Source organism: Vanellus vanellus, assembly GCF_965231255.1.
Source record: "Vanellus vanellus genome assembly, chromosome: 3".
Classification (NCBI taxonomy): Eukaryota; Metazoa; Chordata; class Aves; order Charadriiformes; family Charadriidae; genus Vanellus; species Vanellus vanellus.
In genome coordinates this window covers 77,711,657-77,783,745 of record NC_138907.1, presented here as the reverse complement: position 1 = coordinate 77,783,745, position 72,089 = coordinate 77,711,657, and the positions used below count along the sequence as shown (strand labels likewise).

At 41.8% G+C, this 72,089-nt stretch overlaps 1 protein-coding gene across 1 annotated transcript; it reads right to left on the bottom strand.

Annotated features, from left to right (window-relative positions):
• Positions 1-24,186: 24,186 nt before the first annotated feature.
• Positions 24,187-55,921, bottom strand: WASF1 (WASP family member 1). The gene is made up of 8 exons (XM_082481129.1): positions 55,765-55,921; positions 45,006-45,140; positions 32,701-32,854; positions 31,887-32,004; positions 30,896-31,068; positions 28,636-28,815; positions 26,625-27,262; positions 24,187-24,980 (listed from the first exon to the last, which is right to left on the bottom strand). Exons 1-8 carry the CDS (start codon positions 55,895-55,897, stop codon positions 24,823-24,825), a joined length of 1,689 nt encoding a protein of 562 aa, XP_082337255.1. The 5' UTR covers positions 55,898-55,921; the 3' UTR covers positions 24,187-24,822.
• Between the last annotated feature and the right edge of the window lie 16,168 nt (positions 55,922-72,089).

Here is a 72,089-nt window from a genome sequence, read left to right as displayed (position 1 = left end):
CTGCACAGCCTTGTGGAAGAATAAAGCATAGTCAAGATCCACCTTCCACCCCGCTTTTGAGCCCAAGTAAGCTTCTAGCTGCCAGCCCAGACTTGGTAATCACCTACAAGACAACGTGCCTCTTCTATCCCCTGCTGCCCCTGTGCCCCTGACACGAGGTGCGGGGGCAGAGCATCCTTGCACCATCCCTCACACCTTCTCCATGCAAGTAGAGGGCTTCCCAGCAGCTCTCCCCATGGCATGAGTTTCCTCTCCACCCAGGCAGGACCCGAGCCGGGGCTGGGCACCGCACAGGCCATCAACCCCTGCACCTGAGCCCAGCCAGCCTTGGTCAGTCCACGCTCCTTGCTGTTCTCCTTAAAGAACAGACATTTTCCTTTGTTTTCAGACAAAGGAGCCTGTGCTTCTGTCATGCTTATTTGGGTCAAGGGCAAGAACATGAAGCATCCAATCATGGTACATCAAATGCATGAAAAAGAGCAAACCCATTAAAATAAAGAAACAACAATTATAATGTCCCAATAGCACGCAAACCAAGAGGTGTCCTCAACTCCTTTGCTATGTCCTAGTCACATTTGCTGATTTGTCCTTGTCTTTCCATGTGCTTTATGTCACCCACACTGATGGACCGCTGCGCTACTGTATTACCTGACGTGAGCGCTAGTTCGTGCCTCCACGTCTCCAGAAAGCTGTGCCTTGTTATGGGTCTTTTGGTTACTGGAGCATCTCCTGAAGGTGCTGTTTTCTGCAGCAGTGTGAGATGAGGCAAGCTTGCTCTCAAACTGACTCTCAGCTGGGTACGGCGTCAGAACCTGGCTGATGAGGAAAATACCTGGAAAAATACCTGCCAACATTTGACTGCGCTTTGGGTTCCCAGTTTTTACCCATTGCTGGTGCTCACGGGCATTACAGGAGGTGTTGAGCAGAAACAGCAAACCTGAATAACTGTTAAGGGAACTTTTTTCTGAGTCGAGCTGTATCTTTCTACACGTGTATTTCTTTATAACTATGTGAATAGGAGTTACAGTTCTGTAATCAAGAAAAAGAAGCAATACTCCATGAGTTGAGCATCTGATTCTATCTACCTCTCCAGCTTTTCTCAGAAAGAAAAAAGGATTCCTCATTTTCCCTTGGTTGGCATGTAAAATCTGTACGATGGCAGATTTTTAAAGATATGTCAGCACTTAAAAGTGAGAATTAGATGATTAGGATCACAATTAGGAAAAGGATTTAAGCACCTGTCTTCCTATAGGGGAACCCCTCAGCAATGTTGCTTACTGACTGGACCTACAAGTACCAAATCAATCGGCTGCTTTACATTTTTATCCTCCGCCTCCTTATAGCCGGGCAGCAGCCCACGCACAGGGTGCTTTGCTTTTTTCACAGCCCGAGCAGCCTGGAAGCTGCTTGTACCCCTAAACTCAGAAGGGATTCAGGAGCTCTGTGTCCCTACAACTGTGTTTCCCGTGAAGCTCCGTTTGGTAGTAAAGCACGGGAACACCATGTGAGATAAGAACAATCCAAGTTTTTTGCCTCTGCACTGGCCAACGTTTCCACGGACTTAAATTCCCTGCAGCAGAGGAAGGGGCTGATCCCAGGATATTGGCCGAAAGGGTTTTTTAATGCAATGGAGGTTTATCAGCACTGTGGGAAACACTTGTTTCTCTAGCACAGGGTGTTTTGGTTCAACCGTGAGGGGACGACAAGGGTGGGCTGGCTGCAAATTGGCTCTGGGGGAAGGAAAGAAATTCTGAGCTGGGGGAGTATTTTCATGCTTTTTTCCTACTACTCACTGTCTAGTTCCTGGCTGGTTTAAAACAAAGTTGTTTTCCCTAGGAAGGTGTTTCTCCAAGTGGCCTCCTAGTTGTGCGGTTGCTTCAGTTTGTAGCTTAATTGAAAGAATGAGATCTTTCAGGGTAGGTTTGGAAAAAGGTTTTAAAAATTAGCTTGAACCTTGTGTCTTTTTTGAGATAAGGCTTATTTTGCATGGATCAGTACTTGTTTTCTCACTGACAGGATGATGGCATAAAGATTAATAATTACATTTAAAACCAAAGCAGAAGGAGAAGCTCTGGAAACATTCTCCAAGATGTAGATTGTTTGAATAAAGGTTCAGTCTCCTATAAAATATAATTAGACCTAGGACACATTTGGAATGATCGAAGTTTTTTAATCATCACTTTCAGCGACACATTATCCTTTGCATCACGATGAGATAATGTGATTGTATACGCAACCACATTGTATCTCTGGGCAGATATAATTTGTCACTTCTAGTTGTCGCTGCTTTTTATAGAAAGACATGCATCTAGGTAATACTAAGGTGTTGTCAAAAGAAGTTTCTTCTGTCAGAAATTAGATGTCTCATTAAATACAGGGACCTTGCTCCTTCCAATATCAGTTTCTGACTTTGGATACTGCTCAAATTTTTCTTAATCAGTAGGAAGTTAGCTTTTCCTAAAGCATTTATGATTTTTTCAAACAGTTGGTGTATCCTGTTTCATATGTAGTTGTGCAGTGGCAAATAAGAAAAATGGGAGACAAATAAGTTAAAAAGGCTCCACCTTTCTGTACACTTCCTGTTCTATAAACGGCTCAAAGAAAACAATAAAGTTGATTGAATTACACTGTCAAAAATAAACACATCAGAAAGTCTTTTGCAGGGAGGGTTTGGGGATGAAGTGTGACCTGTGCGCTAAGCCTAAACCCAAGACTCTGAGCAGCTCCTCAACTTGATGGCTGAAGATGGAGTCCCTTGTCCCGGGGATCTGGGCTGCGCCGTGGCACTCAAAGATAGTCATGGGGGAGACAGGGATTTGCAGAGCAATCCGTTGTACGAGGCCTCGCTCATAACGCTGGAATAGTGAGCCCTAAGTAATCAGATACTGCCTATTTGTGAATGGGAACAGCTAATTGTGTTTTTTTCATTTGCAATGAAATTGGAGATATTAGCATACTTTACTTTGTTATAGTTGCTGTGCTGTCAGACAGCATCAATTCCATGGGAGGCGCATTTAGGGGAAATAAAGACTCTGTGAAGCACCGCAACTCTCCCATTCCTATTTAGGTACATAAGCTGGTGCGAGCTCGTCTGCTGAAACCCGCCACTGCTTTAGGAGCACGTGGTACTTATTGTGCCAACCAGAACATCTCTGTTTTTCTTCTTTCATAAGATATTTGTAGAAGTTAGAGAAGGCTCTGACTCTGCCTTTATCATCGTTAAAACTAGGACCTCTTGCCTGACCATAGGATGGTCAGATCTATAAGAGCTTCCCAATTATACTCTTCCATCCAGACATGCGTGGTCTGAAATGGGCACTTGTTACTTTATCCGAGCAGGCAGAAACATGCTGAATCTGATACTTGGCTTGGTGATGTCAATCCAGCTTCTCTATCACCCAGGCATCAGGACTAGTTTTCCGTCCAACCAGTTGCTTATCCCATTTGCCTGCCAAGCTATGTGGCTGTGTTTCCACCTCTCCAGCGATTCCCTGGTGCCTCAGCCAGTGCTGAACGGGGCACGAGCCCCTCAGCACCCCCTCCCCATTTTATCCCTGCCAGAAGCTGAGGAGTGTGTTGGGGCTGTGGGTGCTTCTCATGAGTACAGCATACCACCGGACAGATCAAGACACAGAGAGTGTCTTATCCCACTCTGTGGAGCATCCCTACATACTAAGAGGTGAGAGCTGGATACCTGCACGAAAGCCTGTGCTTTGTTATCCCCCTCTTCTGTGAGGCAGAAAATGACGACACGAGAAAATGAGGTAGCAGTGAAACTTGCTTAGGAGCTGCCAAAGAACATCAGAAAAGTCATTTTGCTCCTGGAACAAGGTGTCTGCATAGAAAACACAGATAGGATGCATGTCCGTTCTTCCCACTTTGGGAACATCCATATGCATCTGTTGTTCCTATTTCTCTCACTTCTCGCCCTGATGTCCCCATTTGCCTCCATTTCTGCCCCAGACGTTGCTTTTCCTTCTCTTTTCCCTGAAGGCACTGTGAAATATCGTGTTTCCTGAGCTTGGCATGAACTGCCTTTCCTCAGACGCATCTCCATTTTCCTCTCCTTTCAGTTGGCTGAGGGCAGCTGTGGCAGCCAGCTCTGCCGCAAGCCCCTCCGTGGCTCCTGCGGGGAGGTTTGTCACACTTGGGTCATGCGAATCCCCGGTCTGGGGCAGGTGGTGGTGGTGTGCTGCTCGGGGACCTCCCTCCCCACGGCGGCAGCGGAGCAGGCAGGGGCAGACAGCGGGGGCGGAGGGCAGATCACTCTGTCTTGCTGCCTCTCAGAGAGGCTCCAATTGTGGTCTGTAATTCACTACCTTTCTTAATCAGAAACTGAGACCGAGAAATCTACATTTATGTCCTTCAATGTATCACCCGCAGGCAATAAAAATATCTTTTAAACAACCTAAGTCAGCTTTTACATCCTTTTGCCTTCCCTCCATTCCCAAATGCCTTAATATGACGTTATACAACTTTGTCTGTCCCGGTATCACCTCTCTTTGCTTCCACATACAAGAGAAGTTGCTGTTCCTGCTTCTTAAGATTACTCTCAGGTGACCTCCCTTTAAAATTTATAACCCTATATAAATCCATAGCAACAATTTCTCGGCTGTTCCAGCACTTTGGGCTATCGATCGGCTGCGATGTGCCTTGCTGTGCTGTGGTTAACTGGGTCCGTCCCCCCAGTTCACCCCAAGCAAAGGTGAGAGAAGAACTATTGCTCAGCGTGGTTTCCATCAAGCTGCCTTTCTCGAGTGCTACTTGCATACTTCATCCGTCACGTAGATGTTGACCGTCTGTCTGCAAGCTCCATTATGCCATGAGCCGATAGTGGTTGTTTCTAACTTTTGAAAATGTTCCTTTGTAGAGAGATACAGTGGAAACCTTTGTGTTTTACATTACTCTTCTTCTGGTTTTAATTGTTAAGGTCTGCAGATAAAGTACTTGGAGCTGATGTAGGCAGCGTGACCAGTGGATGTGCAGAGCCTGAGACCTTCTTATTGCTTGTTTGTGTCTCTTCTCCCATTGTTGAGTTGATTTTGTTTCTTTTTCATTGTACAAATATGACAGCTGCTTTATGCAAATGTTCTTCATATACTACAGTGGAGGAAGAAAACCTGACACAAACCCTAATTCTTCTGTGCAACCTCTCAAGAGCGCTGAGAGCAAGTGAGGGAGAACAACTCGATTTCGGTGAAATTTCTCTGTAAAACCCCCCATGAGAGCAATCACTGGGGGTGTGCTGCCAGAGCAGGAGGATGTACTGAGTCATGTTTCACAGGTGTCTGTCTTGGCCAGAGTGTGAGTCAATTATTTCATAAATGACTTGGGTGGTGGAGCAGGGAGAACACTTACTCCGTGTGCAGCTGTCAGGCAGCTGGGAGGGGCTGCAGTCACCTTGGAGGACCAACTCCGTGTTCAACATGATCTTAGCAAGTCTGAAAGAGAGCCTGAAGAAAAAAAAAAAAAAAAAAGAGATAGTCTATTAGGGGCAAGCACAGCAGCTCAGCAGGAAAATCAATGGTGGAAATCCAGGATGGGGAGCAACCAGCCACATAGCAAACCTGTGGAGGAATATCATGAGCTGAGCTTGGTCGACAGCATCACCTCACTGTTTGTGAAGGCTCAGGGGAGCTCCTCCAGTATGTGAAAGCTGCTGTAAAAGTGGAAGGAAATCATGTGCGTCCCACATCCATGGTTTGTAGAACAATGAATAATGGTCTTAAATTACATCAAGGAAGAGTCAGGCTTGGTCCCAGAAAATTATCCATTGCCAGAAATAAAGGAGCACTGGAACAGCCAAATGTAGGGAGGTTGAGGGCGCTTCCATCATGGGAAACCTCTCACAGCAAGTCACAAACATCCATCAGGACCAACATAGGGAGAATGAGTCTGTCTCCAGACAGAGTGACAGGTTGAATAAACTCATGTGCTATTTTCCAGTGCCATTTTTCTATGTCACTGTTATAGTTACATATACTTTAATTAGCCATTTGGAAATACTTAAGTAGCAGGTACTCAGATACTACAGATGCTACAGTTTACCCTCTGTAGGCCAGACTTTGTGATTATTTTGTTCTGTATTGTGGGCCTCCCAGGGCCAGCGATTCTCCTCCCAATTCATGCAATGCCTAGACACCAGAACAGAGCCTGTATGAGCAGAATTGTTTATGAATAAATATGGCAGGTTTTTCCCCCAAATATTTCCTGCAAAGTGTCAGCATCTTCTTAATCAACCATTGAACTCTGAGTCTGCATGTGTGTATATATACACATATTTTTAAATCAAGTTTTGCGTGGAAGCCCATTACTAAGAGGGGAGCGCTACAAATCATCCCTCATGGTAGGAGGTGCTTTGGTACATTTTCTATAACGATTACACCTAGCTGACCTCCAAGTTGTTATAGAGAAACAGCTGAAGTCAGCTGAGGTCAGCTCTGCCTGCAGGTACAAGATAAAGCACTCTTTTTCTTTGAGACGCTGTGCAAAAAGATTACGGACTAAACCATCTTTCCTCTTTAGCTAAAGCTGGGTTGGGAAACTGGTGACAAACAAATAACAGTCTAGGAAAATGTCCCAAATAAAGTGATTTCCATGGAGATGTTCTTTATTCCAGGTTATCTACAACTGATAGGAGGGAAGGGTTATTGAATCACTGCGACCTCCTAATACCAGACTGCCAGACACTGTCCACCACTGCTGATCTGAGCCCTTCCCATTGATACGGTGTGAGTGATGGCAGAATGAAGGACCTTCAGTGAGCAGGGGCTGGTGCTACCAAAAATAGCAGAGGGTGGAAGAAAATCTCCTCGAGATGCTAAGGTCTGTTGTACGTGCTTTGTAGCAACTGGCATAGCACTATAGGGACCACAAATTAAATCATAATGATGTGGATGAACAAATGGGGTCAAATTCTAGCCCGTGTCATTAGGACACAGCCATTCATTTTAATTAACGGTAATTGTAATGTAATAGTGTCTGACAGCAGAATTAAGGTAGGTGTGCACATGCATACGTGCACAAGTCAGTGTCTGCAGCCTCAGAGGACAGACCTCATGGCTTTGACAGAAAGGTCAGGGTAGGAGGGATCTTAAGGGATCACCTCGTTCTCCTTCTGCTCAGGCCATTCAGGGAATCTATGGAAACCCGCAGAGAATAACGCCATCCCTCTGCCAAACGTTGGCCAAACTTTGCTATGAGAAAACCAGACTAAAGCAAAGGATCTTGGTGAAGGTTGATCCCCAGAATTGCCAAACAACTCAGCCAACTTCTGTAGCTGGTAAATACAAAGCAAATAAGGGAATCAATATGTAATAACGTAGCAGATAACAAGCTGATGAGTGAGAAGCTGCGTGTGTTCATACGGGACAGATCACATCAGACAAAATCAATAGCTGTCTTTGTCAAAGCTATAGGCTTGGTGACGACAGTAGACACTAATCTAAATTATAGTAACTTTTGACAAAGAACCTTGTAGAAAACCTAAGGGATGCAATCTGTTCAGATGCTCATGCTGCTGAGTTTGAATTAGTCAAACTTTGTTAGTTAAAAAAAAGGCAATAATTCAGTTTTCTGAACCCTCTGAGGGATGCTGACCGGATGCATTTTGAGTAAGGACCAGGGGCCCACGCTGTCCAACACCCACAGAGCTGTGCAGTGCTCTGATCCTCCCCCTCAGAAACCCTACTCATTCACTATGTTAAGTAGTTGTTGAGTGAAAGCCTATATACGGCTTTAGAAGTTCTGTGTTGCAAAGCTGTCACTTGGGTACACCTTTCCAAAGACGTGTGAGCCCCAGGACCATCCCATGGATGCACTGGGCAAAGAGATGCAGGAACTGAATGAGGGAAGAAGAGGCAGAAGGCTCCTTGGGCAGTGGAAATGTTGTGAAGGGGGTGACGGAGACACTTGTTTCTGGAGCAGGCAGGGAAGTGTGAGGCAGCAAGTGCCTGCTCAGAGGTTGCGGTTACCCAAAAAGGACCTTTCTGCTGTGGGTGCAGCTGCATACAAGATTCACAATGCTGGGTTTGCTGCAGGACTGCAAATGTTGCGTCCTCAACAAAGAGTACGTTGGCCAAGTCCCTCAGACATGGTCCTGCTCCACGGCCAGGGTTTGGGTTCAGGTCATGGTCTAGGTCTTGTTGGTCTTTCATTTTTGGCAGCACACATCCGTAATGCACTCTCTCTGCACTGTATCTCCACCACAAATACCCAGTGCTACTGGTAACCAACTTTAAAATGGTCATAGCAAAGCATGTAGCAGTCACATGTGATCAACTGCCAAATAAAATATGTTACGTTTGTTGATATTTTCCCAGAGCATTTACTTTTCTGTGAACATCAGTTTAATAAAGACGTTTAGCACAACCACGTGACTGCAAGAGTTGATATTGTTGTGATGCCTTTGCCTTGAAGAGAGGGAGAGGGGAGATTCTTACAGCATTTTCTTTCCACACTATGTTCATGTTAAAAAATTATGTGACACAGGAATATGCGCAGTTATCAACGATGGTAGAAGCCTAATCTGCAGACAACTAGCCAAAAGAAAACTAGTAATTTAGCCAACATAATCGGCCTGATTTATTGCAGCCCATAGAAGGAAAATCTGCACTTAAACAAGCTGCCAAAATCACAGGCACTGATACCTCAATATCCGGTTGCTGATAAAGGTGAGGCCGCCACTGTTTGTGTGCAAACGTTTACGAGCGAGGGATCAGTTATTTGATTTAAAGGGACTCGGGGGGCTGTTTGCCTCACCAGCCATGCGTACTTCTGAGTGGGTTGGCCTCGCGGCTGAGGCCACGCTGCCGAAGCCACGCTGCCTCACGCCGCAGCTCAGCCCTGCTGCCGCTTGCCCGTGTTCACCGAAAGGGGCAGGACAGGCACAAATCAGGAGTAACACCACCCCATGCACACGCAGGCGGCCTTGTGGGACAACGGGCTCCGAATTTATACACGCTCACTGGTTTCTTTCTATGAAATATCGTTTCACAGTATCACAGTATGCTAGAGATTGGAAGGGACCTCAAAAGATCATCTAGTCCAATCCCCCTGTCGGAGCAGGAACACCTAGATGAGGTTGCACAGGAAGGCGTCCAGGCAAGTTTTGAATGTCTCCAGAGAAGGAGACTCCACAACCTCCCTGGGCAGCCTGTTCCAGTGCTCTGTCACCCTCACTGAGAAGAAGTTTCTTCTCAAATTTAAGTGGAACCTCTTGTGTTCCAGCTTGAATCCATTACCCCTTGTCCTATTGCAACCCCTGTTGCTACTGAGAAGAGCCTGGCTCCATCCTCATGACATTCCCCCTTTATATATTTATAAACGCTAATAAGATCACCCCTCAGTCTCCTCTTCTCCAAACTAAAGAGACCCAGCTCCCTCAGTCTTTCCTCATAAGGGAGATGCTCCACTCCCTTAATCATCTTAGTTGCCCTACACTGGACTCTCTCCAGCAGCTCTCTGTCCTTCTTGAACTGAGGGGCCCAGAACTGGACACAATATTCCAGATGCGGTCTCACCAGGGCAGAGTAGAGGGAAAGGAGGACCTCTCTCGATCTACTAACCACCCCCCCAGGATGCCATTGGCCTTCTTGGCCACAAGGGCACAGTGCTGGCTCATGGTCATCGTTTGCTGTGGGGACTGAGGCAAAAGAAGGGTTAAGTGTGGCAGAACTAATAGGGAGGAATAAGCAGCTGCAGCACTGTTCTGGCAGAGGATGAAGTTGTGTGAAGCTACTCCCTAGATAAGGAGGTGCTGCTCACAGGGAAGAGAGATTCCCTTCTCGGTGGGAATGAGATCTTTTAGAGTACCTGATGGTGTAAACAAGTAAAGCAGAAAATGACTGGCCTTGGTATAAAAGTATATAAAGAGCACGCTTGCTTAATAAAGCTGATTTCGATCCTGCATATCGGAGTCCGTGCCTTTTCAATTGCCACACTTTGCCCAACTCTGCGTGGAGAAGAGCCTCTGTGACCAGCAGCTTCACCTCAATGGAGGTCAGGGCTTGTCCTCAGTCTGAGATGTAGACAGGTCTCAGTGACATCCATGCCGTTCCCCTTCTCCTTCCCAGGGGTGGAAAGAGCCACCCTGTGCTGATTGTTCCTCCCCAGCTCTGGGCACGAGTTAGGAGATGGGTACAGCAGCAGTGAGGAAAAGCCCGGGGGTTTCTTGTGCTTGCCTAGAGGACACTCATTGTTTTAACCCGAGGATGCTCTCAGGAAATGCCCCTGTGGCAGCCCACCTATCCTTAAAGACCTGATTAAAAAGATAGGTTTTATTGCAATGTCTCATGCTTACAGATGAAAACAATATTCAAAAATTTATTAGCAGACTTCAGCTTTTCTTCAGTACCTCAAATGTTTTTAGCTAAACTGTGCTTTCCTGCTTTCCAGCATTTTCACAGAACAATGGAAGCCATTTCCCAGGCTGCTCCTCTGAAAGTTCTGGGAGATGCCATCAGTCAGGTTGTCACATCATCAGCTCCTTTATTTATGTGCTGAAACCAGGACCCAGGAGCTCAGCTTTGGCCAACTCCAGGCAGGACTATTTTTTTTACATGGCTGTGTTGTGCCTAATGCAGCTGGGGCTGGGATCCAGTTTCCCCTCCCTCTACAAACCCTTACATGACGGCAATGATTCAGCACACCATAAAACAACTCATTTGTTGATGGGAGGGTGTAAGTGTGCGCAGTACATGTACACTATACGTAATACCCGGTACCTAGTAAAGATGTTCACTGGGAGGTGAGCTCTGACAGCCACCAGCCACCCTGGGGAGAGGGCTGGGTCTGCCCTGGGGCACTGGTCCACCCCAGGAGGCTGTCCTGGCGGGCTTGATGTGGGATCGCTCGTGCTGCCTGACCTGACAAACTGCCAGCAGCAAACTGCCACAGTGGGTGAGACGGTTGAGCCCAGCGCTGGTGCCCACAAGAGCTGGCAATGGTGGGGGGAGAGCTCCCCAGAGCCCCCCAGCTCAGCCACCTGCCTTCTCTGGGTGGGCTCGCTCACCCCTGTCCCCTGAGGAGATGCCAGGGCATGGGGGCACCGCACCAAGTGCCTGCTTTAGTTTCTTGGTGCGTACGGAGACTGAAAGCCATGGGCAGTCCCTGCCAGCTCTTATCTCCAGTAAGCACAAGAGGGTATGAGCCACTCTGATGTCTTTGTGCAAATGAAGACGCCGATGTTAAAGCCTCTATCACTGGGACCACAGCGTTTCAGTGCAGTGGCCGTGGCCTGTGGTAGTGGCATCGGTGGTGCGACCCCGGACGGCACTCAAGGGTCATGCTGGGTGGGGAAAGCACAGGGAAACTCTTTGGGAAAAAATCAACTTTTCGCAGTGCTGGGGACCAGTACTGCCATGGAGCGCCTGAGAGATGGAAGGGTTCACCTTATCTTGGCGTTGCCTAACTCTTGTAGTAACATTGACATAGACTAGGAAAATGAAATGTAAAATGTAATTGAAACAGCCCAGGAAACCTGCTGCTGCTCAAGTCCTCTGTACTGCCTCAATCCTACTTAATGATTTACCTAATATTCAAATAGAGAAATAATAACTAGACATGATTTATCTACACTTCAATTAAGGAACTAACCACCAGCCAATGTAGCATTGTTGATAAGCAGGCTATTCCTGTCAAGAGAGTGAGGAACTGTAGGCTCGGTCGGAAAACCGAGAAAACCACTTGGAACTGCCAACGTCAAAGGAGAAGTAGGTAAAGGGTAATTCTGGCAGGGGGAGATCATGACCACTGACTCGTTGACCACCTGCCCAAATGATACCACTTACTCAAAAGAGAACAATGGAATAAGAAGACAGAGTCTGTGCACTAATTTACATGGGAAGCGAAGAAATCTTGACCAATCATTAGAGCCAATAATAATGAATATGTATTAATTGTTTGAATATGTAATAATCAATGTATAAAAGGGGAGATGTTTGGAACTAAGGTGTGCTCTTGTTTGGGGATGAGCACCCCATTTCTGCACATTAATGGAATAAACTTGGAAATACCTCTGCTCTGTGTGTTATTGGCTTGCACACCAGGTAAAGAATTCAGATTTGGGACAACAGTCAGTGTCATTGCAGCCAACGCATGTGGGGTTCAAATGAGGGACACCACCAAGCCTGTGCGGACGCTGGTGTTAGAGCACTTGTCCCATCGAGGTATTTGGTCCCCACATCAGGGAGATGTTTAGCCATGCTGGTGTCTTGCATGGGGTCACCAGGGGCTAACACCCAGGTTTCTGGGCTTGGGGCTTCAAGCAAGAGGAGCAGCCCTGGATGCTTTTGCTTGAGGGTGAATCCACCCGGAGATGTATAGAGCAGTGCCCTCTGCCAGAGTTGTGCCAGGGAGGCTGTTTGGGGAGCCTGATTGCCAGCCGGGCCTGTGCCACCAGCCCGCTGCTAAAAATAACACTGCAAAAGTAATCAGAAAAAGGGAAGGGAGTATAGATGCTTCCCCTCGGCCCCTTCTCCCAGGTGAGCCCTGGAGAGAGGGTTGGGTTTGGAAGGATGTCATTGTTCTGGGAGGAGCGCAGAGGCAGAGGCCACCCCAGCAACAGGGTCCCAGCACCCCACAAACATGTCCCTGCAGCAGCAGGTCCCACAGAGTCTTCCCCACAAGCAGAGGCCGTGCTCGGGATGGGCAAGTAAAGCCCCGCACGGCAACGCCGCGACATAATGAATTCACAAGCACCTGACGGGCAATTATGTTACTTGCCAGGTGTAAGCAAAACTTCATGAAACGAAACCTCGTCTGTAGGTATTTATAAAAGATGACACCGACCTATTAGGATTTAAACCTTCCTTAATACCCCTGCGTTTCCTTATCTGGGCTGCGAAGACCACAGCTTTCCGGTAGGCGAGAGCCTCGGCAGAAGCACCATTTCGGTGCAGAGGAATAGCTGCGTGTGAGCGGTGCCCTTAGGGAACAACTCGCTCATCCTACAGAACATGATTTTTGCCGTTTCTGACCAGCCTAGCTTATTTAGTGATGAGTGATTCTGCAGATTGCCAGTGCCTTTTCCTGTGCTGCTGCTCTGCTGGAACCGGCATCCCTCCGACCAGTTTACGACCAGTTTGCGTCACAGTGTGGCCTCTGGCTCTGCTGCTCCTCTGCATTTAAATGCTTGCACTGTCCCACCTGCCTTCCTATACCTGAATCTTAAAGGTTAATGGTGATGGGCCATGTCTACAAAAAGGTCCCCAGTGGCAGTTTTTCAGAAGGACCATTAGAAATGTCCCAAGAGATTCTTGAAAAAAGAGATGATTTTTTTTTCTATTTTTTGGTGTTGCTTGAGGAGAGTATCTTCAGGTGGTACCCGCCAAAGCTCGACTTCGGCTGTGGGTGAGCAGCACGGCTGCTTGTGCCCCTTCCCATGGCAGAGCTGGGTGTTTTTCCACTCAGGAGCTTTCTGCAAACAAGGGGGAATATTCTTAAACTACCTGTGCCCCACTTGCAGAAATGGCACAGGCATTTCCAAATGACCTCTCAGGCTCCAAAGCACCATGACTCCTTTCGGAAAAGAAATCTCGGGTTATCCAAAGTCATCTGGGTGGGTTTTTTCAAAGCGCTCTCAGGGTCCCTTGGGTCTGAACCGATGTGTGGTCAGCAGGAGGCTGAAGCTGGCACACCGAGGGCGAGGATATGCTTTGGGGTTCAGGAGCATTTTCTGCAGCTGATAAGACACGAGGGATGATTGATTAAATGCCCCAGAGCAGCAATAACTCTGCACCAGGGAGGAGCAGACAGGCATCGCTCCTGCACCAGACTGCTGCCTCCTGTACAGGAAAGGAGAGGGATTTCTCATTCACTTTTGGGGGCTCTCACAGGACTCCTGCAAGGCTCGTCCCCCCCATTCCTGGGCAAGCAGGAGGCTGGGGTGAGCCCCACCACAGCCCAACGCCTGGGACATCCAACCTCCATCCCCTCAAGCAGGTGAGGGCCCTGGTGCCACAGCGAGCATCCCACGGGTGACAGACGCACCCTTGGGAGCCCCTCTCCTTCCATGCCCACTCTCGCTCGGGACTGGGGTGACCAGCACAGCTCGGGTGAGACCCTGGCATGCTGCTTTGGCTGCTGCAGGCAGGTTGCTGCCTTTTTGCTACTTGCTACATCTTTTAACTCCTTCCAGTGTCTTAAAAAAAAAAAAAAAAAGGCAAAGAAAAGAAGGGGAGAGCTAAAAATAGGAATAAGTGGTAAATGGAAAACATGAGATGCCAAACGTGAGCCTTGAAAACAAAAGTAATAACAATTGCTTCTTTCCTCTTGAAAAGAGCACTTCAGCTGCCTGGGAGGCGGCTGTGCCCGGCCTGTCTCTGTCCCTGTCCCCGCCGGGGACCGGGCTCCGCACGGCGGGGAGATGCTGCCACCTCCTGATGCGCCGCTCCAGCGCGGAGGCGGCTGCATCCTGGCAAGAATTTGGGGGGGGAGAGGGGGAGGCCTGAGGCTTTGGGGTTTGTTCGGGGCATGTGAAACACCATCACCCAGACGGTTTTTCAGCACGGGTGAAGTGGTTTGTGGTTAGCCCCGGGGGCAGCCAGCTTAGTGACAAAGCAGAACCGCGCATGCCGTCTCCGGGCACCATCGGCACAGAAACTATACGTAAGCTGCGTTCTGCTAATTTGCGGTGGTGGATCAAATGCTGTCTGATGGTGGGGGTGAGTGAAACAAGTGGGGAATACAGGGAAGAAGCAGCCTTTCCATAGCAAACAGCCAAAGGGAAAGTAGCTCTCTTTTAATTGTATTTATTTATTTATGATTAGGTTTTAAGTGTTATTCTCACACTGAAGGAATGCAGAGAAAAAAAGGTGGTAAAGGTAAGGATGAATAGCTCTTACTGGTCAGCACAAAGTGGCTTATATCATTCTTCTAAAGGCTTACAACCTGCAAAGGGAGGAGAAAAAGTTCAGAAATTCAAAGGGTGGCCATCCCGCACAGGTAGAAAAAAGTCTGCTGGTGGGGCCGCCTGGACACTTTCAGCTCTGCCTGTGCAAAACAGAAAGGCTAAAACATAGAGTCATAGAGTCATAGAACAGTTTAGGTTGGAAGGGACCTTAAGGATCATCAAGTTCCAACCCCCTGCCATGGGCAGGGATACCTCCCACTAGACCAGGTTGCTCAAAGCCCCGTCCAGCCTGGCCTTGAACGCCTCCAGGGATGGGGCCTCAACAACCTCTCTGGGCAACCTGTTCCAGTGACTCACCACCCTCAAAGTAAAAAAATTTCTTCCTAATGTCTAATCTAAATCTTCCCTCTTCCAGGTTGAAGCCATTCCCCCTCGTCCTATCCCTACATGCCCTAGTAAAAAGTCCTTCCCCAGCTCTCCTGTAAGGCCCCCTTTAGGTACTGGAAGGCCGCAATAAGATCTCCCCGGAGCCTTCTCTTCTCCAGGCTGAACAGCCCCAACTCTCTCAACCTCTCCTCATAGGAGAGATGCTCCAGCCCTCGGATCATCCTTGTGGCTCTCCTCTGGACACGCTCCAGCAGGTCCATGTCCTTCTTATGTTGGGGGCCCCAGAGCTGGGTGCAGTACTCCAGGTGGAGTCTCACCAGAGCAGAGGGGCAGAATCACCTCCTTTGACCTGCTGGCCACACTTCTGATGCAGCCCAGGATGCAGTTGGCTTTCTGGGCTGCAGTTGCACACTGCTGGCTCATATTGAGCTTCTCATCAATCAGCACCCCCAGGTCCTTCTCCTCAAGGCTGCTCTCAGTCCATTCTCTGCCCAGCCTGTATTTGTCCCCATTGACATTATGGCAGGAATGGCAACCACTTCTGAAGAAGCTGTCCCACGAATGGGGCTGCTCATTGCAGCGAGTGGGGTGCAGAATCAGGGCATTTCATCTGCTGGGGCACCCGGGAACAGCTGAGGATCTGATTTTGCATCCGGAAGGGGGATCTCTACTAGCAAGGGCAATAACGTGGTCTGAAGGAACAGCATCGCCCCATGGTCAGGCTGGGGTGACCATCATGGCTGGTACTGACCAAGGGGACGGGGTGATTTTCTGGAGGCTCCCACTGGGGTGCTGGTTGTGCCAACCCTCCATCCCAGAGCCTGGATCCAGCCCTGTGCCGTACCACGATGGTGACAGTGCTCACATGGGCTGCAAGTGATGCTCAGGACCATCCTTGATGGATTTGGTGGATGCTGCTCCCAGCTGGTTCCTCTGTGTTGCCTTCCCTGGGGCGTGCAGGCAGGCAGGGCTGGCGCAGAGGTGCTGCTATCGTTGGTGCTGCTAATTACAGTGTTTTCCCCCTCTCTCCCTTTCATCTATTAGATAAGGCACTCGCAGCTGGAAGATCCCAACTGGCGCAGGTGGGAGCGGCTGCAGACAAGCGCAGCGAGCCCTGCGGAGCACCCAGCCGCTGGCCCCGCTTCTGAGCCTGCAATATTTTTGGATGCGAACCCCGGTGACCCGCTTTTCACTTAAGAGGGTGTAGATACGTATATTTAGAATCAAGGCAGCGAGCAGTGAGCACGCTGCCCAGGCGCAAGGGGGATGGCCGCAGTCCCCAGCCGGGCCGGGGGGGCAGCGGGAGGGAGCGCGGCTGCGCTCCCCGTCTCCCCCTTCCAGAGAGAGCGGAGGGGCTGCGGTTTCGCTCCAGCAATGCTAAGAATAATACGTATGATCAAAAGGTCCCTTTCATCTCTGGGGATTGTGAGCCTGCTGAAGGTTTGCTGGAGGAAATAAGAGGAGAAGAGCTGTTTCGGAAAGGCTCGAGTGGCTGAGAAACGGCGGCAATGTGCCGCTCTATTTTTGGATAGCTTGCTGTCAAAGGCAGCCTGTAGTTTGCTAACCAGCTTCTCATGTTTTAAAGCATGGCGCTAGCTAAAACTGAAGGTTTGTGATGGCCTTTTTGTTGTGCTTAATTGGAAGAAGTGTTTTCAGAGGTATTTTGAGCACAAATGAATCGATACGTCCACTTACCTCCGTCTGACAAACAGGGATGAAAGCAGAAAAGGGACTGACTTGGGGGGGCTGTGAGCTGGAGGAGTAAGAAGCCACCTTCACATGCCCCCACTTGTGCCCACGGCTGGTTTATTGGGACCGGCCCCCGCTATGACCCCAGTAAAAGCAGCCGCAAGCACAAGGTGAGGGCTGCAGTGACGGGGGTGTGAGCTGGGTACTGAAGAGCAGCCCAGAAACGGCAGCAGGCGGCCACAGAGGCAAGCGTGGCTCGCTGCCGGCTCCTTCCCGCTGCCGTCCCGCTTTGTGTAGAGCTCTCCCTCCTTTCGTGCAATCAACAAATTAGGTTCTGTAATTTACCTTACAAACACGATACTCATACACTCACTCCCCCTCTCCCCCTGCCCCCTTCTTTTTTACAGGTTTAGCAAGCAAACAGTGGGAGACCAAAGAATTAAAGCCATAAAGTAATCTGCATATAATCAGTAATTACCATGAATCAAACCCTCCTTCAGTTCAGCTGGTTATTATTTCCCGGATAATGTAATTCTCTGCACTGACAAAACTAGGAAATGCTCATTTTCACCAGAACGGCAAATAATTTCCTGCTGTGAATGTAATACTGTATCAAGCAGTTTAGTGACCACATAAATCCAGCTAATGAAATTTGCGTAGAGTATAAGGGACTTAAAATTGGGGGAAAAAATGCAAAAGTAATTGCTCCCATGTGTGTTGGGAGGCTGTTTTGCCAGCAGACTTCTAATAAACACCTCCTTACAGGTGTCACTGACCGTGCCAACGCTGGGAGTTGATGTGGATGACGGCGGGGCGCTCCAGCGGGACTTTTGCTTAGCCTGAACGTGGGGTGATGACCACATGCAGCTGCAGCCACATGAGCCCCTTCTGCTTGCCCCCGTGGGACCTGCCCAGGCCTCGTGGCAGAGGGCACTGGGGCCCCTGCTGGGGCAGGGCTTCAGCCCCAGTGCTCCCAAAAACGACTCCTGGTCACAGGGAGCATGAAGTCAGCCTTGCCGTGGGTGTGGGAGCTGCGCTGGCTGTACCCCAAGCTTGCAGGCTCCTCCAGAGACCCTCACACCCCCGTACTTTGCAAGCTGCAGAGATGTGGCAAGTCAATGGAAGGTTTCAAAAACCAAAGAGGCATCCAAGCCTGGCCTGAAAATCCCTGGGATTTAGGGGGGTAAATTTTCCATGTGACCTTAGAGATCTCCATCAGAGACATCTACAGTGACCTGCGGGAGCTGCCTGGGCAGTCCAGGTACATCTGGTTTCTCCTGGAGCTGAGCTCTCCCTGCAGGGGGGACGAGGGCTGAGTTCTGCTTTCTACCTCTGATTCATCCGAAGGTGAATCATCGGCACTGAAATTCCTCCCAGCAGGCGCTGCGGCGCAGCAGCCCTGCAGAGGACAAAGTATATGGAAGCAAAGGAGTTATCCTCATGTTTTCTTCTAATTAATCACCGCTGAATTACTGCCAGAAATGCCGCTGGCCAGCAAACGATGCAGGCAACACCTGTCCCATTTGAGAGCATCACTAACATCTTCATGCTTTTAAAACCCAGAAGACACATCCCCCCGCCCCGGGGCGCAGTGAGGGAGGGCAGCCCCCAGACCGGGCTGCTTGGGGGACCCCCTGCATCCCTTCACAGGGCCGTGTTGGCCGCGTGTCCTGCTGGAAATGCTTACAAACTGGTTTTTGGCTTCACCAAAACACGGCTGGGAAAATTCAGCCTGCACTGTTTGCTTGGCATGAAGGGGCAGTGCGAATGCCCCACCGGCATGACAACAGCCGGGCTGCGTGCTGCTTTCTCATCAGGTGAGACTGGGGCACTTTGCTGGGGTTGTTTCTGGCTAGTAGTGAAGCGCAAAATCAAGCTGTGATAATACGACACTGAGCGTGGGTGTTTGCTCTACGGGAGTGATTGGGGAGGCCCCAAGGAGTCCTGTTCTTAGATTTTAAAGTTGTGGTGATGAAAATGCCTCGCAGAGGAGCAGAAGTGGCTAAAACTTGCACTGAAGAGAGGTAATTTTTGAAGCCGTTCTTGGAGTGATACTGCCATGAACCTGCGTTAAAATGTCACAGGTTTTGCAATAACAAACGCTCTGTCAATAAAGGCATTCAAATGGGTGGGGATGGAAAATGGAAACAACTTGTCTGTAGGCGGCCCTCAGCTATCCTGTGTCTGAAGGTGAAGCTACTGAACCGTCAGAGAAAGAAACATGAGGGGAATATTCAGCCCTGTTTGGCAAGGTATCACTTGATACCTGCTCCCATCTGTACTCAGATGTTTCCAACTGCCGAAAGGAATGTGGTTGGAGCAACTGAAGGCCAACCGTATCCTGGGCTGCATCAGAAGTGTGGCCAGCAGGTCAAAGGAGGTGATTCTGCCCCTCTACTCCACTCTCGTGAGACCCCACCTGGAGTACTGCATCCAGCTCTGGAGTCCCCAACATAAGAAGGACATGGACTTGCTGGAGCATGTCCAGAGGAGAGCCACGAGGATGATCTGAGGGCTAGAGCATCTCTCCTATGAGGAGAAGCTAAAAGAGTTGAGGCTGTTCAGCCTGGAGAAGAGAAGGCTCCGGAGAGATCTTATTGTGGCCTTCCAGTACCTAAAGGGGGCCTACAGGAGAGCTGGGGAAGGACTTTTTACTAGGGCATGTAGGGATAGGACGAGGGGGAATGGTTTTAAACTGGAAGAGGGCAGGTTTAGATTAAACATTAGGAATAAATTTTTTACTTTGAGGGTTGTAAGGCACTGAAACAGGTTGCCCAGAGAGGTTGTTGAGGCCCCATCCCTGGAGGTGTTCAAGGCCAGGCTGGACGTGGCCTTGGGCAACCTGGTCTAGTGGGAGGTGTCCCTGCCCATGGCAGGGGGGTTGAAACTTGATGATCTTTAAGGTCCTTTCCAACTCTAAACCATTCTACGATTCTGTGATTCTAACTGCCTAGAGCTTGAGAATATTCTAAAAATAAGAATTTTGAAGAAATAGGATGGATGCAATTTTCTTTGGAGGCTGTTGCTGATGCTGCTGGCAGGGGCTGTTGGCGGTCGGGGAACGCAAGCGATGACTAAGGTGGCAGAACCCATTCCGCAGGCAAAGGGGTTAGCCGGGGGGAGGGAACATATTTGCTTGCAGCATGGCCAGGACTGAAGAAAAAGCACAAGCTGCATAGTATGGGCTTTGTCACTCCAATGGGAATGGGATGGGGCGTGCAGCTCCAGCCTCGCAGGGCCTGTATCCCAATGCCCATTTCCTGGGGCTTGTCTATGTGTCCTCTTCTAGGTGCAGCTGGGATGGGGATGGGGATGGGACCCCCAACTGCTCCTCCACGGCTGCCTGGTGGTGTGCTGCCAGACCTGCATTGAGCCCTCAGAGCTGACAGCCAAGTCGCTCATGGGAATGCTCCCTGGATGTGTGCTGTCAAAAAGCAGGTTCCTGAGTTGCCAGGAATCTGCTTTTTAAGCAATTAAATCTACCCCAGCTCATTATGATCAGGTTGGATCAGGCGAGGGAGCTCTGTCCCAGGCAGATCAAAGGACAGATGGGGGCACTAATGTCTCCCAAGGGCTGGTGGATGTACTCAAGAAGCAGTTTGGGAATCAGGAAGGTCTGTCCCAGCTGCAGCCACAAAGGGTGTGTGAAAAGTCTCCCACGGGAGATTCTCCCTGAGAATCGTTCAAGTGGGAAAAGCAGTCAGGAGTGGAAAGGAGAGGGAAAAGGCAGCTGAGTGGCCCTAGAAAAGGAGACAGTTCTTGCTGCCCCAGCCTCTGGTTGTGAGTCCTCTCTTGGTGGTTAATGTTGCCACCTGCAAAAGGGAAGGAGAGAGACTAAAACTCTTCCTAGGCTGTAGCTGAGGATACAGAGCAGACACTTGATGGAGCTCGAGTCGAATTTCTGACAGCTCTTTCGCTGATGCAGACCTCGGCTGCAGAGGCTGTGGCAAGGCTTTGCCTCCTCGTCTCCTCTTGGAACCACTCTAGTTTGTACAAACGCCGCGTTTTGAGGCTCTGACTGCTGACATAATCCTACGCTGCCATGGGTACCCTGCTTCAAGCTAGCAACTTTGCAGAGGGCCGTATCTGCTGGATTGCCTGCCAGGCAGGGCTTTCTGCACCATGCTCCAGAGCTGGTGGTGACCCTCCACTCCCTGGGGTGATCCATGGGCTGGGGAGAGCGAGATGTGGCAGCCCAAGGCAGAGCCCGTGTTTTTGTCTGCATCCTCGTTGCAGTCCGAGGGCTCACAGTCATCAGGGAAAGCAAGCGGGGATGCGCTTCAGGGGCGGCAGCTGCATCCAAGCCGAGATGGTCCCAGCATCGTGGAGAATGCCCGTTGCAACGAAACTGGGGCCATCAGTACCTGTTTGCATGGTTGGGTCCCACGGCACCTTTTGAAGCCGACCCTGCATCATCTGTGCATTCATCAGGCAGTGGTATGTCAGCATCCAGCTGAATGCTGAGGAGTTCACCCCTGTGCCACACCCAGGGAAGGATAATTTTATCGACTAAAGGTCTTTTTAAAATGCCTTCTGCTTGTTTAATCCCAATTTAATGGGAGATTACATAATCCCTTAACGATATCTAGTATTCAATGGTTGCTGTTCACAACGTAACACTAAAAAAAGAAACGGAATTATGTCTCTCTGTCATTTTTGTTCCTTTAATACTTGTTCTCTTCCATTAGGCTATTTATTTTTGGTCTGTCCATGATGGCTGTGTCATTGTTGTCACTTTATCTTTTGATAAAACCCCCGAGCAACCAATTTTGCACCACCCCAGTCTTCTGCCACCACGTACCTTTTGTTTCTTTGTTCTGTGCTTTTTATTTTATTCTTTTTTTCCCTGTTTTGCAGTAGAAGAGGTAGACCGTTTTTAACTGTCCCAGATTACAGTTCAAGAAAGGTGTGAATTTGAACAAAGGTTTCTCTTCACTTATATTGAACATTACTGACACGTTATTTCTGTAGCAGACTTGAAGTCTTTGATTTTAACCAGCTGCTGTAAATGTACAGAAGTAAACAACAGAACCTATAAACAGTTCAATACGGAAGACTTGATTTAGTACCTTACAAGACAAAGCAATCAATAATCTATTACACATCTAATCACGGGCACGAATAGCCCAGCAGTCCTCTGAACAGCGTTCCACCAAATGAGAAGGGCAGTTGGAGACCACAGTAAAAGGGACACAGATCACCGAGACTGCAGATGCATGGCTTGGAGCAGATCTATAAATGCAAATATTCAAATTCCACAATCACCTCTCGCTCCCAGTGAATCACGCTATTGCTATCTGGAGAGTAGTTGCTATGGCAGAAAGCTGTGGCAGTGGCAGAAGGCCAAGAATCCCGCCTTTGAAATGTTAACTGAATTTAACTCTTGACTTTTCTCAGACAAGGTTCATTACTTCGTGCGACTGTGTCATATGAAATGAGTGCTTTGTCGGCCCCGGGTACCAGTTTGGAAGGGGTATTATTAATCACCGGGACAGCGCATCAGGTCAACAACAACCATTTGTCAATAAGGATTTTTTTTATACCTTCAAGTCCAATATGTGATAGCTGCAGTCATGTAAGGGCCTTTTTGCTTTAATTTCCTTTTTTTCTTTTTTTTTGCTAACTCATCTCCTTGCTTTAGGCAAGTTCTACCCAATTCACAGCGCCTGGCCGCAGTCAGAGCACACCTACAGCGCAGGCGTGACGGTGCGATGAGGAGCTCCGCTACTTTGAACAGTTACAGCCTGGGCACAGACGTGCTGCTGCTCCATTTAAGTGACAACGTAGGCTGCTTTCTCTAAAATCCACCAGGAAAATCAGGAGTTTAGAGACTGCAGCAAGGAACAGGAATAAACATTAGCTGGAAAGTAATTTTGTGAGTGGCAGAACTACCTACGCACCGAATTTAGGCACAAGCTCTTCTTTCAGCTGCCTAAGGCGTAGGTCTGGCTCCCTGCTTAAAGGGCGGCTGCAGGTGTGTGTATAAAGAGATCAGCCCCTTTTCAGCTCTGCAAATGAGATTGCTCAATAACATTTAGTTACTGGGCCAGATTCAGCAATTTAGGATTACTGAGATCCAAGGAAACACCTAGATTAAACACAATCAAATATTCATGCAGTGGTGCTTCTGACATCTTTAACATTTTGAGGAGCTATTAAGAAGGATGCGCATGTTGAAAGTGAAGTGAAAATGCCAGAATAAACCAGATGGCGTTGCTGTGAAAACAACTATCAAAGAGAACAGCATCTACATAAGAACTGCATCCCTAGTTATAAAGATGCACATTCACAAACTGTGACAATTATTTTTCTCCCACAAACACAACAAAGGCATTGCTGTTGCAGCAGAAAAAGTCTTGAATACACATGTACAAAATCATAGCGGTGGCTGAGATGGTGACAGTAAAGTTGGAAGGGTTGCTGTACGGTATTCCTACCCCAGGCTGCAACTCTGGAGTTTTGCCCAGTCCTCAGAGTAGGTTAATAACCACATGCCTCTCTAAATTGTCCTGAAGCCTGTAGAACATTTTATGTTCCACCTTCATAAATCTCGTTCTGAGTTTCAACACTTGTTTTCCTCTATTATACAATTCCATCTTCCAGGAACGATTTCGCGAGGTCAGAGTGCTCTTGCTCTCTCTCACGCTTCCCTTCTCAATAGGCTTTTGACTGCGTGCTCAGACCTGAAGGATTTATTCCAGAAGGGGAACACAAAAGCCCTATAACTACGCAACATGCAGTACACAGCTAGATAGCACTTAAAAATGACTTTGCAATATCACCCGTGTTCTTCGTCATCTTTCATTAACCATGATTTTGATTGCTGCATCTCCATTTCTCCTCTCAAGATATATTCACGGTAAAGTTTTTTTTTAAAAAACCAACCTAAATCATATAAGTCACAAGCTCCCAATTTTGTTGTTTTTTTTCAACTAATGGATTGCAGTAAGGTTTCAGCTTTCTTTTGTAGACATGCATATAGATATCATTTGATGATACACGTTTTCTTGTTTAATATGGGTCCTTAGAACAAATGCAGAATATTTATTGTAACTTTGTAGACCACAGATGAAATCTTTGAAATTCAAAGATCCTTCAGGTGTACCAGAGAAAAGCAGGCCTCCTTGAAAAAGCAACAGCCAGGAACATTTAAAATGAACCATTTATTAAATCAAACTGTTATTTTAACATTTACTTAAGTTACACAGCATGTTTAAGTCAAAAGATTTCACAAGGAAAAAAAAAATTTAACGTCTATTATGCAGGCAAAAATAGTACCACACAATATGTACCTGGGAGGGAAGAAGGGAAGGGGAATCTCTAAACATTCAAATAAGGCCATAATTATTTAAAAACAACAATAGAACAATAATAAAACCCCCCAAAGATTCATTTTCCTTTCAGTGTGTTCAGTGCTGCTAACTATATGTACTTTTAGTGTCCAGATGTAATCGAGGCAGTGATATCTTGATCGCTAGGTTTAATGTTTTAAAACACTATCAGAACTGGAATAAGGCTCATTAGTACATACAGCTGCCCTTGGAATGTCAATCTCAGTTGCCTTCATTAACTTAAAATTCACAAAGTGCACAGTTAAGATATGCCAAAAAATTGAAACTGCTACTCTACCAACAGCTGCCCATGCTTAATACTTAGTGGTCAATTGGAACAAAGTATGTTCTTTCAGAAAAGATGTGTAAGAAAAGCCACTGTAAAACATTTAGTTTCAAAGATGCACTAGGAGCTTTTTGTAAACTGAAAAGTAGAAAACCATGGATTAATTATGTAAAGAAAAGAATACAAAAAACACTAGAAATGACCATCAAACTTTCAAAGAACAAGCACCACAACGGACATTAGTATTCGATTTTGCACTGTACAGCAATGTAATAATTTTACTCTAACCAATCCACTTCATCAAATTCTGAATCGTCTTCTGAATCACTGTATTCCACAGCAATGCGACGAGAAAGTATAGTAGCAACGTCATTCTCAATGCGCTCATGCTTAGCTTCTTGTTCACGTTGCTCTTCAACTTTGCGCAGCTGAATACCTACAGAACATCAAACCACAACCATGTTACTCTCCTTTATCATTACGCTAAGTATTTAGCTCATGATTCACAAAATGCTTTGCAGCAAAAATGAAGGCTAAGGGCATTGTCTTCCTCAGACAGAAGTTCTCTGTCAAGTTTTTCAAGAGAGGAATGTCAGAATTGCAGTGGCAGACTAGAACATCGGTCTTTCTACCATAATATCCTGCTTCAGATTTCTCATTAAAAACACACACACATTTTTAGTACCACTGTAAGAAATTAAGCCATTTTACTATTTGCATTTCCAAACAATTTTTATACTCTCTCTTCATGGTCTCAATTAAAAGTTATAGCTATTTGAGTACCTTAACAAGATAGCATTTCTTGTAACTCATTTTTGATCATGTAATGATCTGTTTTGGAATAAAGTATTACTTAAAGATCAAACACAATTGAGAAATTACACATACTGATAGTATGAGAAAATTAAATCCAGTAACGTAGTTAAAAACATGACTGACATTATATATTTTCGTTTTATACTCACAACAGCACAGACTGACACAGCCTAAATACGACCTACGTCCTGTACTTAATACTCTCTGTTGCTGACTGACAGGCAACACAAGCACAGGTCCTTAGTGGAATTTAGGCTGTGGTAACTTGAGCCTTTGTTTCCCGTGCAAGACTTGGTCAAAAGCATTTTCAGGAATCACCTAAACTACACCAGCAGGCTCTCCTTAATTAATTTTTTTGCTGACATTCTCTACTAGGGGTGATGTGCCACTGTTGTAGTTAACTGCTGTTGATACTTCTTCAGAGTCAATGACGTTATCAATTCATGTGCATATAGACGCATAAAAAATATTTTTAATTAGTCTTATAGCCTATCTACTGATATTACAGTACCATACAGATTCTCTACTGTGTTGTAAGTGCAGGGGAAAAACAGAAGAATGCAGTACTCAAAACATTTGAGAAAGATTAACTATTCAAAGATACCATACTGTCCAAACAGCAGCACTCAGAGTGCAGTGGGGATTTCTCCAGCCGAAGGCGCCTAAGCTGAAAGGTACAGCTTGTACGTACAGCTCCTCGCTAGGTCATCAGGAAAACGTTGCCCTGCACCTCTGCCGTTCACATGCACTCTGCCAGTGGGGCACCTTGCAATGTAAAGACTGCTCTGCTACTGAGTTGAGACTTGTCAAGATTAGACACTTAACAGCTTTAAGTCTTAAGCGACGATTTCTGAATGTCATTTATAAGTTGTTGCAATAAACAGATATATGATCAAAATTCCAATGCCACACAATCTTCTACACAATCTTTAGGTTATCAGAAATAGCTAGGTTTTCAGGTAAACAGAAATGAAGAGATAATCTCCACAGATCATCTATAAACACATGTACTTTTTAAAAAAGAAATCTAAGTCCCACAGGGAACAAGTTTTGACATCCAAACTAAACATCTGATTAAAAATTGAAAAAAATCTGTCAGCTTGGAAATGCATACACTGTAGCGACTAGAAAGCAGAAACAGACTTAAGATGCATTCCTCTGAACTAACTTCTTACACATATGAAATATTCCATCTCTCAAAGCTAATGTAGATTTAGCAAGTTTCTGAGACCATTCTTTCTGCCCCTTAATAGCCAAACATTACCTTTCCGTATTGCTTCCAGCAGAACGCTTCTAGCATCACTGATAACAGGAAGAGTTGAAGGATGGCGTTTGGGTTCGGGAGCAGGAATCACTTGGGATGGCGGAGATGGAGGCATCAGGGGGGCATGAGGGGCAGGGACAACGGTTGTGGGAGGAGGGTGCAGAACAGGAGGAGGGTGAGAAAGGGCTGCAACTGTGACAGGAGAGGAGGGTCGAATGCCAGGAGGAGGCAAGGGAGGAGGTGGGGGTGGTGGAGGAAGTCCCTGTACTTCAGCTTGTGGAGGAACTGGGTGAACGGGTACAGCTTCGCACACTTGGGCAGCTCTAGTGACGGGAGGAGAGGGTTGTGCCAGGGGAGGAGCAATTGGAGGTGGAGCTGGATGTAGGACTCCTGGGGCTATCTGGAGAGGAGCTGGTGGAGGTGGCACAGCTGGGGCCTGCAGAGCAGCTGTGGGAGGGGGTGGGGGCGGTGGGACTGGGGGTGGAGGAGTGGAAGTCATTGCAGCTCTTAATGATGAAGTTGACAAAGCAGATGGAAGAGGTGGTGGTGGTGGTGGAGGAGGAGTGGGGCTCACAAACACTGGTGTTCTGCCTGTTGCTGGTGACTGAGGACGATTTTCCACCAAGCCAGTAGTAGAACTGAAATGTCAAATAACAGGACAAAGTTATTAGAGCTGGAGAGTGGAAAAAATAGTAATAGATTCATTTTTTCAACTTAAGGATATTGAACGCTGGACATTGAAGAGCATTATGTACTATGATGATTTCAAGGTATTCATACCTCATGTACAAGGAAATCTAATTCTCAGTATAGAGTATGCATCAGTCTTCCAACAGACCTTTGCTCAAATTCAGCTATTAACTGAGTTTATGCTCTTATACAAACCTGCATCTTTATCAAAGGTTTCCCATACTAGTATAATTCTCCCCTCCCATTCCTAAGTAAATCCAAATTATTTTTCCAAAGTAAAGGAACTAGTGGTTGATTAACTGCTTCGATTCATAGAACTTTAAAAACAAAACAAAACAAAACAGTATAAACAATGAGGATGAGTTACATTTGAAATACGTATTTAAGGTTTGATGACAAGGTGAGTGAGGTTAATATCAAAGGTCATAAATTCTATGTAGAGAGATGTATATTTATATGCTAAGATACTCATTATAATGCAATGAATAGGTGAACTGAAGAAAACTAAAGGGAACAGTAAAATTATTTTCCTGGAAGACGACTAGAGGATTTCTTTAAGCTGTTGTGGAAAATTAATCTAAAGACTTCTGTGTATAAACTCTTGAACAGCAAAAAGACATTCTTTTCAAGAGACTAACATCTTGCTGATGTAACAAGCATCTGAATTAACTGTCTTCTATTCCAATTTGTATGTAGCTGACCATAAAGTTAAGATTTTGGGTATAAAACAACAAGGGAGTAACAACCAGAGCCTCACTCTAGAAAATGCTATAAGTATGTATCCAGTTCTGGAAAGACATATAGAAATAGAAAATAAAAACACTTGGGGGAATTTAAAAAAAAAAAAAGCAGTTGCAATTTAGCAAACGTGATGAATATATAGTTTTGACAGCTGACTGTCTTACTGCGATATATTCTTCTTTTTGTGTAAGCTGAAACACAGCTCAGTAGTACAAATTTCAGATTTCCAAATTTCTAAAATTCCAAAGGTAAACCCTGAAATTCCAACATCTTTCACAGAAATATTTTCCATACAGTTTTTTGTCTTGCCATTAAACTCAGATGGCGACATAGTCACAATATTAATGGCAAGGTGAGGCATGTCTGCACAATGGCACCTTACGAGGTTTAGATTCCAACCCTTATCTCCAATTCTGGTGGGGCTCTACAGCTGCAGACGTGTCAAGACTGTGGACTGGCATAGCCCCTAGGACATGTGTACTGCCTGGGCTGCATGGAAATAATACTAATGGACTATTAGGAAGATGGTGGAAAACTAAAACTCTCCAATAAACCTGCATGTGGCTTGACCACTTCGTACCTAACACAAGGAGGCACAGGTTTCACTTCTCCTGCTCCATGCATTGGAGGTGGCGGTGGTGGTTCATGTGGTCTGACCAACACTCGCTCCTCAGCTCTGTTCAGAAGTTCAGACATCTGGCTATAGGGCAATGCAGAAAGTGAATATGATCCATCCATATGGTCCACATATGCTTGAGATCTGTAGAAAAATAGTGAAAAATGATCCAACGTAAGCTTTAGTAAAAGTAAGTATTAGTGCCCTCAGCTAATGTTCTAGACTTCAGTTTGGTTTCTGAATTCAAGTATCTTCTCTGCATCACTGCTGCATATTGTACTTCCTGGCTTATTAATAATTTATCGCACCTTCCATGCCATTGCTTCTAGCAGCTCAAGGGTTTAATGCTTTTGACAGGTATATCAGACAATTTCTACAGTATGCGTGTGATCTTAGTGTTTATTAGTCACATTATTTTGAGCTAAGTAAACGTAGCGATACAATCAGAAGTACACATATATCAGACATTATACTCAGTAATTGTTTCTGCTCTTCAATCCCTACATATATGCAACCATATTCTTTTATAACATTCACGAAACATCCATCGATGTTAGAATGGTAGAATTTACAACTAAGTAATTTAGCTGAACTTCTGTCAGAGGACTTATATTCCAGTAGAGAGAATCCACTACTTTAGACCTAATACTTTGCAACTATACAACAGATACAAGGAAGATAACCTAAATATCTACTGTTGAGTAGTAGCAGTAAATAAAGATAACTACAGCTTAAAATGATTCACCTTCCTTATTAATAACAAGTTAAGACACACCTTAAGGACCTGATCAGTTAGGAAATTTTAATTAATTACTCAAAGATTTTTAAAAATTTCTCTATTAAATTCAGAGGAAATGTGTTTGCAGAACACTTTCCAACAAGTAAAGCAGTACTCTACATCTTCCGCACACTGTCACCGCTGTAGTATCTACCTATTAAATTCTTCAGGGGTGAAGTATTACTCTGTTATTCTAAAGCACAGTGCCGTTCTGTATCTGAACAACATGCTCTGCACATGTAGTGCTCCCAAGCACTACAGCATTATTCATAATTGCATTACTGGTACTGAGATAATCAAGGTTTAGGCCAGGGTCCTGGATACAAAAGAAGACCTGCAACAAGTGTGTCTAATGTGGAATCTGTTGTACAACACAACGGAAGGATGGCAGGAAAGCAGATGTTTCTGCCAATGACTTGAAACAGTAGTCTACAAAGATAGGATACTATACAGTTGTTCCCAGAAAAATGCTAATCACCATAACTTGATTTGTATCCCACTGACTGAAATGCACCAAGACCATTTCTACTTTCTAAATTCAGAGAGCTAAGTTTTCTACCTACAGGCTTTTCCATTTTTCAGACAGAAAACACAATCTCCTAGAGTTGTTATAATCATCCACTGTCACTATTACATTTGTTTGAAGGCCTTACAAAGCTAAACAAAATACTCTCTTATGGTGCTCTTGGCCAGTGAAGGATAGGGGAAAAAATCTAAGTGTATTTTGGAGGACGATGAATGCTTTTTTAATTAAAAGAAAACCAAACAAACAACCTCCCAAAAGTGCACCACCAAATCCCCTAGCACTAGTTAGTTGTCAGCCCTCTTTCCTATCCTCTCAGCTGGTTTTGCACAAAGACCAGAAGCGTAAACACAGCAGGTGTTTACCATATGAAATGCTACTTTTAGCCACCAGCAAATACATGCTGTGAAATGAGAATCTAACAGGTTAGATTTTGTAATAGACTATAACCAGAAACATCAATCAAATCTTGGGTTTGCTCAAGAGTAAAAAGAAGCTCAGTGATCTCATCTGAGTTCCAAGGGGATGTTTGCTCACATCACACCCACCAGATAGTCTTGGCACCGTCTGCTGAAGAAAAATCAAGAGACTGGAATAATAGGGATTTTGTAGGTCAAGACTGGAACGAAGTGACACACCTGGGTGCAAGCTTGCAACCGTGACACTGCACCTTCTTCAAGTTGCGGATGACAACACATCCTCAAGGATACACACTATTTTTTAAAAGAACAAGATAATAACTACTTCTTCAAGGACACACTGATTAAGTATTTTAAAACTGAGTTTTGATTGAGCTAAATCAATGATTTCCAGTGCATTTCAAGAATAGCAGTAGCATCTCATCATTTACCATTTCTCAAGCATGTTCCCTATGCAGCATGAATGTCTGTACTTAATAAAGGATAGAAAAAATAGAAAGAAACCTTGATTCAAAATGTGAAGCTGGGCCATTAGCAACTTCAATGTGCTTATGTAAGAGGTTAGCATCGTCTTCCGCGAGCTCCGGACCTTGGGCTAACTTCTGCCACTCTCTCCGTCTGTCATGAGGTGCCCTCGGCACTTTTTCTGGTTCATGAGGGCGATCTAGATTTTTCTGCTGTAGGAGAGTTGTGCAAACAAAACTGACAACTAAGACAGTGTTTTTTAATTAGTTGCATTTAAACATCAGCCACAAAATAATGACAAAACAATCCCAATTCAAGTGCAAGAAAAATTTACTTTCAGTGTAAATATGTTATGTAAACCAAAAAGACTTGAAAGAGGCAGAAACTTCAGTCTAGTGGATAAATAGCTGAATAATACAGAGAAAAATAACTGCATAAGTAGCTTTTTATTCTAAGTCTGAAATGAAATTATGAATCTGACACTTATATTTACTGTCTCTATGTATGAAATATACAGAATAATGGTGAAACAAAAAAGTGGCATCACCTTTGCAAAAGTTTAATTTTAAGAAAATATAAACAAAGTGCTCTATTCCTACTAATTTCTTTCTAGTTTAGAGTAAACATATCTATGAGAATGTCATTCAAAACTTTTTCACCTGTAAGCTTGTCAGAATTTTGTATTATAAAAAAGCATTCCAGTAAAATTCTTTATTCTTGCTGTATTCTTCCTTTTTTCTCTTTTTTGAGTCATTGCTAGAAGACTTACAAGTTTTGGCAAACCTGCGTTTAGTTATATTAATACAGCATGAAAGATCTAGACCCTTCTATATTATTTTTCATTATTGTTATTATTAAATATTTATTTGTTAAAGTTGCTGGAATTGAATGAACACAAGTAGTTTTAGTTGAATGAAGATGACTCTGTAAAGTTTGGATTGTTACTAATTGCATAACCAAAAAAGCACCCTATCTGCAAGTAAACCGTTTCCAGGACAAAACAACCCGAAGCTATATAAAGCTAACATACCTTCTGCTTCCTCTTTTCTTTTCTTTTGTCCTCGGTGTCCTGCAACATTTTTTCCTTCCACAGATCAAAGAAGTATGAAGGATTGGTATAAAACTTCAAACCCTCTTTTCCATCATCCCTGAAATACAACGATGCAAACAGGGTATACTATTTATTTAACAACACATGAATCCAAACATTAAGGCAAAGGAAAGGCATATTAAGGAACACCTAGTATCTCAGACCCTGAAATGTTTTACTGAAGAACATTAAATAGATGAACGTTGGCCTCCTGTGCCATCATTCTTTACTACCTTTCCTTGTATTCAAGGTCCTGATTTTAGAAAAGTAACCTTAAAACAAGCTGTAGATGAAAAAAAAGAGTATCATAATTCAGAGAACTCCCCTTCCAATGACTCAAATCTTGTTTTTAAAATAATTAGCAGATTTGTGTAGCTGCTTGTGTTCAACTACTGATTTACATTGACTTTGGGACAGCAAATAATATTCATTTCCATTAAAGACCTTTCTTTCTACATACTTAACTGCTTATTTTCTTCGATTCACATCTAAGAACATTACACAGCTTAATAAATACAGATAATAAAAATGGCTTCTTCTTACCATTGTTGCAGTGGGGTAAAATTTGAGTAAAGTGGAGTAAAATTTTAATGCTTATAATGTCCTCTGCTGCCTGTATTTCTCCAGCAGCTTCACAGTTTTCTAGTGTAGCTCCTTAAATATCCTACTCAACATGAGCAAGATGCCCGGACATACCATCTCTATTACATAAAATAAGCTAGAAATTGATTTTGATTAATTTCATTTTACTAACCTGTAAGGGGTGAGAATGTTAAGTGGAGGAGGCTGTTCACAAATGTCGTAAGTTTCTTGCAATGGAATAGGCAGAGTTTTGCGGTCAAACAGCTGTTGATCTTGAATTGTGGAACTCCGGAAAGCTTTCCTCATTGTAATGTCCTGCAGTGACACTGAAAGGGGATATTGCCGTTTAAAAAAAAAAAAACACCGATGACAGTTTATTTGGATTAATCTGGAATTGCTTAATGCTGGTTAGAATTGAAATATTAAGCATTACTACTAGTATCTTATGCATTTTACAGCAAATATAAATTCATCCAGCACTACTGCCACAGCAAGATATTGTCAGATTATGTGAAAAACATGCTTGCAATGTTCTAGCACATTATCCTCTATTTTGCTTCACAGGAAATTTTTGCTCACCTTGATAGATATCAGAACTCTGTCTTTCCAAATCAGTTCAACAAATTGCTTACTGAAGCTATAAAATATCATTCTGTAGTTCAGAAGTACCTAATAACATTTACCAATTCCATTTCACAATCCTTTTGGTACTAAAAAATTACTCTCTCATCTTGAGGTATAGATTTTACCTTTATACTATCAGCAGGCCAAACTCCGCATTCCTTGTGTGTAGGCAGCAGTTCCACTGAAGGCCCACTGAGATGCCAAACCAGCAAATCACTTAAGCTTATCATAGAATCACAGAATGGTTTGGGTTGGAAGGGACCTTAAAGATCATCTAGTTCCAATCCCCCGGCCACGGCCAGGGACACTTCCCACTAGACCAGATTGCTCAAAGCCCCATCCAACCTGGCCCTTAACACTTCGAGGGATGGGGCATCCACAACTTTTCTGGGCAACCTGTTCCAGTGTCTCACCACCCTCAGAGAAAAGAATTTCTTCCTAATCTCTAATCTAAATCTTCCCTCTTCCAGTTTGAAGCCATTACTCCTCATCCTATGACTACATGGCCTGGTAAAAAGCCCTTCTCCAGCCTTCTGGTAGGTGCCCTTCAGATACTGGAAAGCTGCCATAAGGTCTCCCCAGAGCCTTCTCTTCTCCAGGCTGAACAACCCCAACTCTCTCAGCCTGTCTTCATAGGAGAGAAGTTCCATCCCTCTGATCATCTTTGTGGCCCTCCTCTGGACGTGCTCCAACAGGTCCATGTCCTTCTTTATGTTGGGGGCCCTAGAGCTGGACGCAGTACTCCAGGTGGAGTCTCACCAGAGCGGAGTAGGAGGGACAGAATCACCTCCCTTGACCTGCTGGCCACGCTTCTTTTGATGCAGCCCAGGCTGTGGCTGGCTTCCTGGGTTGCGAGCACACATTGCCAGGTCATGCTGAGCTTCTCATTCACCAACACCCCAAATCCTTCTCCTCTCAATCCATTCTCTGCCTAGCCTGTATTTGTGCTTGGGATTGCTGCGACCCAGGTGCAGGACCTTGCACTTGGCCTTGTTGAACTTCATGAGGTTTGCACAGGCCCACCTCTCATGCCTGTCCAGGTCCCTCTGGATGGTATCCCTTCCCTCTAGTGTGTTGACTGCTCCACACAGCTTGGTGTCATCAGCAAATTGCTGAGGGGGCATTAAGTCCTGCTGTCTATATTGCCAACAAAGATGTTAAACAGCACTGGTCTCCATACCGAGCCCTGAGGAACACCACTTGTCACTGGTCACCACTTGGACATCAAGCTGTTGACCACAACTCTCTGAGTACAACCATCCAGTCAATTCCTTATCGACTGAGTGGTCCATCTGTCAAACCCATGTCTCTCCAATGTAGAGACAAGGATGTCGTGTGGGACAGTGTCAAATGCTTTGCACAAGTCCAGGTAGATGATGTTAGTTGCTCTTCTCTTATCCACCAAAGCTGTAAGACCGTTGTAGAAGGCCACCAAATTTGTCAGACATGATTTGCCTTTAGTGAAGCCATGCTGGCTGTCACCAATCACCTCCTTATTTTCCATGTGCCTTAGTATAGTTTCCAGGAGGATCTGCTCCATGATCTTGCCAGGCACGGAGGTGAGACTGACTGGCCTGTAGGTCCCCAGACCTTCCTTTTTTAAAAAGGTTTCCCCCCTTCCAGTCAGTGGGAACTTCACCAGACTGCCGTGACTTCTCAAATATGATGGATAGTGGCTTAGCAACTTCAGTTCCCTCAGGACCCGTGGATGCATCTCATCAGGTCCCATGGACTTGTGCACCTTCAGGTTCTTTAGATGGTCTTGAACCTGGTCTTCTCCTACAGTGGCAGGTTCTTCATTCTCACAGTCCCTCCCTTTGCCTTCTGTGACTTGGGCAGTGTGGCTAGAGCACTTCCTGGTGAAGACTGTTGCCCTTTATGTCCTTGGCCAGATTTAATTCTATCAGGGCTTTAGCTTTCCTACCCTGATCCCTGGCTGCTTGGAAAATTTCTCTGTATTCCTCCCAAGCTACCTGTCCTTCCTCCCACCCTCTGTAGGCTTCCTTTTTGAGTCTGAGTTTGTCCAAGAGCTCCTTGTTGATCCATGCAGGCCTCCTGGTGTTTTTGCCTGACTTTCTCTTTGTTGGGATGCATTGCTCCTGAGCTTGGAAGAAGTGATGCTTGAATATTAACCAGCTTGGGCCCCTCTTCCTTCCAGGGCTTTATCCCATGGTACTCTACCAAGCAGATCCCTGAAGAGGCCAAAGTCTGCTCTCCTGAAGTCCAGGGTAGTGAGCTTGCTGTGCTCCCTCCTCACTGCCCTAAGGATCTTGAACATTACCATTTCATGGTCACTGCAGCCAAGGCTGCCTTTGAGCTTCACATTCCCCATTAGCCTGTCCTCGTTGGCGAGAACAAGGTCCAGCATAGCACCTCACCTCATTGGCTCCTCTGTCACTTAGAGAAGGAAGTTATCATCAACACATTCCAGGAACCTCCTGCATTGCTTATGCCCTCCTGTGCTGTACCTCCAACAGATATCAGGGTGGCTGAAGTGCCCCATGAGGACCAGGGCTTGTGAATGTGAGGCTGCTCTTATCTGTCTACAGAGGGCCTCATTTGCTCCATCATCCTGGTCAGATGGCCTGTAGTAGACCCCCACTGTAACGTCACCTGTCCCTGCCTTCCTTTTAATCCTGACACGTAAGCTCTCAGTCGGTTCCTCATCCATCCCCAGGTGGAGCTCCACACAGTCCAGCTGGTCACTGACACAGAGAGTGACACCCCCTCCTCATTCTCCCTTGCCTGTCCTTCATAAAAAGCCTGTATTCTTCCATTCCAGCACTCCAGTCAAAGGAGCCATCCCACCATGTCTTCCTGATGCCAATAAGATCATAGCCCTGCAGGTGTTCACATGTCTCCAACTCCTCTTGTTTGTTCCCCATCCTACATGTGTTTGCACAGAGGCATTTAAGTTGGGCCCCTGAAGAAGCTAACTTACCGGCTGGAGTGGCTGGAATTCCTTTGTGCTGCACTCCAGGTGACCTGTGATCCTCCTCCAGGTTCTGAGCATCTACTGCTGACACTGGCATCAAACTGGTAGGAGTGGGACGGATTGAGGTTCCCCTCCCCCAGCAGCTCTAGTTCAAAGCCCTCTTCATGAGCTTGGCAAGCCTTAGACCGAAGATGCTCTTCCTCTTCTCTGACAGATGGACACCATCAGCCCCCATAGACCTTGTTTCTCAAAGCAAGTCCCATGGTCTAAGTAGCCAAACACCTGGCTGTGGGACCAGTCCTATAAACATTTGTTGACTCACCAGATTTGACTGGTCCTTTCAAACCCCCTCCCTTTGACTGGAAAGATTGATGAAAAAACTACCTGTGCTCCAGCAGTCCTTTACTGCTGCTCCCGGGGCTCTGTAATCCTTCTTGATACCCCTCAGACTGCTCCTGGCGGTATCACTGGTGCCCATGTGAAACAACAGCAGTGGATAATAGTGGACTGTACGAGGCTAGGTAGTCTCTCGGTGACATCCCTGATATGAGCCCTTGGTAAGCAGCACACCACTCTAGAGAGTGCATCAGGTCGGCAAATGGACACCTTCATACCCTTCAGAAGAGAGTCGCCTACTAATATCACCCATTGCTTTCTTAGTTGCATTGGTTGTTACACGGAGAGCAGATTGGGCTGCCATACTCAGCTCCAGCATCTCTCTTGATGTGACTGGTCTTTCCTCTTCCGTCTGCAGAGTGGTGAAGGGGTTCTGCAAGGGCATCTCAGGCTTCAGGGGAAGTCTCTTCCTCCTCTGGTCCTTGCCGTTGCAAGCTTCCATTCTTCTGTGTTATTGGCCCCTCTCCTCTCTATGTGTGCCAGTGGGGAAATTTTTTGTTTGGCCGTGGGTCCACTGCAGACTGCACTTGGAACCAACTGTCTTACGCTTAAGCATATCAGCATATCTTATGCTACTGGTATTGGTGAGTTTTAATGGGAGGTGATACTATGTTCCAACACTTGGAACTAGTCAAATGTTGTTTTTTAATCAGACTGTATAATCAAGATGAGACTTCTCTGTTTAATTCAGATGAGACACCTTGAGTTTTTAAGCACAGTAGTTAGGAATAATAACTTGCACTTTTAATTCTGGAAACAGTGTACCTGTTCAGTCTCCTATTTCTCTACCTCCCTGATCTTCAGTTACTACATCTGTGAAGTCCAGGTATGTCTCAAGATTAACTGCAGCCAGTGTCAGACTTTCACTAAATAAAGCAGCAACCCTTTTCATTGGTTTGGGCTTTCTTTAAAAATCACAAACAATGATGAAAACAGACAGTTTTAAGACATACTAGCAGAGAGTATTTTCAGCACATGCATTTTACGTATAAACAATTCTGTTTATTTTATACAAATGGGTTGATAGTAGTGCCTCTTTACTCAAGATGAGAGGAGCACCCCCCCCCATCACTGGGGCCTTCGGCAACATTTTTTTAAAAGAGTGCATCTGTTTAAGCTGAAAGCTGCATTTTACTCTGGTTCCTGTGACACAGATAAATGTATGTACATACGTACATACACACACAGTTAGAGCTAGATTTCTATTGTATGATCACAAAAGGGCAGAAGGCAAGATTTTTTCCAGAGGGCTTGAACATTCCTGGAATGTTCTATCTTCTTACCGAAGCATATTGGCAGCATCATTTGTGAGGCTAAAGATGGGATTTATTTGATTTTCAGTTTGGCTTTTGAAGCTTATTACAGTTGGCAATGCTGTGTGTTCCTAGAGAAGTTTCCTCCTTTTTACCCTTAGGTTCTATTTCATTAGTGTCTTTTATTCATTTTAATACCTTTAATTAGCTGTTCAGAAGCCTTTTTAAGTGTGTGAAAGAAGTAATATAATGTATGAATGTCAGCTAGGAGTCTCAATCTCTGCAGGTATTTTTGCACTCATAAATAACTATGTATATTTTGTACCTGTCATGAAGCACGGGTTGTTATTTGCTGGCAAAAGTTCACAATTAAAAGAACTGGGGTTTACCTCATCTAAAAACCTAGTCTTAGATTCTTTTACACGTCAGCTGTTTTTCCTTTGGGTTGTTGGTTTTACAGATCTGTCAATCCTTTAAGTCTTTAAACTGTCTGTCACTTATTGGAGACTATGCCAACAGTAACAAAAAAAGTTAGTATATGTCTCTTTGAACCTGTGTACATTCTGAAAGCAATGAAGTAAATTAATTCATTCCAATACATACAGTTCTTTGTTTTACTATTAAAATGCTCACAGAGTATATGATACCATATTATTGAGACGTACATTGTTCTATAAACTCTTTATTAGCATTCCTTAATCTCTTGAGTAAGCAAATATAGCCAATCTAATTAATAATCTCCATTTTCCTATTTAAGTCTCCACTTTTTGTAAATGTGTACCTAGGATAACACACCTGAGGATAATCAATCAATTCCCCCATAATAAGTGTAGATTACTTTCTCTCTAAAACTCAGCTACATAGTAAAGGTCTTCATAGAAAACATACATTGTGGAATTTCAAACAGCTAACAGCATTTCCTGCACTGATATCTAATGACCGGCATTCACTGAAAAGCATGCCATTATTCAAAACAACTGACTATATTAGGACAACGTTACTAAGGAAATTAAAGGATGTGGCACGCAAAATACCGAGAATCATGACACTGATATAACTCGCCTACAGACAGGGATCAGGTAAATCCCATGTTGCAAGCACAGCGTAAGCCTGGGCTGCGCAGTTTGGCTTACAAAGCCATTTGTTTAGCTTGCCAGCTGGCTAAGAAACAGAAGCCCTGTGTGGCTTGCTACCTCATGGGGAGAAAATACGTGAAAACCTGGCTGGTCATCCAGCCACTTAGCTTTGGCTGATTGACAAACTGGCACAGCAAGAGGACAAACAAATTGGATGTATGAATTCAGGTGTGAGAAGAGATGAGACACTGAAGGAGGAACTGGAAATGCTGCAGGGATTTGACTTGATGCTGATAAATTTAAGCTTCCAGTTGCCTAATTCCTAACTAGCACCAGAACCTTCCTCTGGCCTAAGATCCTAAATTTCATATGGATACATTTTCCTGAAAGTCCATCTGCTACACCAATTGTATTTACTGCAATGAGCAAAAAATTTGTTGTAAAGAATTTCCTTAAATGTTGAGATGTTCACAATTTAAGTTAAACATTCATTCAACAATCTGAACAAATGCCAGTTTATCTTTACTGTGTCTGTTGTTTGGATTGTACAAAAAGACCTATTGTATCAGCCAGTCTAACTTTCTGTACACCACAATATTTTCCGCATAATTAAAAAATATCTCTGTCAGAAAGCTAAACTACCAACCTTTTGTACATTTAGTTTTGAAAAAGAGATGTCAGTCCATTTTTATTCATAATCAACAACGAACTGGGGGAAAAGAAGGTATTTAAATTACACTCTAATAAGATATAACAACTGTGTTTCTTTGGGGCTGAAATACAGACTAAATAAAATAACACATCAGTAATATAAGCACATAATAACGTTTTACCTCCTGTTAAGCCTCTAATTAAACTGCAATCCCCAATTTGTAGTAAAAGTCAGGCATGAAGCACATCAGTATACTGACAGAACCTACTTTTACATTTCAAAGATATTAAATATTACATTTTATTTTACCTCACCAGAAGAAAACAACCTGTTACTAGATTTTTCATTCTTTTAAACTCACTCCAATGTACAATTTATCAAGAGGTTCTAGGCCAAAAAATACCATTCTCCTAAAGGTGGTAAATAAATAAATAATATATATTCCTTTTAAAAGCTTTCTCTCTCAAAACTTTCTGCAGAATTTCATCCTGACAACCTTTAAGACTGTGAACTCTTGAATGCCACAGCTATGACCCCTTGCAGAACCAAATGACTATGGGCAATTATATACAAATCAACGGACTCGGCTGCCCACAACTCCCTTTCTCTGTTCAAAATCTGACCTAGCGATTTGAAAAGTGCAGGGAAGAAAGAATGACAATATAGAATGCACAACTTAGTAATAAGATTCCAATTAAAGGTAGCTAATTGAGGGGGGTTGAAAATTCTCTGCAGATAAAGATTTGTGTGATTCAGTTCTTCAAGATGCTGCAATCTTCACATGTGATTTCTACTTTATATATTTTATTTTTTTTAATGATTATCCACTTCAACAATGCCTACAATCACACACATATTAGGTTTCTCTGCAATCAGAATACTTCTGACTGGTCACTGCAGGTTTAACAGTTGCTAAGCAGATGGATGACTTCTCCAGAACAGAAACTACTCTCTTTTGGGCTTGTCCCCAACACAAGAAATTCAAATTTTCTGAAATACTGATTTTAAAAAACCCAAAACAGCTCAAGCACTGTTTGGAGAGAGAATGTATGTAGCTCAACTACTACAGGTAAAGAAAGAGAAGATGTAATTGTTAGAGCAATCAAGCTAAGAGAACTCAGAAGCTGCTTTAAATGCAGCATGTAGAACCAGGGAGCTTCTAGCAGCCCGTTAGGGAAGATGTAAATCACCCAGCTGCATCAAGCAGCAAATCTGCTGGTGAGTCTCAACAAAACTGCCACATTATTTAGCAAATGACATTTTGTCCAGATCCCTCTTTTTATATACAAAATACAAATTATGCAATATCATGGCTTTACCGTTGAACTATTAAGCCTTGGACACACTAATTTAAAACTGATTTACTTACTAAATAACCCATAAATTGAATTGAGGACTAAGAAAATTGGAAGAAAAAGCACAGAGAGCAGTCGGAGCTCAGCCCATCTGGGCAGATCTTTGAGAGGGAGACACACTCAAATCCAACTTTCATTAAGTGGAGATGTGCCAGGAAAAATGACCTGCTATACAATTTAATTTAACAATCTTTTTTGTTATTTGACTTTGGGGGTTAAAATTCTTATGAATGAATTGACAACGGTGTTATTCTCTACATTAACATATTACACATGGAGGTCATGACCCAATTTTCATTTGCTCCCTCTTCTTAACTTTGACTACATTTATACTTAAGTCACCGAATTCCTCTTCAGAGGCTAGAGATGACAAGTGAGCTGCCCCTTAAAATGGGATTCACTACCCTTGCCTTCTAAGTCTCAAAATGGGCTGAGTATCCTCATTTGAAAGTTGACCGAGTCTCCTATTTTAAGAAGTACACAGACCACAACTAATTGTCAAGTTTTTTAGGCTTCTCCCCATCAGATGCCACCATTTTGCCTATAGCAAACCCTCACGTCTCTCTTTAGCATTAAACCAGCAAAACTCCTGAACTACTGTCCTTTTTATGACAAGGCAGTATTTCTAGAATGCTTAGAAAAAACCAAGCACATGTATTCAAAGCCAGAAACCTATAGAATTACAATTCACAACCTTGTTTGATTCCTTTCCTGAGTACACCAGGCTGCTCACTTCTGCGATTAAGACTTTTAAGTTGCTTGTCACAGTTGTAACAGATATGCTGTAGAAATCAAGAGTTTGATACACTGCCTTTGAGATTAAAATCCTCTCCAGTTCGAGATTTAGATAGAATTAGGCAGTTCATATTAAAGAACCACTAAATCAATAACAAAATATGCAGATAAACTGTTAGTTTATGAATTCTTTCTGCCATGATACCATTTATTTGTGATACACAACTATTTTCTAATACTTCATTACACTGTATATCAGAGCTGTACTGTGTGTCAGCATTGCAGAAAAGAACAACATAAAAGCTAAAATGAACATTCTTTTCAAAACTGTCAGATTTCTACAGATATGAAATTATTTACCTGTAGTAGTGGTTCAAGCTTAATGGCACAAATAAATTCACAAGAACTTGGTAAATTAACAAAAATCTATTATTATACTTACAAAATTTGCATATATATGGAATTAGTATCGTTTTTTATAAAGTAAATACTGAAATTAAAAATGGTTGCAAAAAACTATACTCTTAGGTTTTATTTTCTGACCTATGAGAATATCTTATACTGCAGGACCACTCAAACTGTCAACCTTAGCTCACCTCCATAGCAAAAATGTGTTTTCCCAGTCCTAAAAAGACCCCAGATATGATAACTCTTGAATACATATAGGCTAGTTTTCCCATATAATTGAAAAAAAGTTCAGTTTACTGAAAGAAAGCAGAGGATTTCTTTTTGTCTGTATGCAAGTTTAGTATCTCTTCTGAGGGAAAAAAAACCCACATGTATGTAAAAAGAAGAAAGTATATAAAAAAAATTATTACAATATGAAATTAAAAATTCTGTGAAATCAAGAATTTGAAAACAGTGTAATAATTCAAATCAAATCAAGTTCATAGCAGTTCTTCTGTGACAGAAAGATTGTGCACCAGGAGACAGCTCCTTCAGGACACAGTCCTAACCTTGGTTTCATTTGTTTTATTCTTTCACAGAGATATTGTAATAATTAAAAATGAGAAAACACACAAATCATTTTAAAAAATCAGAGCTTTTTATTCCTTTGACTCTACCAGAAACACCTTGTCAAGTATCTGTACCTCGTTCAATGAATCTTCACTTGGGCTGGTTTTGTTCATGCCACTTAGCTTAAAATGAATCTTAATTTCTTCCTCTTGTGTAATAACATGGGCCCAAAGGAAGACATTAAATCTTCCATTACTGCCTGCTGGCAAAGAACTAGCAAACGATACTCATTTTACAAGTATAGCCCATTTTACACATGCTGCTAGCCCAGCAGCAGTACTGAAATTTGCTTAATTCTTGCACAGAGGGTTAAGAAAGGCAAGAAAGGTAAATCCAAATGTTTTCCCCACACTTTCATGCATTAACATCCTCCAGCTATTTTAGCCTGGATTGGGACTAAACCAAAACTATTTGTTATGAATTTCTAAATTTCAAGCCCAAAACAGAATACTGAAGGAGAAACAGTTTCCACATCCCTAATTTTTGAAGGAAATATAATATTGAATTTCCTCTCATCTCCTTTGTCCTCATCTGGTGACTCATTCTGGGCAGACATTTGTGAATAAGGAACACTAGGTATGGCTCAAGGACTGGATATTCTTAGGTTAATAAAAATAGTCATTTAATAATTCCTGACACTGAGAACTGCACGTGTTCTTCTGAAGCACTAGCAGTCTCTGCTATTCTATAGCAGGAGAGACAAATCCAGGGTATCAGAGTTGAATCACAGTCACTCTGGACTTGATCAAGTAGACCTCTTTTCAGCCCTGTTTTCTTTAATTACGGCGTCTGTCCCTTTCTTTAGCTATACAGCTATACAAATGCTCCAGTATACACAGTACTGTGAAAAGATATTGATCTGGTGCATTTGGGACTACATACTATTTAAAAATATTTCTAGCAATTCTCTAATGTCAAATAGTTATGGGTATTTAGTACTGAAACCTACAGCCCAATTTGTCAAAGGCCACTTACACAAGAAAGTACAATTTTGCATCTTGCTATCCTGTAACATCCTTAGATGCTTTTACTCAATGACTTAAAATGGTTGCTCCATTTTCCTGAAATGTGAATGGTTTCCATACTAGATATACCACATCAAGATATAGCCCACTCTGATTTTAACCAAAAACTAGTCTGTCAAGGGTAAACACAGAAATGACATTAACACTTTGGAGTATTACGGCTCTTACACGATTAAAATTGCTGACAATTTGTTACTGTACATAGAAATTATTTTTATCATTATCCAATCGTAGTAAACGTAGTATTTTATTGGAAAAAAAGGTGTGTGTGTATGATTTATGCTCAGTTGTCAAGAGTCTTGGAAAATCCCATTAATGTAAGAATTCCCCTAGGCAGGTCACGATTTCGTGGAAAATCTGCTACTAGCTGTGAACAGCTGTCTTTTGAAACCTGTTCTAAAATTGATGTCACACAAAGTACAGAATTAAAACTTCCTTAGCTTATATTGCTATTACTGAAATTTCGTTATCGCTAACTAAACACAGCCTGAAGACCATGCTCCTGGGTTTGACATTTCATTTTTCCTGAATGACACACAACTATTATACCCAGATGTTCAGAACTGAAACAGCTTTCTATAATTTAAAATCGGATCCCATAAGCAATCTGAAGTTATTTTTCATGACAGGATGTTGCTCTACTTTCTAGGTTTTAGCTGAATAGTCTAGAACACCCTAAAACTGTTTGGGGTTACAAGACCTTTCATAGTTTCACCTACAACCAACAGATATTCAGGAAGGCAAAAAAGCTTCACGGCATTTACATATTAGGTGGTCATTACTCCTGTAGTCATTACAAAGCCTATACATCATTTAAATCCCATACAAATTCTATTTTATAGGCATGAGCCACACCCTATTGACTTTTGGAAGCACTTTTTTTCTCAGTGCTAACCAATATTTATAGTACCCAAAGCTATTTATGAAGAATCCAAGGGGATACATAGCATCTATAAATGGAGCTATACAACTATAACTTCATACAGAATGTAAGATGGTAACAAGTCAAATGCAAAAACCCTACTTGGACAAATGGTTACGTCTCATGGGAATTACTAGTAAGATTTAAAAAAGGGTGAAGGTGCTTATCTCTAAGCATTCACACGCTATTATTAATATTAACCCTAATATATAATACTCCTGAAGTGACACATAATCCTGTAGCAGTTTTTATATAAATTCATTGGTAACAGTACTGTTCAGTTACCATGAAAATATTGAGCTCAGAAAGCTGCTCGAGGCTATCAAAGAAACGTGTAGCAGAAATAGAAATGGATATCTCTCTCTCTCTCTCATGATGCTTTGCTGTGTTCTTATAAATATAACTTAAACTGTTAATATTTCCATCTCATATATCAATGGTATTTGGGTGACAAAATAAGAAATCTTCAATGCAGGACTTAACTTACATTCCTCTTCCTTTGGATCGAGCTGTGTAACACTGACAGATAAGCGATCTACACGTTCTTGTAAGGAGTTGACTCTAAATGAGAAACTGTGTGCTTCATTGAAAAGTTCACCAAATATATCTTCAGCATATTTACCTGAAATGAGAAAAAAAAATATCAAGCATATCATAAGACAGTCAAATGAGTTTGCCTTGAAAAAGATTTCTGTTCTGTTTAAGAAAGTAAACCTAAGATGCATGAGTATCACTTGTAACTACCTGTACCTACTGAGCTCATTAAGAATGCTTCAGAAAAGTAAATAAAAGTTAAATATTTCATTTGTAATTTATTTATCAGAAATAAAATTATTTAAGACATTACAGGACAGATATTCAGCTAGTATAAATTGATTTAGTTACGCCGATATGCAAGGAACTAGACTTTTTAGTTTCTTGGGTATGTATAAAAGGATGATACCCGGCATCTTAAGTTGCTCCTATATGAGCAATAGCTACTCCTTCCAGGGGAAATTTATCTCAACATTTCTCAAAATGAAGTACAGTTTCCACTCCTACTGTTTGGAGGACCTGTCAAAAATGGAAGAGCAGATATTTACATCTAGGTTAGTTAGAGCCAGCCTATTCAAAAATGCACACTAAAATAATAATACAATACTATCATAAAATAATCCTTCTACTTCAAAGGATCAAAATTCTAGTAACTGACTAATTTATCCTGAAATAAAATAAGATGGTCCTTTGTTCACTTCAATGGGCATCACGCATTCAGCTCAAAAGAGCAGGAGATTCAGGTATCATGAGAAAAGGATTAGTAACAAGTCTCTCTTCTACAGACGGAATACTCCATGTAGTGCTTCTACTGCATCCTGGACTCAACCTGAGTAGTCTGCCAATGCCACTGAAAAAAAAACCCACCAAACTTGTAGCCACATTTCTGAAATACCACGTGATAGCTTTTAAAACTTTCCACCAGACTGTGCATATGTAATTTCTGTGCAGTTTGTGCACTTACATTGATTTTTGGAAGTATAAATCTCACAAATTTCCAAATACCTGGTTTGCACACAAGTTCTGACAGGTACAAAAGGAAAAGATAGTTATGAAAACTTTGCATTTGGCGCACAATAAATCTGGAAGTATACATAAAAATGAGGACATTTTAAAATAAAGACATCAAAAGGACAACAATTAAATCCCTGCAGGTAGTATGGAAACTACTTAAAGATACCGTGTGGTTAGCACAAGGCCAGCACACACAATTTATTAAGACACAGGGAATGGCAATAGAACACCAGCATGACTAAACAACAGAATATAAAAGGAGGTATCGGAAGAAATGTACAGATGAAGAAAACAGAAAGGATCATAAATTCTGGCATATTAAACACAAAACCCCAAAACTAGCCTGAGGAACAACTACCAAACTAATAATAAATATTTCTTCAAAGGCGTGAGTAGCAGGAAAGCCTGCCAGGGAGTCTGTAGAGCCAACTGGTAATGAAGGTATAGAGGAGTGTTCAGAGAAGACAAGATCACTGCATACAAGCTAAATTAACACTTTCCACTGGTGTTCAGTGAAAGGAACTAGAGAGATCCTCATGTGTAACTCTTCTTTGGGGGAAGCTCAAAGAGACCGAAGTAACTGTACAAAAATTACAAAACTAAATCAACAAAATCACCAGTAAAATATTAGTAACAATTTTTAAATCTCCTTGATACACGCTGAAGGGTAGCAGGACAACAGTAAGGTTCAAAATTTTTTCATAGAGCATCTTGAGAGCTATAGGCCTGTAAGCCTGACATCCAGACAAATTAGTATAAATCATTATGAAGAACTGTATTAGCTGACACCTGGATGATTTGTTGGACAAGAGAAAACACAACTTTTGTGCAGTGAAATCTCTTGTGGTGGGTTGACCCTGGCTGGACACCAGGTGCCTACCAAGCTGCTCTCTCACTCTCCCTCCTCAGAAGGACAAGGGGAGAAAAATATGGCAAAAGGCTTGTGGGTCGAGATAAGGACAGGGAGATCACTCACCAATTACCATCACAGGCAGAAACCAGAGTCAACTTGGGGAAATTAATTTAATCTGTTGCCAATCAAAAGTCAGAGTAGGGTAATGAGAAATAAAGCACCTTCTCCCAACGCTTCCCTTCTTCCTGAGCTCAACTTCACTCCTGATTTCTCTACCTCCTTCCCCTGAGTGTCACAGGGGGATGGGGAATGGGGGTTGTGGTCAGTTCATCACACCTTGTCTCTGCCACTCCTTCCTTCTCACACGCTGCCCCTGCTCCAGCGTGGGGTCCCTCCCATGGCAGACAGTCCTCCATGAACTTCTCCAATGTGGATCCTTCCCACGGGCTGCAGTTCTTCACAAACTTCTCCAGTATGGGTCCTTTCCACGAGGTGCAGTTCTTCAGGCACAGACTGCTCCAGTGTGGGTCCCCCACAGGGTCACAAGTCCTGCCAGCAAACCTGCTCCAGCGTGGCCTCCTCTCTCCATGGGTCCACAGGTCCTGCCAGGAGCCTGCTCCAGTGCAGGCTTCTCATGGGGTCACAGCCTCCTTCAGGCACATTCACCTGCTCTGGCGTGGGATCCTCCACAGGCTGCAGGTAGATATCTGCTCCACTGTCAACCTCCATGGGCTGCAGGGGAACAGCCTGCCTTGCTATGGTCTTTACCGTGGGCTGCAGGGGAATCTCTGCTCTAGCACCTGGAGCACCTCCTACCTCTCTTTCTTCACTGACCTTGGTGTCTGCAGAGTTGTTTCTCTCGCATATTCTCACTCCCCTCCTATGGCTGCTGTTGTGCAGCAGTTTTCCCCCGGCCTTCTTAAATATGTTATCACAGAGGTGCTATCGCCATTGCTGATATGCTCAGCCGTGGCCAGTGGTGGGTCTGTCTTGGAGCCGGCTGGCATTGGCTCTATTGGATGCGGGGGAAGCAGGATTACTAAACTTTTAATATACATTTACTACCATTTTAATGTATTTCAGATAATACATTAAAATAGATATTCAGATATATTATTCAATTTAATTAAACAACTCATAAAATGCAGACATGCAAATTAAAATTAAGTGTAAAATTTCATACAAGGCATAAAAAGTAAATTGCAGGGCTTTGAAATCCAACAACTTCCCTTTACAGGTGTATTTTAAGGCTACAGTTTGTTTTATCTATATCATTTCATCAGGCTTACAATTCTGCTACTCATTAATGAGCTCCAGTTGCAAATAATCTGTCTCAAAAATCTTCTCATTATGTTGCATACAGCCACAAACATATTGCACGCAATAATTTGCCTATGCTTACAAACACTAATCCTCAAATGGAAAATACATTAAAAACAACCTGTGGCATTTGAAGTGGTATGCCAACCACAATGTCTCTATCTACATGCCTGTTGGCAGTCTCTTTATTTAGCTTGAAGTATATTTAACTAAAAGCTTTTTGAAGCAAAGCAAAATGTTTGCTTTTAGTGAAATGTACAACTTCCCTTCAAAAGAATACTACCTGTGAACATATACATGTATACAACATTTATAACCCAGTATTTGTTTATGCTGCTGTCTCTGCATGTATTCCATATGAATACATCTCCAATTTTGAATGGATTACAAAAAATACAATTACAAGTGATAACACTGAACAAAGTGTCATAACGACAATTAAAAAAAAAATCTTATGAGAAAAAAATTACATTACTGATCTCATTACACTTAATTTATAGGTAATATGTTAGAAGAGTAAGGAATCAAAATTAGTTCCATTATATAGAATGAATATCCAGAGTATTTTTAACACTTCAGAAAATTGACATAATTATGGGACTGCTTGATGAAAAACTCTACTCTTCTTTCATGCAGTACAGTAAAGAGAATGACAGATGACTATGACAATTAAAACAACGCCTTAGGATCTTGGTCACAGCTGGATACATAATACCAGATTAGAAAGATCAGAGATCTTGTTTGCCTATTAAATTAAATGACAATATAGATATAGACTTCTGCAAATAAATTATTTCAACATCTCTGAAAAGGTTATTTTACTGTATTTGCAAAACTTGCTTAATTGACCAGAAATCTAACAAAATTTGTCATTTTCAAAACCCAAGTTATATTCCCTCCAATATTACTAGCTGCTCTTCTCAGTCCAACATACTGGCATTTATTTTTATTAAGAGAGTACAAGTTGGTTTTTTTTATTTAAATACAAGGATTATTTTTTTTAATTAAGGAATGTATTATTCACCTTATTCTTTTCACAACTTTTTCCCCTTGTCTCAATGGTCTCTATTCACAATTAACCCTTCAGTAAGAAAGAGATACAGGAATGCAGCTCCCTCTGGTGTCAGTCAATGTCCTTTTTTGTGACAGCCAAATAAAATGTCTTGGAAGCAACACGTCCTTCCTCCCCCCAAGAACATCCATGTGTTTTGATAGCCTTTTTTGAAAAATTATTTTTCTGACATTTAAAACAGACCTATGAGCCGAAAATACAATACTAGCTAGTAGCTACTAGGTGAAAATAAAATAAAAATAATACTGCTCATTGCCTTCCTCATTTTTTTAATTAAAACCACCAAAACGTGTATCATCCACTCCTTTTCAGTATCATGGCAGTAAGGGTACAATGGCTTATAAAAGCTGAAAAGGTTTAGCAATTTGATTTTTTCAAAAGATATAGACATTGATAAAATCGCAGAATAAGCTAAGAATTCAGCATGTTAGCCACCTGTACACTATCATTCCTTGATTTCTATTATTTCAATCCCGTTCACACACTGAACAATATTTTTGCCCAGTACATTTTCTAAAAAATAAATGCGTAGAACAAAAACAGCCGTAAAAACCATCTCATGTCCTACTTCACAATCCCTTCCCAATATACTTACACTATGCAAACCTCCATTATTCACTACTGAATAGTTGCTTCCTACACAATATAGCATATATATTAGAAAATATTCTTTCAGGATAATTAGTTACCGCATAAGTCGCTAGCAATATATAACCAAGGTCCCTTTATAAAGCAAAACAAGAAAGTTATTCTATTAATACAATTTTCCTCCTCCATTAATTCTGGCACGTCATTTAACATATCCATTGCCTGTTGATTCAGTTTCAGATCTTCACTACGTTAATTTTATTTAATTGAATGTTTTAGCAAAAAATCAAGGTATATCTGAGTTTCACTTAAAACCTTTGGCTTGTTTCTCATAAGGATCATTTCAATCTCACAGCTCAGTGGCTAGGAGATGGACGAAGAGCTAGGAGACTGAACTGCCTCCCCAGGCTTGGAGACAAGAACCTTGGCAGATCCTTGAGAACTTCAATGGCTATGGTTGAGCAAGCTCTAAAAGATGATGTACTAAATACAGTTCAGTGATGCTAACTAGGAACCTATCATTATGGAGGTGTAAGGGCAGCCCACAAGGACTGGATTTCAGGATTTTAACCGGAATATCAGTGTACTGAAGAGACAACGCAGTTCCTTTAGCCAGCAAAACTGAACAGGGCATTTATCAGCCAACCTGACCAGGTATCAAAAGTATCAAATAAACTGTTAAAGGCCATCTCTGGAGCAAGTCTGATGCTTCTTGTTGCTTCTTGTTGACATCCAAGAAGAAAAAGTCAGCCTTCAAAAATCTCCAGTCATGGAGATCTGAGATATCATCTCTTATCTCCTACTGAGGACACCATCAAGTAAACCAACTGAGATTATCCATTAGGTATTTGGAAGTCTGTGAAATAGACTGCTGAGAACTGAACCTGATGTTGAAGGCACCAGTCCTAAAGATCATTTCACAGGGAAGTCTTGCTCTTCCCTTCCTTTTTTAATATCACTTGAAATCACAGCACTATGTAGGGAAGGAATTAATGACAGGTAGGACTTTTTTATGCTAACACATAATTGTTTTCAATGAGAAATTATTGACCATTTGCCCATCCCCTCATTATCATTTGAGGTGGACACGAAACAGCATCACATTACCAATATTGCCACTGCTGGGGAGACAATATAAAGAAATTAGACAGAAGCCTTTGAGAGGATAGGGGTGTCTGAAAAGCTGAGTAAGCCTTTCGTTTTCAAGTCCATCGGTTCCCCTGCCCTATGTGCATAAGAACACTTTCTCTGGTGTTCCCTGGCAATCATAGTAATAATGAAGAAAGAGGGGTGACTAACGAAGAAAATTCACAGAGAATACTGAATACGCTCGTGAGCACAGTGAGAAGGAGGATTCCCAGGGCGGGACCTGTCACAGGGATTCTGCTGGTTCTGGAATACTGACTGAAGCTCTAGCTGCAGATCTGCAGAGACCTACCTCCGATCACGCAACATGCACAGGGGCCTCACCACGTGCTGAAGATATTGTCCAGACAGAATGAAAAGAAAAGGCTGGTCTTAGAGCTGAAGAACCCTGGTTCTAAAGATTAGCTGCAGTCCAGGCACCTTGCTGGTAAGTATTTCTGGAGAAACATTTCCTTCTTATTGAATGTTAACACCTTAAGTCATGGCAAACTGAAGGTTTTCCTGAGGTGAGAAAATGTCTCTCACAAGACAAGCAGTGTTTAAAACCCTTTAGGGAATCTCATGGTAAGCAAAAAATACGGAAGAAAAGTTAAAAGTGTCTTGGGGGGGAAGGGGAGGAGAAATCATATGCTCGAAAGTCAGGGTTTCACACCTGAAAACTAACAAATAAGGCATGAGGAAAAGAAATAACTAACTAGGACAATATGGTAAAAATAGGAAATAGTACTAAGAAAAGATAGAAACAGGGGAAAGCCTACTGAAGGTTCAATGTTAATTGAAAATGCTTCCACTAGCACAAAAGGCACTCCAGCTTAGCAAACAGTTATGCAGCATTCTCTTTCTTTATACAGAGGTAGAAGAAAAAAAGGGGAATGACATCTTGCTATGATTAAATAAAAGTTCTGTTCCAAATGCCTGCAATATAAATATTCATTAAAGGAACATACTCAAAAGGAGAAATATTCTCCTCCCCAGATGGAGGTGTCAGAGACCAGGGCCAAGAACAAACCCCATCAGTTCGATTTCTTACGTGGTACTGAGATTCTGCGTACAGGGAACAGCTGCATAAAATGAAAAACAAGATTGGTCAATAGCTGTGAACAAAATGAGGAGGTTACATGCACACAAGAGAACTATTTATCCGTCTTCTAACAATGGCACAGCTGCACAGCGCTATCAGTTGTATGCTGGAACGCTATAGCCTTACATACACCAACATATACCAATTCAGGCAGTACTAGAGTACTAACATATCTGCAATATTGCTCAAAAAAATAGGTAAGCATTTCTCCAAAGCAGATACAGTCAGAAAGCAAGAAATACAGGGAAGAATGGCTAAGAAACTAAAACAGGTGGTGTTGTTGTCCAGAGAGTTTCTGTTGCCGCAGTGCTAAGAAAAGCTGTCAGAAGACAGATCTTTTTATGAAGTTAGAGAAGATTGGGAATAGACTGGGGGGGGGGGGGGAGTGGGGGTGGGGATTACTTACTGGCAATTTCCTATGTTGTATCAAGACAGACTGATGTGTTTTCATGCTCCAGGGATAAAGGTAAGGACTATCACTCAAAGCAGAAATAAATATTTTGTCCTTTCATCTTTGCTTCTTTTAAAGGTCAAAAAATTTCTCAAACTGAACAATTAAAAACAACACATCAAATAAACTATTAAAGGATTGAGAATTTGTATGGAGACACATAGCAGCTATTGCTGACACACTGATGTAAAGCTCTTTTCATTTTATATTAAAACACAGGGAAACAGAATTCCTGTCATTCAACAGGTATTGTTTCTGCAGGCATGTCCTACCTACACAGTGGTGTTCAGGTTGAAAAGACCTCCAAAAGTCATCTAGTCCAACACTCTGCTCAAAGCAGATCCAATTAGATACATTTGCTTGACTAATCCAGTCGAGTTATTAATATCTCCAAAAACGGAGATCTAACAACACACATGACAAAACTCTATACTCAGCTTTTCAAAAAACATTTCTAAATAATGTTGTTGGTATCATATAAAGTACTGGAGGCTCCAATTCCATCACAGCGTTCTTTGTCCATATCATATCAGAAGAAAGGTTAAGAACTGTTGGTCTTGAGAGTCGTAATGGCAGGAGATTAATTCTCTATTTGAGGGCCAGTAACAAAAATCTTAGAGGCAGAAATGACTAAGTGCTAATCAGGTCAAAGACCACTCATTTAAATTTGCGTAACTTTACGGTCAAATTCGAAAGCAGCTTTAGTTTAAAGGAAATTAAACCCTACCAGAACACTCAGTTCCTGCTCTAAGAGTGATGCCTCGTTTCGCCTACAACTTAAAGGCTGATTCTAATATACACATTATCCAGAAAACAAAAAAGGAAGGACTGCAGAGAAGCTGGTTGCCAGGGGACTGCTGCGAAACCATGCCCGCTGGCTGTGACTCACAGGCAACTTCTAAAATTTATCTGCATGTCAGCAGGCCTCGCTGTACAGCAGGCTGGTAAGAGTGACACACCACGTGAAGACTGATTTGGGTTTAAGCATGTGAGGAACAAAATTCCTATGCCAAAACTCCCAAATCCTTTTGAATTTGTATTGCTGCTAGCACAAACAGGCAGAAAAGCTAATTAAAAAAAAAAAAAAAAAAAAAAAAAGGAACAAAATACTTTCACAGGTACTCATACCTTTGTAACACGATCTCTATTTTTATAGAGCAATCCTTAATGTTGCTGCGAAATAAGGATTATTTGCAAAACATGTTCTATTTAATTTTTTTTGTTGAAAACATACACAGTATAAACCAAAATCTTGCTTCAGCTGGTATAAACCCTGTCAATAGAAAACCTACAAACACCATGATACTATCTGGAGGGAAAAACAAAAGACTGAAGTAACAGGTCCTGCTCATCGGTGTTTAACTTATAAAAAATTCTGAATGATCTATTCTGGGCTTGCTGTTGCACAGTAAACTAGTGCATTTTCCCTCCTCTTTTACCCTCCTTGTGATTTCCAACACTGCATGCCTTTTTGACCACTACTTAGTCATAAGCTCATGACAGAAACTTCTGTAAAGTGAAACCAGCTAATTTAGGGCTCATCCCTATGTATGTACACTTCAAGTAGAACCACATTCCTTTTACAGAAAAGGAGTTTACATAATTACTGTTACATTCCCTTGAAAGTACCTCTCTAACTGTGCTATACATTAGGCAACCCATATAACAAATGCGGCCGCATTCAGCAAGTGTTCTTCAATACTTTTCTTCTCCCTTAATTGAGTTCTTTCTGTTCTGGTACTGCTTCGTCCTAACCTCCTCCTGAGCAGTTGTACACACAGTGTCAGGCATAAGCTCTGTATACGAAGAAAACATAGCAAAGGCAGCTGAATCTCAATAGCTAAGTACTGTGACCATTAGTTAGAAGTTGGTGTTCTTTAAAATTGAAAAAGCAAGTGATTTGTGGAGTTTTTTAAGGTCAAATGAAACTTCCAAATGAAAATATCAAATGTAAATTTGGAATGCCTCCTATGAAAGGAAATTCCCCTAGATGGAGTATATACTCACATAAGAATTTTTAAAACAAGAAAACTAAAATAAATGAATACAATATTAATAAGAGTGACCTGGAAGGGGAGGCTAGTACATGAGCGGCTAAGTCTGAGAAGGGCTTTTGGCAGAATGAAGCAGACCACAGATCGTGATCATATACTGCATCCTAATATGATATGCTCTTGGTTCACTGAAAAGAATTTAAACAGTTATTTTCCTTGCTGTTGCAGCAGCTATACTAATAATGTTCATATTTATTTGCTGTAAGCCTTCCTGCCTCAATTGCATAATTCAGTGTCCTCAATTAGAGTCTTCAACATAATGGTACCCTAACAGCTTTGAAAGGCTGCCAAAACAGAGTCACCATACAATATACCAAACCAATAACTAAATCAATCTAATTAACAAATTAGCCTACATCACCTATGACCCTAAGATACTGATGAAGCTGCAAGACTTGTCACATTGTAAATGTATATACATGCACGTTTTAATATTTAATGTGTTGGTAGTCTTACTGATGTCCTAGTGGTTAAAAAGCACCTGTAGTATTGGAAATTCAAAATGCTATCATGCTGGTTCATCTGACAGTTTTTTAAACTTGCTGTAACTTAAACAAAAAAACACCACAGAGACCAGCCTTTTCAGAAAATCTCCTTCAGAGCTTGAGAAGTATTCACTTCTCTCAAATGCACCAATGGAAAAATCGTTGACAGAAGGGAGAAGGAAGAAAAAATCTTTAGCTGTTTGAAATTCCATGTAATAATTACATTTCTGGGTTTATTATTTTAAAAGGCAACTATTTTTTTGCTGAATGACCACAACATGATCAAGGGTTTAAGTTAAGAGAATTGAACAACCAGTGATATCTTCCTCATTATGTCATATTCCCTACTCAAGAATTGCTCTAAGGTTAACAATTACTGACTTAATTAACTACCAGATACCTTTTTCTGTCACGTTCCACTAGTAACAGAAATATATGGCTGAACAGTTTTTAAGATGTGCTGCTGGAAAGATTCCTAGCTTGCTTTCACAGAAGTCCACGCTAGTCAGTACCCACAAAAGGGGTACATTCAAGGCGCAGCCACAATTTTCTACTGAGAATTTCAAAAGGTGTTCCTATTTCAAGCACAAAAACTGTGACTGTAAAATATATTAGTTCTAAATACAGCTATTAGGACAAAGTACTTACTTAGGCTACTCAGTTGTCTGATTATATTTGCCAAGGAGATATTGGTGACACATTCCAATTCATTCTTGATACCTCGAGGCAGAGCTGTGTGGCACAGGTGCCTGGGGTCTATGTTTCTTTTTACCAGCGGCATTCTGAAATGTATCAAAGGACCAGCAAACCTGTAAAGAAAGGAGACAAAACACTGTTATAAGTTTAATCACGTTTTAAATTCAGATGTCTAAAGTTAAATTGACTAATCCTAACAAGGTAAAAATACCTCCACAGTACTGATGGAATTCATTGCTCTGAGTACATAAATCTTTTCTTCTTTGCCCAACGAAAGACTATTTCATTCTTTAAACCTTTACCTGACTCAGATGCCAGTGAAGTGACAAATAATTTTTTACAGTTCATGCTTTTTTCTTTTTCCCCCTGAAAAAAAAAGACAGGAAAATCTTTGCGGTACAAAACCACTAAAGAACGATTTCCTTCTAGATGGACTACTTCCTTATTCAGGGCAGGCAAAGTCCAACAAATTCCCTTTATTATGAGGTCAAAGTCAAACTAGTTGCCTATTCCACCTGAAAGGCAGATATGGCCCATTCATTATGTAATGGCATGTTACTACCAGGAGTCCCCCTTCTAGTCTAAATATCACTTCTAAATCATACCTAATCAAGGTAAGAAAAGAGAAGATGTTTCCCTTCCACCTACACTGCTACTGGCAATAAATCGGGCTAAGAACGCATCTTCCACAGGCAAATGTCCTTAGTAAACTTGTAGTGCAAAGGCCTTCATGATTCAGAAATACCACCCCTCCACACCTTTCCAAATCCACATATGTTAAATTAACCAAGAGTCTTTACTAGTTCTGCAGACAGTGTAAGAATCATCTCAGGCGGTGAATCCCAGGCTTGTAATTTTCTGCACCCACAGCACTGATTGGAAGGAGTTTCCCAGGGGGCAAGTTATGCCTCTCATCTTATTAGTGCCGCTTATTAAGACCTGTCTACTAAAACTTTTCTTCATGAAAAATGGATTCCTAAAATTCTCTAATTTTTCCACCATCTGTCATGTAAAACTCTGAATGACCAATGCAAAACTCCCGTTTGATACACAGAAAATGGATACATTTGGTGTTGTAATAACTTAGTCTCCCTTCCCGCTGCAAAAGGGATTACACTTTCTCCAGATGGCGAGGCAGACAAGTTTTCCACAATGCAACCTGCAGTCCTAGTTCCTCAACCAGCCTGCCACAGCTTCATCCATCCTCTGCTTAGAAGCTTTATCCCAAAGTGTTCCCAGGACACAGTTAGGGCTCCGTGTTGTACCACAGAATCTTCCCTACAGTATATATTTAGCCACTGTTATCTTCACTTGGTCGAAATGGAGAGATTTTTTGGATAAAAATAACGTAAGGCCATGGTGCTAGAGCTGAAATTTTGCTGACCTAGAATGGCATAGAGGAATTAGAAGAGTGAAAGAGACCGTACCGGGGTATCTTCATCTCGCAGACTGCTTAGATTTCTCATTGCCACTTTTCCTGGTAGTATATTCTTTCACTGATGCCAGGCTGAGGGACCCAGGCAGCATCCTTAAGTCTACCCGAGAAACACCTCTGTTTCCAGGATCTGATTAGACTTCATTCATTGCATTTTAGCACCATGTCTGCTGCCTTTATTTTCTTGAGAGAACAATCAAAAATATTTTATCCTTTTGAGGGATAAGAACCAATGAAAATAATTTTTCTAGTCACCGGCTTAAGGGAAAGGTTATACAGTTCTTAAAATTTTGTAATTTAGTTTCTCAACGTTAACAATAAAATTATGGAAGTGTGCATAGGGCAGGGGTAAATTATGAGAACAGACTTTTATTTTTATTTTCTAGGAATATCCCCAATCCTTCTAGTCCCTAAATACTTAAGTGCTAAAAAGCTAGCTGATGCATACAAGCTAAATGAAATAAGAAGTGCAAATCTGAACACTGTCTCAGATAGAAGCAATGAGAAAGCGTTTATAGTTAAGGTGAGACTTATACCTGCTGGTACAAGACACAGGTGTAGCATGAAGCAAGGGAGATCAAATGGGCCCCATCAGCAGAGCTCCTGCTGTCTTAGGAGTACACAACCCCTCTACCCCCAGTGACAAGACCCTGAAGAAACCCTTAACTATAGGTTCGTTATCGTGGTTCAACAGCAAATAAAGTAACCACTCTGTCACTGTAAAAGAAACACAACAAATGATACGACAGCAATGTTCTACAGAAACAATTAAATATTAATTCCAGAGTTAAGCCCTTTCTTGATTACTGCTTTAATGATACTGTTGTATAAACAGCAGAGTAGGCAAGTCTTAAAAAGAGGTGCAAACAAGCATGTAAAGAAATGTTTTCACAGAAAAAGTAAAAATCTACATATAAAAGAAACTCAAACGGTCCTCCTTTCTTTCTTACTTTCTTTATTATATAGATCTGGGTTACAAAGGTTAAAAAAGTCTGTAAATAACAGGCATAAAAGCAGTTGATGGGTAGTGCACTTTTTCTTTTAACTTATATAATCAAGATGTAAGTAATATTACTCTTCCTTCTTGATCTTGTACCATTCATGAAAAAACTTGCCCAATTTACAGCATGTATAGATCATAAAGCTTCAGATGCCCAACTGACAGATTCTTTTGAAAACTGTGTGTAATAGCAATAATAATAATAAAAAAAAACCTTAAAAGTAATTACAGCCAACTGCTAGCTAGATTTTACATAACAGCACTTGAGTGTCTACTGCCCTTTACTGGTCTGATTTGTCTCTAAGATAGAACACTTAACAAAATAGCTGAAAATACACAGTATGGCCCAAACGTTTTCTCCAATAGGCATAAAAAGATGCTGCACAAGTAGAGATTAAACCTGAACTCCCTGGACCTCAAAATGTACAACTCTGAACCTGAATAAAAGTCCATTTAAGACACTAGAAATTTTATTGCATTGACCTCTCTAGAATTTTCAGAAAATCTACTCTTGACCTTTTTTCTCCCCCAAAATACACAAATACCATTTTCTAATATCTGAATAACACAGCTGTGGCTGTTCCATCTAAAGATACGGTATAACAAGAAAAGGTAGCAGAGGGAACAGTAAGTATGGTAAAAGGTATAGTTTTAAAACAAGAATAAACTTGGAAAGGAAACAAACGATATAGGATAGAAGTGACACCTTCCAAATTACACATCATGTTTAAAAATTCTGCAAAGCCTGAACAGAGGATACTTCCCCGTTTTCCACAGAAACAAGAACAAGGAGGCAATGAAGGAAAATATCACTCAAACACGCTTAAAACAAAGGAAAAGGCATTTCACACAATGTTTAATAAATTGCGGAACTCATTGCCACAGGACACTGTATACAACAAAAATACCTGCCAGTAATTTGTCCATCACAGACCACATATTCTTTGCAGTTTGTTGCAACCGCTAGAAGATCTTGATGATTCCTCCCCAATCGTATTTAGCGATCCCAGCACAGAGAGCCCTCGCTCATGAAACAGGGGTGCAACAGCAAACTGAACTTTACTGTACCCAGTTTCTTCACTCCTATAAAAGAGTGAAGAGCTAATGCAGTTCTTATCAAGAAAGCCAAAAAATTTTGAAATCGCTATATTTATTAGGCAGCTTTAGAACTGCGAAAGAAGAAAGAAACAAACAACAAAAAAATACACACACCCCCACCCCCTGCTCCCAAACCATACATTACCCAAGCCACTTGGGCAGCAAAGGAAAAATTCATTCCTAAATAAAATCCTGTTACCATGCTGCTCCCAAGTAATCCCTGGAAACTGTGCGTAACCCCAACCAGGCAGAAGAGAGAAGCAGCTTGTTAGTGCATAAGAGGATCCCTAGGCTGAAAGAAAGGCTACATGACACCTCCTCAGAGGCTTTCAGTTCTCTTCCTGTCGCACAGGTCTCCCCGCTCTCCCTCCCCTCAGCCCCATCGCTCCCCAGCTCAGAACTCGGGGGGGGGGGGAAGGCAATCCTCAAACACAAGTATCTCCTCTTCCCTACTGTCCCATACAAACCCTTGAAGCAATTCTTAAGAAGCAGCATTAGTTTACACTCGAGTTATCTGGAAGTGCTTTGCTCTATAGCGATCTTAAACCGAAACTCCTCTTTACAAAGAGACGCCGATCTCTTTTGCAGAGCCACTATTGAAAACTCTTCTCCCTCGCTTCCTATGCGTCCTCTGAAGCACTCTAAATCCACTTGAGAAGCCAACTCTAATCTTCTTTACAAACCCCTCTGCTACTTCAGTCGCACAATGGCTGGCACAACCTCATCCCCCCCACACATATGCTGCGAGCATGAGGGCAGAATACGAACACGTGTACATACTGAGTATCGCATGTTTTCAGCAATCTCTCATGCTTTGATACATCATTTTTTAGGAATTTGGTAAAACGATCCAGTTGGGTTTTTAAATTAATTCCTATTACTTAAAGAACTGCAGAACAATGGCACTAATGAAAGTTAATTACTATCTTTTTAGAATAATAGCCTTAATGAGATTTGACCACACTTCTTTTCAAAAGGCAAGTTTAGCGTGCTGTACAGCCTTCTTCAGCTACTAGGGGCCTCACGGGTGATACTCTTCTGTCTCCGTCTCCTATTTCTCAAACACCACTGGCAGCAGCTGAGAAACCTGCTCTCGGGGCACCTGTCCCCATGCCCACATGGCAGAACCCCCAATAGCAGCGCTGCTCCCACAGGTCCCACCAGGACGCTTTCAGCCCACTGCTGGTGCCAAAAGAAGGCCCTGGGGAGCAGTCAGCGTAGGAAAAGGCGATCATTTTCCCTTCAACACGCTCCTGTAGTGCAAGATGTGTGGAGAAATGTTCCATTACTACAAGGTTGTGAAAAATTTGAAATGTCACTTGTCACAGTAATAATTCTGTTTTTCTAGCAATTACAGTAAGACAAGTAGGAATGAAAGCACAACATTGAGGCCAGGCTGGACGGGGCTTTGAGCAACCTGGTCTAGTGGAAGGTGTCCTTAAGATCCCTTCCAACCTAAACCATTCTATGATTCTAAGGTGGGGAAAATGAACTAACCTGCCCAACAGTTTAACTAGTAATTAAACTATGCTTCAGTTTTCCTTTCAGAAGACTAAGGAAATTTCAAGATCACGTGTCTTTTTTTAATGAAGGTCTACTTCTGATTTCATCCTTACTAAACTTGACATTATTTTCTTAGCATTAACTAAAGACATTAATTTATATTTTTTATATAATATACCAATAACACAGCACTGAATGCCCTTGCTTTCATGGGGTTAAATCTAATTCCAACCATTTCTATAGCATATCTTTATGACTTAATATTACCATACTTCTTGCAATTTTCCTTTAGCAATGTGCAATTGCAATGCCTTTCATATGCCTCATTTAATTGATCACGTTCTAGCTGCTGGCAGAACAGACCACAGTTTGAAACGCAACAATCAATTTAACACTCCCCCCACCCACCCTTAGAAACAGAAATAGAATATACAATAGTTTTTATATTTGCTTACATAATCATGTACTAACTGCATCTACACGATACAGACTTTGGGACAGAATGCAAGTAGCTAATAAAAATCCTCAAATATGTTAATGAATCTGGTAAAATCAGAATTGTATCAATTAATAAAACAAGCTCGTTCTCTTGTCAAATTTTCTTTTAATTATGCTACGAGACATCATGTTATGCTAGTTGCAGAAAATCCAAAGATGAAAGTTTTCTAATACACACCTCTACTAGGAAAAGGCAAATATGCAAAGACTTCATGCAGCTTGTTTCTCTGCAGCTCTCACTGCAAGATCAAGGTCCAGGTAAAATCTTGAGAAAAACCAGACACCAACAGTATGGTGTCCTCCAAGAAAGTAGGCCACTACCACCTACTGCTGAGTCAACATAACGATTTTAAAACTCTAAAGGCAATTAACATCCCTTAGAGGACACATCTTGGAATTGACAAGTTGACAACTGACATCTTAAATTGACAATTCAACAGAAACGTGTTAAAATTACTGTTTTGCAATCCTTTCTGTTATGAACCATGTCACGGAATGGAACATCTTCTCCTTGGAACACTTCCCTCAAATCTCAGTTTTCTGCAATTCACTCTCAAAAATTTTTCTAACTGAAAGTGACTAGGAAAAGATGACTTTATTGTAACTAAAAAGCAGTGTCAAAGAAAATAAACACAAAAAATATTATTAGAAAGTGATGCTGACATCAGCGCTGTTTAAGAATGAGTGTAAAATGAATAGTTTACAACTTAAGACCTCCTATACTAAATTGACCAAACGTTTAACAACTTTTTTGAATAGACAACGTAAGGCACAATGCCTATATAGGGGTGTATAAAGGAAACTGATACATATTTTTTTTTGTTAAACCACAGTCATTAATAAAATATTTATTATCTGTAGTCACGAATATAAAAAAATACTGTTCCTGAAGTAATACCAATAACAGTCTCTCAAACATTCTCTAAATAGTCTGTTGCTGAATTGAAGACAACATTATGCAGGGATGGATTAATATGTCAATGGACCACTGAAGTCTCTGTTGGAAGTCTCAGTAACATTGTATAGGAAAGTATTTGATTATTAAGATAATAATGAACAGATCGTAAAAAACAATTTAACTTATATAATTATAAGATACATTTAAAATGCATCTCAGTACATCTGTCACGTCACATAAGCAGAAAACAGACAACGCAGTCACAAAAATGGGCCGGACTTGAGTTCTACTCAATCTCTAAGGCATAATTACAGACAGTGCTAAAAAATTACTTTTCAGATACTACCACCCAGCCAGTTTTCTCCCAGATGTGTATCATAAGACTACAGTCTCTCCCCCATGCATGCATGCACACCTGCACACACATAGGCACACTCATCTTTAAAGCACGTGGAAAAAGCATTTGAAAATTATGGGTTTGTTTATAGACACAAACTGCAGCTACATCTACTTCTTTGCCAAAATTTCTAAGTTTCGCCTTTATTCAGCTAAACAAATGAAAAAAGGGCAATATTTTTTTTACACAGGGGAAAAAAAATTTCTATTTTCAGCCCTATATTGGTTGCAACTATTATGAAACAGTGTAGTAAAAATTAAGGCAATTTTGGCAAGTTATGGGTGGGAAGACATGGAGCGATTAATTATTTGTATGCTGACTTTTAAGAACTTTATCTGTGATAAGTTAGCTTTTCAAAAAATCTTAAATAGTTACTTTTACTGACATGATTCTGGTTGATGGCAATAACAGCAGAATTCTCACTATGGATAATGCTGCAAAATATGACCCCCTAGTACCAATGCAGCAAGTAAAACTTAATAGAAACAGCAGCAATATTCAGGGGAGAAAGCTGACATACCAATTCATAACTACAGGGGCTTCCTCAAGTTTTAGAGGAGGCAACAGCATATTTTCAGCAAGTGCAACACTGCAACCTGGGTTGAGTCAATGAGCTACGTTTAACAAAATATAGCATCATAGCATGCAGCGATGACTTGTTACTGAGTGATTCCAGCCTTCAGGGCTTCCCTACCACTTCCAATTTTGCTGGAGCAGATCTTTAGAGCTTGACTGCAGCTACAACCTGCTGTATGGGTTTGGGCTTCCTCAGGGTCCTTGCACACTTGTCTGAAATTCCTCTCACCTGTGTTTTGTTTGGGCTGTCACCTCTCATCCCAGTGTGCAGATGACAGAGGCTGTCACCATCATTTATACAGTCCTCTCCTCCCCTCAAGCTCTACTGAAAGATTTCACTCCAATCATGTGTACAGAGCAAAAACCTAAGGTATCCTAACTACAAGGAGAGAATATTCAGCTCAAGATTGTTTCTTTTTCCCCATACAGGTGTAAAATACAATAGGGTTAAATTAACAGCATGCAGGTTTTACAAATCTCATCCCTTTTGTTAAGCAGTATTCCTATTAATGAAGTGGAATTCAAATACAAACAATTCAGAGCACAGCAGCCTACAAACTGTGGCTTTTTTAGATACTTTCTTTCTACAAGGCTAAGCTCAGTTTGCTTTCATGCAAATGAAGTTTTTTCCTTTGTTTTCATCTCTGATTTTCTGGAATATAAACAAGTACCTACTGATTTATCAATTCGTTAAGCATCAATTCTTTTAACCATATTGCTTCCTCCATTTTTCCCCACTACCAACAGCTTCTATCTTACTATGGTGTCTTTTAAATGTAAGTTGTTTATATGAAATTTAACAAATCTGCAACAAAAGAAAAAAAAATAAAATCCAGCCACCATAAGTGTAGTTATTTGATGTGTCTTGCTAATAACTGTAAAAACATTTCTGCTCATCTTAATAAAGAAACTGTTTAAATCAAATTGCTCTTAGGAAAAAAAAAAAATTAAAAACATCAGGTTCAACACTACTACCCTGAACAGTAGGACTGCCAGGGGCAATAAGGCACTAAGCCAGCTGCATTTCTGGCTCATAGACAAAATTCAATGAACAAAGTTAGATGTGACGCTGTTTGGCATGTCTACAACAAGAAACATTTAGACATACAAACTTCCTTCACATTAACTATTTTAAGCAAAAAATGAAAATTAAAAAAGACAGTGAACTTTTTTTGGTGTAACAACTTACTTCCAAAATATAGAAAATAAAATACACAGAACACACTGAATTTCTGATTAAAAAAAAAAATCCCTACGTATATTTAAAACAAACAAACAAACAAACAAAACATCAACAACAGCACTAAAGATTTCCAGATGTTAGATTAGAATTAATTTCTCTTTGTTGTTTTTTTTTCTTACAATTCTACTTCTCAGTATCTTTAAACTAAAACTTTTCTTACACATGATGATCCGTTCCCTTCATGACCTGTGATATTTTAAGTTTACAAAACACTAAACAGTCAGAAACTGAAGAGAATATAATTGCATTCTTCAAATCCAAATCCAAATCTTAGAATCATAGAATAGCTTAGGTTGGAAGGGACCTTAAAGATCATCTAGTTCCAATCCCCCTGCCATGGGCAGGGACACTTTCCACTAGACCAGGTTGCTGAAAGGCCAATCCACAAAATACTAATCACCAATTCTTTTCCTTCCAATATTGAAACTACAGTATTAAACTACAGTGAAGACTTACAAAACCGATCTTGTGAATAGCTCATAGAAAAGATGAGAATTGTTGTCCCCAAACAGGCACAAGGTCTAATGATACCTTACTACAAAACCAAAAAGATGAATGAAATTCATCATGTGTCCATATATTAATGCTACTTCTAAATAGAAATACTTTAAATTATTATATGTAAGATTTTAAAAACGAGCTGCAAAATTTCTTATCAGCATTCCTAAATATTATTCAGATTATCCTGTATTCATTAGTTTTCTCCTAGTGAGCTCCTGTCAGGTCAGTTGATTAAAAACAATTTTGGAAGTACCCTGGGTTGTAATTTAGGTTCAGCCAAGAATGCTCAAATTAATTTTTGATTACAAGTTTTGCTCTGCTCCCCAAAGGCTAAAAATGCATTAACATACTATGTGATTTGAAATTGCTTTTTGAGACCTATGTTTTATCTGATGACATTTTTTCTCTCAGCATTAATCTAGTCTTCCTGTTAGCGGTTTCTACGTATGGTGTATAACACAAAAGCCCTATGACGGATTGCAACAAAAGCTCTTTATTATAGCCTTGACAGAGACAGATAACTAATCCAGTGTTAATTTAAAATCAAAACCTTAGTACCAGAACTAAGGGTACAGTGTCTGTGGTTTTAGCGTATCTATCACAACGTACTACCTTTGAACATTTTCTACGATTTCCCTTGAAAATGTATATTCTACATATTAACAGGTACCTTTGTTATATAGTTCTTTACCAGTTCAGGATAAGGCCCATTAAATGCACATGTCAATTTTCTAACTCAATCTATAAAATTCACCAAATGCATGTAAAAATGAATGCTGACATACTTCTATTGCACGGCTACAGCAGCCTGCTTTTGAATGGCTGGTATTTCGTGGCAGTAAATACTAAATATTTAAAGAAAAGGTACCTGAACTTCCCAGCTGCTAAGAAAAGTAACCTGGTGGGTACTGGGAAGACCCAGAAGGTGTTCCACCCTGGCTACGGCACTGAACTGCTGGTTCCCCATCAGCAGTGCATCGCCAACTTCCACAACTCCCCATGCCGAGGGAGCCCCCGGGCTGCGGCACCCCCAATCGCAGCCAACATCTCCCGCAGCCAACATCTCCTGCTTCGAAAGGGGCTGGCCCTCGCACAAGGCAATCGGCATTCAACGCACGGTGCCCTGCCTTAACAACAGAGCGGTCCCCACACAGGAAAGACAGAAGCGCTCAGCCCCGGTGGCCAAAGCCTGCCCTTTCTCCCCAGACACAAGTGGAGAACCCCCTGAAGGCAGAGTGATTAAGAAATAATTATTCCTTTGATACCAGGCTACAACTGGTAAATATTAAATTATGACGTGCCAAAAATTAAAGGCATGAGTGGCTGTGCATGGGTGAGGAAAGGAAGGAAGGGGAATTCGACAGTCTGGGTCTTTCACTGTGTTGACCTTACTGCTGAATCCAAGAAGGAGACTGGATGCTAATGAAATAATAAATAATGTCAGGAATCTACAGTAGTAATGAGACCAACGTACAGAGGGCTGTGACCAAGAAACCTTATACAACACAGGAGATGCTCATGCAGTTCCTGTACATTAATCTAGCAGTGATACACATTATACTAACTAGTACTTACTCACTAAACTAAATAAGAGGTGTCAACAATGACTATCAGAAGCCTTTCATGCCTCAAAACATTACTAGAGATTTGAAGAAGTGATGTTAGCACTGCAAGAGCCAGAGATAAGCCAGGTATTTAAAAAATGAAAATTTCACTGCACTTTATGCTATGATCCCAAATGCCTAAATGCATTTTATGCTATGATACCAAACCCATGAAGGACAGATTATTGGGTTTGTTTTTCTTTTTCATGGTTTTAAAGGAAGAATTAAGATATACTAACTATCAAGTGGGATGTACAGATGTGTAATAATCACCTTATTATTACCAGCAGAGCTTCTTTGTAAATGAATTTTTTCCCCTTGTGAACAACAACATTCCTCAGAAGAGGATTTGTTGCAAAAACTGTGAATGTGCATAAACAACATTTTGCCCTATCTGCTGCTATTTATGCTACTTAATATGTCTGAACAGACACGCTGCAGGAAAAAGGTATTAACATTCAGAGTTGTTGTTTACTTTTGAACAGAAATGCTATTAAATATTCAACAGTCCAGAAACACTGATGATTTATATTGTTGAAGGCTAGAAACTGATCATTTCATCCTTCACTCGGTATAATGTCAAAACTCCCCACTGAAGTGAATAAAAGATTTCTTAAGTAAATACTGGAGGACTCAGAAGGGCCTGTTTCCTACCCAGGGCAGTGCTGTTTGGGACAATAATTTTTCCAGTATTTTTCCCATTCAATTTTCATTATTTTAGGTAGGGGGTTTCCAGTAATTTCTTGGGTAAACTTTTCTACAACCAACTACATCTCATACACAGGAAAATGTGCCAATTCTCCCTCTTGCCCTTTCAGTTTTGTTCCCCTATACTTTCAGATTACACACATTTGTTCTTATTTCTTGTCGTTTGTAACATTCCAGTATTTATAGATGCCACACCCTTTCTTTCTACCCAGTTATACATTTTTATTCTTATTTAGGAGGAAAAAAATGTAAAGTGTCACTAATTCCAGCAATGTTTTTTTTTCCTCATTAAGTTTTTAGTTTGTATGTCCTTTGAAGGTTGAGGTCTGGGGTCCAGACTCTGAAACTCTTGGTCACTTCAGCAGCTATTCTGAAGTTAAATGAGATTCCTGATTTATATGACTTCTAAAGAATAAATAATCTTTTACAGAAAATCAAAGAAACTGCTCACACCAAGAAATGTGACACTATTTGCCTTTCTGTTGTAACACTCTGATGAAAGATAAATAAGGTTGCATCCTTTGGCCTGTAAAAGAATCAGTCCTCATTTAGCAAATTTATGTAGCAAGTAGCGATTACCCGCATGAAAGTTTTAAAACTTGTTAAATTTTAATACATGATTTCTAATCTTTAATAATTTCTGCAAGCCATATTTTAACACCTTAAAATATATCCTAAGGAAAAACTTATTTTCCAGACAAAATTAGATTTCCTAGTAATTTCATAAGCAGCATTTAAGATCTTGTATTTACATATGTATTTTTCCCTAAATTTAAATACTAGAATTAATTCTGGCCGGCACTTTCACTGTCCATGTCTGAGTTTGAGAAATATTCTCACCAGGAAAGGAATAAATATTGCAGAGAAAACTAATTTTTTTTTTTTTTTTTTTTTTTTGTGAACACTGGAACTAATTAAAGCTAGTCCTCTCGAGGCTTTTGTGTCATGGTTGATTGTGAGCTTTAACTAAAGCTGTCCCATAATTGGGATATCTGCAAGATGCCTTTCCTCTCTAGTTTCCTGTATCTATTTACATGTAAACTAACACCGTCACCTTTCTATTGCCCATAATACTTGCAAAGACATACATTTTCATAATATGTGCAGGAGTTCAAATATCTTTCAAGTATCTCTTCCTCTACGAAATCTGGCTCAAATCAGACAGCAGTTTAGAAATTATTGGGATGAAGTAGGAATCGTAGACAAAGAATTCACCTCCTTTTCTTGATCCCAGGTTTGAAAACTTGATTTTTAAAATAACTTGGTTTTGTGCTATGCTTCAAATAATTATTTAAAGTTACAAGCTTAAATAATTGGAGGCACAATCACGAAATAAGAACATTTTGAAATGCATACATTCTTGTACTTTCTGATTTGGGCTTGGAAATACAAAATCCATGGAAATTAAAACTACAATCACTAAACTGGAGGTGCCACCTCAGTTTCAAGCAGAGACAAACTATTCATATTTGGAAGCTTTGCAAAGGAACTTATCTTCACGAGGTCATTAGACTGTTTCCAATTCTGCATTCCTCTTCTGTCAGACTTCTTAATAAAGAGACAGTATAGGTAGACCTACAAGGCTTATGGCAACATTATTAAATCACTATGACCAAAAAACCCTGTATGTACATATTTATCAGGGAAAATACAGTGTTCTCAGTCTCCAAGGAAAACATCCATGGCCCTTAGGACCATTACATGTGACAATCATAATATATTCTGTAATAAGGGAAACATTGAGTAAACAAAGATCTCTTCTGGCTCTTTTGAGGGAGTCAAGGGACTACAGATGTGAAAAGGAAAAGAAAAGAAGGTGAATCTGTTTATTCTCTATAATACAGCAAAAAAATCAGCCCAGCCAGCCAAGAGGAAGGGCAGACCTAGTAAGGGAGTTAATAAAGTTGGCTCCTTTTCTCTTACAAGTACTTAGCAAAGGGTAGATAGTGATTGAACAGGGATGGAGAAATTAGATTAGCTGTCTCTACAGGGAGCTCTGAAAAGATAGCTTGGAATTGTCAGACTTTGAACTAGTACATATAATTATCAAGTAATAAAGATACCTATTCGCCTTAGAGGTAGGTAATGTAAGAACCAAGGAACTCAATCATTTCAGTAATTCCTTCTGCATTTAAGATCTGTTAACTGTAGATATTCAGAGAATTTAGGACACAGTATTGGAATAAAACTGTATAAAATTCTAATTATCAAAGATTGGTGCTGTCATCAAGATGTTGGTTTCAAGCACTGAAAAAGGGAGGAAATGGGCATGGTTGAGAAGACAGCAACACAGTCACTTTAGCAGTCTCTGAGGACAGCAGTGGGAAATCACTGTACCTAGCTAAAAGTCTGTGTTTCCACAGAATGCACAGAAATCACAGGTGCCTATAAAGAGCAATCTAGTCCATTTACTTTTTTTTTTCCTACCAAGGATGTATGTAACTAAGAAGAAATCTAAAAGGCCTCCATGTACTTCAGATTAACTCTATCTACCCTCTTTGAAGTTATAGTCACCAAAGGAAGGATGGTTCTTGCCTCCTGAACAACAGCCTGCTGTTTGGAGAACTCACTTGGGAGACGGAAAAACTGATTAAAGGATGGAAGCCCGATAAAGAGGAATGAATTCGTGCCTCCCTTCCTGCAGTAATCAAAAGCATTAAGCCACAGAACATTTTGCGTGAAAGCACTTGAAATTGAGCAAGCAAATAAGGAAGACAAATTTTATCTAGAAATTGAGATATTAGCTGCAAGCTGCAGAACTCAGTTTCCACATCTTAATACCAGAAAATGATAATGCATTTAAAAATATAGATATTGTCATTAGACAAAACCATCTCCAGAATTATTGATTAGAAAATTAGATACACATGCTTCCAATTTAATGTCCTGTTTACTTGAAAGGCATTTTTCCTCTACTGCCTAGCCCTTTCTCGCCTAGAAGGTGGAAGACACAGGTTTAAATAACCTAGCTTGAGAGCTGCACCCATATTTCTCAGTGCTCTAATATGGCATAACCAACTGAATGCTCCATCAGTCAGGGACAGTAATGACCACTCTCACATGAGATGAAATCAGTCATAGATCATATCCCCAGCTCACCTTTTCAAGCTTCTCCTGGGAATGACAGAGAATTTAGGAGGCTGTCCAGATATCTAGACAAATTAAGCACCTCTAAGCATGTGTGGGTGACAAGTTAAATGTCTCAGCTAGGCAGGGAGGAGCCTAATGTATTTATACACACAGTGTTAAGCAGTCTTGGAAAAGAAATAGATTTGACTGAGATGTATATATTTTGAGTAGCTAAATTGTAATTTGGGTAGGATATGTCATCCTTAAACCATAAATCTAATCCTATGCAATGCAGAGGACAACACTGTGTAATCCTACTCATGAACTAAACTAATCAAGCTCCATCTTAAATCTAGTCCTCGGCCCTGATATTAAACACAATTCACTTCTTATATGACAGGAGACAATATGCCAATTCCATTCTAGATTTATGATCAATATTAGTTTTTTTCCCATTCTAAAAGTGTCCTTCATTGCCCATTTTCCTTGGAAAATTCTGTCTCTCCAACTGTACTCCTGTCCTTTACTATCATCCCAGTTTTATATAACTACAATATATTATAATTAAATTTAAGATAATTAAAACCAGACAAGAACATGCCTTTCTGATGGAAGGACAAGTTGCATAGTCAAGGAAGTTCAGAATAACTTGATTATCACATGAACTTTGGTCCAAGTCAAGAGGTGTTCTTCAGATACTGATTCAGGTTATTTTATTAACTTACAGATGAGAAGACTGTCCATGACTGTAACTAGTACATTGATGAAACACCAGTCAGGAAACCACATAATCTGGAGACATGCCTGAAAGATAGGGGATGTGGAATTTAGCATGGGACTCAGCATAGGGGCAGGCTCCTTTGTGGCCCAGAATACCTAAGGAGCTCATCAGTGTATGGGAAGAGGATGTAGGGAAACACCAGGAAAAATCCATTGTACAGATCACAGCTTGGAGAAGGTAAGCATAAATGGAAACCAAGTCCGGAATGGTTCTGATATTCTCCAGGGGTTTTCACAGGGGTTAGTAGAGACTTTTTGTATATACTAATATCCCAAATTGATTTGCAGGGAACCTTTAACTAATAAAGAGAAAACAGCTATTCTTTTTACACACTAAAGGGATACTTTATGCACAAAAACATAACAACCCTAATGGCCCATAATGACCACTACAGACTGCAAGGTTGTTCTGCCAGACAGAGGATATAGAATTAAGTGTCCTGAAATGTAGACAGAAAATTATCCATGGCCCAGCAATGTGCCCTTGTCGCCAAAAAGGCCAACGGAATCCTGGGCTGCATAGGGAAGAGTGTGGCCAGTAGGTCGAGGGAGGTCATTCTCCCCCTCTACTCTGCACTGGTGAGGCCACAACTGGAATGCTGTGTCCAGTTTTGGGCTCCCCAGTTCAAGAGGGACAGGGAACTGCTGGAGCGAGTCCAGCGAAGGGCAACGAAGATGATTAAGGGCTTGGAGCATCTGCCTTATGAGGAAAGGCTGAGAGAGCTGGGACTCCTTAGCCTGGAGAAGAGAAGGCTGAGGGGAGACCTTATTATGGCGTACAAGTATCTAAAGGGTGGGTTGAAGGAGGATGGAGCCAGGCTCTTTTCAATGGTTCCAAGTGACAGGACGAGGGGTAATGGGCACAAGTTAGAACACAGGAAGTTCCGTTCAAATACACCGAAAAACTTCTTTATGGTGAGGGTGACAGAGCACTGGCACAGGCTGCCCAGGGAGGTTGTGGAGTCCC

Bases quoted from the DNA above. Each gene is read 5' to 3' on its own strand.
- WASF1 (XM_082481129.1), bottom strand. From the start codon at position 55,897: ATGCCGCTGGTAAAAAGAAACATAGACCCCAGGCACCTGTGCCACACA. The intron at 32,855-45,005 runs GTAAGTTAAGTC...ATCCCCTTTCAG, and splicing joins CGATCCAAAGGAAGAGGAAT to TGTCACTGCAGGACATTACA. The intron at 27,263-28,635 runs GTACGAAGTGGT...TTGACATTTCAG, and splicing joins CCTGTGCCTCCTTGTGTTAG to TTCTACTACTGGCTTGGTGG.